This window comes from Oncorhynchus kisutch, linkage group LG21, assembly GCF_002021735.2.
Source record: "Oncorhynchus kisutch isolate 150728-3 linkage group LG21, Okis_V2, whole genome shotgun sequence".
NCBI lineage: Eukaryota > Metazoa > Chordata > Actinopteri > Salmoniformes > Salmonidae > Oncorhynchus > Oncorhynchus kisutch.
Genome location: NC_034194.2, coordinates 41,594,752 through 41,666,840, shown reverse-complemented (window position 1 = coordinate 41,666,840; position 72,089 = coordinate 41,594,752). Strand labels below are relative to the sequence as shown.

Sequence of the window (72,089 nt, the reverse complement as noted above, 5' to 3'; positions counted from 1 at the left end):
AATGTTTTGGTTCCCTTCCCCAGATCTGTGCCTGGACAGAATCCTATCTCTGAGCTCTATGGACAATTCCTTCAACCTAATTGCTTAGTCTTTTCTCTGACTTGCACTGTCAACTGGGGAACCTTTTATATAGACAGGTATGTGCCTTTCCGAATCATGTCCAATCCAATTGAATTTACCACAGATGGATTCCAAACCAGTTGTAGAAACATCACAAGGATGATCAATGGAAACAGGATGTATCTGAGCTCAATTTCGAGTCTCATAGCAAAGAGTCTGAATACTGATGTAAATAAGATATTTCTGCTTTTTGTTTTTAGTACATTTGCAAAAATGTATAAAAACCTGTTTTTGCTTTGTCATTATGGGGTATTGTGATGTCATTATGGGGTATTGTGATGTCATTATGGGTATTGTGATGTCACTATGGGGTATTGTGTGTAGATTGCTGAGGAAATTGTTTAATTTAATCCATTTTAGAATAAGGCTGTAGCATAACAAAATGTGGGAAAAGTCAATGGGTCTGAATACTTTCCCGAAGGCGCTGTACATGACGTTCACTAACAACTACAGCTTCCAGTAGATGCTCCCTTTTCTCCACAGTGTTATTCTTTTAACCAGTCGTTTTCAAACTTCTCCGGGACTCCCAGACTTTGACAATTTTGTTGTTGCCCTAAACTAGCTCACTTGATTTAATCAATCAAAGTTATTTATATAGCCCTTCTTACATCAGCTGATGTCACAAAGTGCTGTACAGAAACCCAGCCTAAAACCCCCAAACAGCAAACAATGCAGATGTAGAAGCACAGTGGCTAGGAAAAACTCCCTGGAAAGGGCCAAAACCTAGGAAGAAACCTAGAGAGGAACCAGGCTATGAGGGGTGGCCAGTCCTCTTCTAGCTGTGCCGGGTGGAGATTATAACAGAACATGGCCAAGATGTTCAAATGTTCATAGATGACCAGCAGGGTCAAATAATAAGAGATCATTTAAGAAGTCAATGTCTTGATAACTAGTTGGCAAGTTGAATCGGGTGTGCTAGATCTGGAATGGATCAAATACATGTAAAGGTTGGGGGTCCCCAAGGAGAGGCACTCGGCCCTCCATGGAATGAGTTTGACACCTGTGGTCTGAACTTTTTCCAGCCTCCTCCTTATTATAGACAAATGTGCATAAATGCTGAATACAAATGATCTGATCAGAACACACACAGATCAAGATAGTACATTTTCAAATAAATAACATCCCCACTTATATTTACAAAAAACAAAAATATGTTCTATAAAGGAACACATTAGTGCTTTTTAATACCACACACAGTTTGCTTCAAATTTAAAATGAGAGGAGACAACTCTTTGACTGAGAGAGGATCCTTGGTAATACATCTGGAAAACATGGAACGTTTCTTACACGCATTACAAATATTTATAGATGCAGGAAGATAATGGGCATTATAATGGTGATCATGAAGTCCGTTTTTCGTGAGGTGACGTGGCGAGCGCTCTTCTCCTTACAGACAAGCTGGACGGCTTGGTGATGGGGGGGAAAAGGAAGAGGGAGGGAGACGACGTGGCAGGCATGGATTACTTTCTTCAGCTGCCAGACGACTACGCCACGCGCCACTCTGAACCCGGCAAGAAGAGGGTAAAGTGGTATACACTATTATATCCCGTCGTACCCGTTTCCAGTTTAACAAAACCTCCACATCCTGTCTAATATTATTCATGCATTTTTGTTGTTGTCGTTAACCTTTATTTGTCCATGCAAGTCTATTCTTATTTACAATGACTGGCCATGTAATATGGTTTGCGGACGGTAACATTTTATCGTTTGTGACAAGTCGATCTCTGTATTTTAAGGCAGATCATTTCATCACAAAAACAGGATTATCTATTGGCGAGAATGTGGTTTGATGTGCTCCCCAAATACTGTTTCGCAAAATTACTGGAATAGTTCAATTGCAATCATGACCCAATTTCCTGCTCGTGACCCCGCTGGATGTTTTCCTTCCTGTCGTCCCAGGTTCGCTGGGCTGACCTCGAAGAGCAGAAGGATGCAGAGCGCAAGCGTGATATCGGCTTTGTGGTGGGTCAAACAGACTGGGAGAAAATCACAGACCAGAGCGGACAGATAGCTCAGAGAGCTCTCAACCGCACTAAGTATTTCTAAAAACAGAAGATCACTGCCCTCATCCCCTGCTTCCTGATTTATAGGTATGTACATTACATTCTGTTCATCATCTAATTTAATGGACTATTGCCATGTTTCTTTGTGTTTTTGGAGTGGCATTTGTGTGATGGTTTGTCTTTGTTTATTACAGTTAGGAGAGAAGGCTAGTAGTTATACCGGTAGTTATTTATTAATAAGGGTAGTTATTTGGAGGTTACGAAACATCTGTTTTATATCCTTTATATCCCTATAGACAAACATAGTCTATAGTCTATAGTTGGCCGTAGACTGGACCATACTGAAGAGCTCAGTGACTTTCAACGTTGCACCGTCATAGGATGCCAACTTTCCAACAAGTCAGTTCGTCAAATTTTCTGCTCTGTTATTGTGAAGTGGGAGGCCACAACAAGGTCACCGAACGGAACCGCCGAGTGCTGAAGCGCGTAAAAATCGTCTGTCCTCGGTTGCAACACTCACTACCAAGTTCCAAACTGCCTCTGGAAGCAACATCAGCACAAGAACTGTTCGTCGGGAGCTTCATGAAATGGGTTTCCGTGGCCGAGCAGCCTCACACAAGCCTAAGATCACCATGTGCAATGCCAAGCGTCGACTGGAGTGGTGTAAAGCTTGCCGTTATTGGACTCTGGAGTGATGAATCACACTTCACCATCTAGCAGTCCGACGGACGAATCTGGGTTTGACGTATGTCAGGAGAACACTACCTGCACCAAATGCATAGTGACAACTGTAAAGTTTGGTGGAGTAGGAATAATGGTCTGGGGCTGTTTTTCATTGGTTTGGGCTGGACCCCTTAATTCCAGTAAAGGGAAATCTTAACGCTACAGCATTTCAGGCTCTCGAGTTGCTCAGCTGTCTAAGACACTGCATCTCAGTGCTCGAGGCGTCACTACAGATCCTGGTTCAGTGGTCTAAGACACTGCATCTCAGTGTTAGAGGAGTCACTACAGACCCTGGTTCAGTGGTCTAAGACACTGCATCTCAGTGCTCGAGGCGTCACTACAGTCCCTGGTTCAGCGGTCTAAGACACTGCATCTGTGTTAGAGGAGTCACTACAGACCCTGGTTCAGTGGTCTAAGACACTGCATCTCGGTGCTCGAGGCGTCACTACAGACCCTGGTTCAGCGGTCTAAGACACTGCATCTCAGTGCTCGAGACGTCACTACAGACCCTGGTTCAGCGGTCTAAGACACTGCATCTCAGTGCTCGAGGCGTCACTACAGACCCTGGTTCAGAGGTCTAAGACACTGCATCTCAGTGTTAGAGGAGTCACTACAGACCCTGGTTCCTTTCCAGGCTATCCCAACTGGCCGTGATTGGGAGTCCTATAGGGCGGTGCACAATTGGCCCAGCGTCGTCCAGGTTAGGGTTTGGCCGGGGGGGTGGAGTCATTGTAAATAAGAATTTGTTCTTTATTAACTTGCCTAGTTAAATAAAGGTATAAAAAATTTAAAAAAATACACTGACAGCGAGGTCAGTACAGAAATGGTTTGTTGTGATCGGTGTGGAAGAACTTGACTGGCCTACACAGAGCCCTGACCTCAACCCCATCGAACAGCTTTGGGATGAATTGGAACACCGACTGCAAGCCAGGCCTAATGTCTGACTGGAAACAAGTCTCCGTAGCAATGTTCCAATATTTAGTGGAAAGCCTTACCCAGAAGAGTAGAGGCCGTTATACCAGCAAAGTGGGAACCAACTCAATATTAATATTATGTTCGACGAGTGGGTGTCCGCATACTTTTGGCCATGTAGTGCATGTGTGTTTTTTTTGGACATAAGACTGTAAAATCACCAGAAAATCAGCTCAAATCATTTTTAAATTGAGGAAATCTGTTTCCAAGCATAAGTAGAGGCAAACAGAGCCTTCAGAATGTATTCATACCTCTTGATTTATTCCACATTGTTGTTACAGCCTGAATTCTAAATGGATTACAAAAAAAAATCTCACCTATCAACACACAATACCCCATAATGACCAAGTGAAAACAAAACGTCCAAATATATTAAATAAAATGTGGAAAATATCTAATACAAGTAAGTAAGTAAGTACCCAATACATGTTAGAATCACCTTTGGCAGCATTTACAGCTGTGACTCTTTCTGGGTAAGTCTCTGAGAGCTTTCCACACCTGGATTGTACAATATTTTCACTTTTATTCTTTTAAAAATTCTTCAAGCTTTGTCAAGTTGATGGTTAATCATTGTCAGACAGCCATTTACAAGTATTGCCATAGATGTCCGAGCCTATTTTAAGTCCAAACTGTAACTAGGCCACTCAGGAACATTCAATGTCATCTTGGTAAGCAACTCCAGTGTATATTTGTCCTTGTGTTTTAGGTTGTTGTCCTGCTGAAAGGTGAATTTGTATCCCAGTGTCAAATCAAATTGTATTTTTCCACCTGTGCCGAATACAACAGGTGTAGACTTTACTGTGAAATGCTTGCTTAGAAACCCTTCCCAACAATGCAGAGTTTAAAAATACAATTTAAATAGTAACACGAGGAATAAAAATAAAGTACACAAGAATGAAGCTACAAGATCAATGTTTAGACATACGATATGAGGTAGATATGGGCATGAAGGTAAAGTGACTAGGCATCAGGATAGATAATAATAAGGTATTTGAGGTAGATATGTACATGAAGGCAGGGTAAAGTGACTAGGCATCAGGATAGATAATAATAAGGTATTTGAGGTAGATATGTACATGAAGGCAGGGTAAAGTGACTAGGCATCAGGATAGATAATAATAAGGTATTTGAGGTAGATATGTACATGAAGGCAGGGTAAAGTGACTAGACATCAGGATAGATAATAATAAGGTATTTGAGGTAGATATGTACATGAAGGCAGGGTAAAGTGACTTGACATCAGGATAGATAATAATAAGGTATTTGAGGTAGATATGTACATGAAGGCAGGGTAAAGTGACTAGGCATCAGGATCGATAATAATAAGGTATTTGAGGTAGATATGTACATGAAGGCAGGGTAAAGTGACTAGGCATCAGGATAGATAATAATAAGGTATTTGAGGTAGATATGTACATGAAGGCAGGGTAAAGTGACTAGGCATCAGGATAGATAATAATAAGGTAGTTGAGGTAGATATGTACATGAAGGCAGGGTAAAGTGACTAGGCATCAGGATAGATAATAATAAGGTATTTGAGGTAGATATGTACATGAAGGCAGGGTAAAGTGACTAGGCATCAGGATAGATAATAATAAGGTAGTTGAGGTAGATATGTACATGAAGGCAGGGTAAAGTGACTAGGCATCAGGATAGATAATAATCAGAGTAAAATAAAGAACAGAGTAGCAGCAGCAAAGGGTGTGTGTGCATGTAGTGAATTTGTGTGGGAGTGTCAATGTAGTGTGTGTATATACATGTCATCTAGTGAGTGTGTGTGTATATATATATATATATGATTATATATGTGCGTGTGTATATATATATGTCTAGTGAGTATGTGTGTATATAGATATATATATATATATATATATATATATATTATATATGTGTGTGTATATATATATATATATATATATACAGTGCCTTGCGAAAGTATTCGGCCCCCTTGAACTTTGCGACCTTTTGCCACATTTCAGGCTTCAAACATAAAGATATAAAACTGTATTTTTTTGTGAAGAATCAACAACCAGTGGGACACAATCATGAAGTGGAACGACATTTATTGGATATTTCAATCTTTTTTAACAAATCAAAAACTGAAAAATTGGGCGTGCAAAATTATTCAGCCCCCTTAAGTTAATACTTTGTAGCGCCACCTTTTGCTGCGATTACAGCTGTAAGTCACTTGGGGTATGTCTCTATCAGTTTTGCACATCAAGAGACTGACATTTTTTCCCATTCCTCCTTGCAAAACAGCTCGAGCTCAGTGAGGTTGGATGGAGAGCATTTGTGAACAGCAGTTTTCAGTTCTTTCCACAGATTCTCGATTGGATTCAGGTCTGGACTTTGACTTGGCCATTCTAACACCTGGATATGTTTATTTTTGAACCATTCCATTGTAGATTTTGCTTTATGTTTTGGATCATTGTCTTGTTGGAAGACAAATCTCCGTCCCAGTCTCAGGTCTTTTGCAGACTCCATCAGGTTTTCTTCCAGAATGGTCCTGTATTTGGCTCCATCCATCTTCCCATCAATTTTAACCATCTTCCCTGTCCCTGCTGAAGAAAAGCAGGCCCAAACCATGATGCTGCCACCACCATGTTTGACAGTGGGGATGGTTTAGTCAGGGTGATGAGCTGTGTTGCTTTTACGCCAAACATAATGTTTTGCATTGTTGCCAAAAAGTTCAATTTTGGTTTCATCTGACCAGAGCACCTTCTTCCACATGTTTGGTGTGTCTCCCAGGTGGCTTGTGGCAAACTTTAAATGACACTTTTTATGGATATCTTTAAGAAATGGCTTTCTTGTTGCCACTCTTCCATAAAGGCCAGATTTGTGCAATATACGACTGATTGTTGTCCTATGGACAGAGTCTCCCACCTCAGCTGTAGATCTCTGCAGTTCATCCAGAGTGATCATGGGCCTCTTGGCTGTATCTCTGATCAGTCTTCTCCTTGTATGAGCTGAAAGTTTAGAGGGACGGCCAGGTCTTGGTAGATTTGCAGTGGTCTGATACTCCTTCCATTTCAATATTATCGCTTGCACAGTGCTCCTTGGGATGTTTAAAGCTTGGGAAATCTTTTTGTATCCAAATCCGGCTTTAAACTTCTTCACAACAGTATCTCGGACCTGCCTGGTGTGTTCCTTGTTCTTCATGATGCTCTCTGCGCTTTTAACGGACCTCTGAGACTATCACAGTGCAGGTGCATTTATACGGAGACTTGATTACACACAGGTGGATTGTATTTATCATCATTAGTCATTTAGGTCAACATTGGATCATTCAGAGATCCTCACTGAACTTCTGGAGAGAGTTTGCTGCACTGAAAGTAAAGGGGCTGAATAATTTTGCACGCCCAATTTTTCAATTTTTGATTTGTTAAAAAAGTTTGAAATATCCAATAAATGTCGTTCCACTTCATGATTGTGTCCCACTTGTTGTTGATTCTTCACCAAAAAATACAGTTTTATATCTTTATGTTTGAAGCCTGAAATGTGGCAAAAGGTCGCAAAGTTCAAGGGGGCCGAATACTTTCGCAAGGCACTGTTTATGTCTAGTGAGTGTGCGTGGAGTCAGTGCAAGATAGTCAGTGCAGCCATTTAATTGACTGTTCAGCAGTCTATTTTGCAATCTTATGGCTTGGGGGTAGAAGCAGTCTCTGAGCCTGTTGGTCCGAGCGCAGATGCTCCGGTACCGTCTGCCGGACGGTAGCAGAGTGAACAGTCTATGGCTTGGGTGGCTGGAGTCTTTGTACATTTTTCAGGCCTTCCTCTGACACTGCCTGGTATAGAGGTCCTGGATGGCAGTGATGTACTGGCCTGTCCGCACCACCCTCTGTGGTGCTTAGCGGTCGAGGGCGATGCATTTGCTATGCCAAGTGGTGAAGCAGCCAGTCAAAATGTTCTCGATGGTGCAGCTGTAGAACCTTTTGAGGATCCGAGAGCCTCCTGAGCGGGAAGAGGGACTGCCATGCTGTGTGGACCATAGTGATGTGGACGCTAAGGAACGTGAAGCTCTCAACCGCCTCCACAACAGGCACGTGGAGGGAGGGGGGTGGGGCTCTCCCCTTTTTCTCCTATAGGCCTCCTTGGTCTTACTGAGGTTGAGGGAGAGGTTTTTGTCCTGGCACCACACGGCTAAGTGTCTGACCTCTTGTAGGCTTTCAACGCACTTCATAATTACAGATGTAAGTGCTACGGGGCGGTAGTCATTTAGGCAGGTTACCTTGGAGCTCTTGGGAACAGGGACAATGGTGGTCAGTTTGAAACATGTTGGGATTACAGACTGGGACAAGGAGAAATTGAAAATGTCCGTCAAGACACTTGCCAGCTGGTTTGAGCATGCTTTGAGAGCATGGCAGATGTGTTGTTGCCTAGCCTCACCACCTTGGGCCGGGCCGTCAGGGAAGGGGTTCAGTGGAGTGCCCTGGTTTTCCGTCTGTCCCGGCAGCCTTGTTATTGTTTACATCGGCTACGGAGAGCGAGGAGGTCAGAGTCATTCAGAAGGGGGCTTTCACTCAAGGCACAATGTTATATTCCTCAAAGCAAGCATAAAAGGCTTTTAGCTCGTTTTGGTAGTTCTACATCGCTGGGCATCTCACGGCTGGGTTTCCCTTTGTAATCTGTCATTGTCTACAAGCCCTGCCACATACAACGAGCATCTGAGCCAGTGTAATAGGATTCCTCCTTCTTTCTATATTGTGTAGGGGTTGTAGTGCGCTTGTTGCTTGCGTACATGTCTGTGTCCTGTTCTTTGTAAGCGATAGCATGGATATTGTCTGTTGGAAAGTGAAACTGAACCAGGTTTTCCTCTAGGATTTTTTTGCCTGTGTTTAGCTTTACTCCCTAGTCCTTGCTGATGACAAGCATACCCATAACATGATGCTGCCCCCATCATCCTTGAAAATATGAGGAGTGGTACTCAGTGACGTGTTGTGTTGGATTTGCCCCAAACATAACGCTTTGTCTTCGGGACATTAAGTAAAAAAGTTGCTGTTTTGCTTTATTGCAAACAGGATGGATGTTTTGGAGTATTTTTTATTCTGTACAGGTTTCTTCTTTTCACTTAGTTTAGTATTGTGGAATAACTATAAAATGTTGTTGATCTGTCCTCAGTTTTGTCCTGTCACAGCCATTAAATATTTTGAGGGATACTTTGGGATTTTGGCAAGGGAGGCCCTTTATCTACTTGTGGATACCATTCGTAGGTCTAACTAGCGTTAGTCCAGATTTCCAGTCATTCTGCTAACGCTAGTTAGCATTGGCTCACAAAACGACCTCTAATTTCCTTCATACTGGACACAGAGACCTACAAATGGTACCCATGAGTTCATCTGACTCTGGGGGAAGTAGAAAAGGGCCTCGTTGCAAAACCCCAGAAGTATCCTTTTTAAAGTTACCATTGGCCTCATGGTGAAATACCTGAGTGGTTTCCTTGCTCTCCGGCAACTGAGTTAGGAAGTACGCCTGTATCTTTGTAGTGACTGGGTGTATTGATACACCATCCAAAGTGGAATTAATAACGTCACCATGCTCAAAGGGATATTCAATGTCTGCTTTTTTTTTTGCCATCTACCAATAGGTGCCCTTCTCTGCAAGGCATTGGAAAACCTCCCTGGTCTTTGTGGTTGAATGTTTGAAATTCACTGCTCGACTGAGGGGACCTTACAATTATCTGTTTGTGTGAGGTACAGAGATGAGGTAGTCATTAAAAAAATCATGTTAAACACTATTATTGCACACAGAGTGAGTCCATGCAACTTATTATATGACTTGTTAAGCAGTTTACTCCTGAACTTATTTAGGCCATAACAAATGGGTTCAATACTTATTGACTCAAGACATTTCAGCTTTTCATATTTAATTCATTAGTTAAATAAAATTCTACAAACATAATTCCACTTTGACATTATGGGGTAATGTGTGAAGACCAGTGACACAACGACTGTTTTTATGTGGATAAGGTCAAGGGGTGTGAATACTTTCTGAAGGCATTGTATGTGATCGTATCCCAATGTAATCAAGGTTTAAAATAATTCTGCTTTTCCTCATACTATATCTGTTGACCATCTGCTCAAAGATAAACCAGCCCATGGCTGAATGTAATTCGGGGGGGTAAACCCGGTTCTGTGTGGGGGGGGGTGATTCTATGTGCAAGAACCAATGTAACTACTCTGTTGGGTGAACAGAAAAGCACTGTTTTAATCCGTTGACGAGATGTCTATTATCTTTGTCAAAGGAAGATATATCATGTTCTTGTAAGATCATTTAACTGAAAAGTTCATTGGATGGAAATTTACCCTTTTTTTATTATCTTTGTCGCATATTTTTCAATCAGTTTTCTTCCTTCCTCTAGGTCTGCAGACTGTGAATATGCTTAACCCGTTTCTCGAAAAACAAAGTCATGAAGACTACACATTCTACCTGTTGACTTTTATGAGATCCATAGTTGTTTATTCCATTATTAGAATACAGAATAGATTTATCTTGCGTTTAAAAGAAAAAACTTTAAAAAATTATAATAATTCTTGATCTTCAATTTGAGTATTTTTTTTAGTTGTTTTTCCCTTCCTCCTTTCGATGGTAAAATTCATGCACCAGGTTTATCTTGAGCTTCGCTTTCTCATTTTATACTGTAATGTCTTCCTGTATGTTAGCACTGTTGCTTATTTTATTAAATAAACTGAAGAAACAATAAAAGTTTCACACACAAAACAACCAGGAGAGTCTCATGTGTGTGTGGTCATGTGGGCTACGCCATGGAGAGTCTTCTGTGATGTCTGTTTTCATGGCGACCACATACAGTACAACCTCAAAAGATACAAAACCAATTTTTTTGTTGTTGTGTTTTTTTTTAAAGAAATATATTTCAAAGTTTCAATCATTTCAATATTTCAAACAACCTTCATTCCAAATGTGTTTGTGTCTGTGAGGTCCTACTGCGTTTACAAGAGGTATATAGCCAAAGTTTGAGTGGTAGAACAGTAGCCGGAAGGTTCTTGGTTCAAGCCCTGAGCCAGGCGATGAAGTGGGAGCTGAACTGACAACTGTAGGGCTGCTGGCCTCTTCGCCACTGGCTGCCATTGTGCCCTTGAGCAAGGCACTTGGCTCTCAAACCGCTACAGGGAGGCTGTGGCTGACCCTTTGCCTCAATGTATGTGTGTGTTGGGGGGGGGGTTGGGTAAGATGAAATTAAATGAGATTTCAGTGCTCAAATCAAACCACACACACAGTATCACTTTCTCATATTTAATTATATTTAAACTTTCACGTTGCATTCTCGTAAACTCCTAAACTTTTGAAGTTAAGAAAAAGTTTGCATTCACTGTTTCTTCCAACAAATCCAATACTGAATTGACAGTGTATATATATATATATGTGTTGTGCTGTTTTAATGATGACACAGTGACACAGCATCCTTTACGTGTAAAACAAACAAAATATCAAGATTATAGTAAAGGTCAATTCACTACGCTATCAACTTGCTAACTGAAGCAGATGCCATGTTCCTTAGCGTTTTGTTTTCTGCACAGAGATGCCCTATAGGTATGGCATGCAAGCCAAAACAACAGCCAACAATGGTCACCTGTCTTTTTCACAGTACGATATCATTAGCAATGGCAAACTTTACCAGCCCATATTTGCCTCAATTTGTATTATTCTATTTTTTTCGTAACATGACTTTCCTCTCCTTTTGCTAATTTGACTGAAATAAATGCTGAGTGCACCGCCATAATCCAGATTGACAAATTCAGAAACATACAATCTGGATTATGCTGCAGTCTAAGTGAATATGACCAATTATGACAATCTGAGAGAATATATATAGAATAAACCATATGGTTCTGGCAGGGGCGGACTGGGACCAGGCATTTCTAATCCACCAGACCATTATTTTCTCTGAGGCCCTTATTATTATTATGATTATGATTATTATTTGCCTAATAATGATCGTTCTGTGCAAAACATCCAATTTAGAAAGGCCCGCTGAGTCAGTACTGTGGGCAGCTCTAGAGTCAGTACTGTGGGCAGCTCTAGAGTCAGTACTGTGGGCAGCTCTAGAGTCAGTACTGTGGGCAGCTCTAGAGTCAGTACTGCGGGCAGCTCTAGAGTCAGTACTGCAGGCAGCTCTAGAGTCAGTACTGTAGACTAGTCAGTACTGCAGGCAGCTCTAGAGTCAGTACTGCAGGCAGCTCTAGAGTCAGTACTGCAGGCAGCTCTAGAGTCAGTACTGCAGGCAGCTCTAGAGTCAGTACTGCAGGCAGCTCTCTACTCAGTACTGCAGGCAGCTCTCTACTCAGTACTGCGGGCGGCTCTAGTCAGTACTGCAGGCGGCTCTAGTCAGTACTGCAGGCGGCTCTAGAGTAGGTACTGCAGGCAGCTCTAGTCAGTACTGCAGGCAGCTCTAGTCAGTACTGCAGGCAGCTCTAGAGAGAGGCACTAATACGGGCAGCTCTAGAGAGAGCCACTACTGCGGGCAGCTCTAGAGAGAGGCACTACTGCGGGCAGCTCTAGAGAGAGGCACTACTGCGGGCAGCTCTAGAGAGAGGCACTACTGCGGGCAGCCCTAGAGAGAGGCACTAGTGCGGGCAGCCCTAGAGAGAGGCACTAGTGCGGGCAGCCCTAGAGAGAGGCACTACTGCGGGCAGCTCTAGAGAGAGTCACTACTGCAGGCAGCTCTACTGCGGGCAGCTCTAGAAAGAGGCACTACTGCGGGCAGCTCTAGAGAGAGGCACTACTGCGGGCAGCTCTAGAGAGAGTCACTACTGCAGGCAGCTCTACTGCGGGCAGCTCTAGAAAGAGGCACTACTGCGGGCAGCTCTAGAGAGAGGCACTACTGCGGGCAGCTCTAGAGAGAGGCACTACTGCGGGCAGCTCTAGAGAGAGGCACTACTGCGGGCAGCTCTAGAGAGAGGCACTACTGCGGGCAGCTCTAGAGAGAGGCACTACTGCGGGCAGCTCTAGAGAGAGGCACTACTGCGGGCAGCTCTAGAGAGAGGCACTACTGCGGGCAGCTCTAGAGAGAGGCACTACTGCGGGCAGCTCTAGAGAGAGGCACTACTGCGGGCAGCTCTAGAGAGAGGCACTACTGCGGGCAGCTCTAGAGAGAGGCACTACTGCGGGCAGCCCTAGAGAGAGGCACTACTGCGGGCAGCCCTAGAGAGAGGCACTACTGCGGGCAGCCCTAGAGAGAGGCACTACTGCGGGCAGCCCTAGAGAGAGGCACTAGTGCGGGCAGCCCTAGAGAGAGGCACTAGTGCGGGCAGCCCTAGAGAGAGGCACTAGTGCGGGCAGCCCTAGAGAGAGGCACTACTGCGGGCAGCCCTAGAGAGAGGCACTACTGCGGGCAGCCCTAGAGAGAGGCACTACTGCGGGCAGCTCTAGAGAGAGTCACTACTGCAGGCAGCTCTACTGCGGGCAGCTCTAGAAAGAGGCACTACTGCGGGCAGCCCTAGAGAGAGGCACTACTGCGGGCAGCTCTAGAGAGAGTCACTACTGCAGGCAGCTCTACTGCGGGCAGCTCTAGAGAGAGGCACTACTGCGGGCAGCTCTAGAGAGAGGCACTACTGCGGGCAGCTCTAGAGAGAGGCACTACTGCGGGCAGCTCTAGAGAGAGGCACTACTGCGGGCAGCTCTAGAGAGAGGCACTACTGCGGGCAGCTCTAGAGAGAGGCACTACTGCGGGCAGCTCTAGAGAGAGGCACTACTGCGGGCAGCTCTAGAGAGAGGCACTACTGCGGGCAGCTCTAGAGAGAGGCACTACTGCGGGCAGCTCTAGAGAGAGGCACTACTGCGGGCAGCTCTAGAGAGAGGCACTACTGCGGGCAGCTCTAGAGAGAGGCACTACTGCGGGCAGCTCTAGAGAGAGGCACTACTGCGGGCAGCTCTAGAGAGAGGCACTACTGCGGGCAGCTCTAGAGAGAGGCACTACTGCGGGCAGCTCTAGAGAGAGGCACTACTGCGGGCAGCTCTAGAGAGAGGCACTACTGCGGGCAGCTCTAGAGAGAGGCACTACTGCGGGCAGCTCTAGAGAGAAGCACTACTGCGGGCAGCTCTAGAGAGAGGCACTACTGCGGGCAGCTCTAGAGAGAGGCACTACTGCGGGCAGCTCTAGAGAGAGGCACTACTGCGGGCAGCTCTAGAGAGAGGCACTACTGCGGGCAGCTCTAGAGAGTCACTACTGCAGGCAGCTCTACTGCAGGCAGCTCTACTGCGGGCAGCTCTAGAGAGAGGCACTACTGCGGGCAGCTCTAGAGAGGCACTACTGCGGGCAGCTCTAGAGAGGCACTACTGCGGGCAGCTCTAGAGAGAGGCACTACTGCGGGCAGCTCTAGAGAGAGGCACTACTGCGGGCAGCTCTAGAGAGAGGCACTACTGCGGGCAGCTCTAGAGAGAGGCACTACTGCGGGCAGCTCTAGAGAGAGGCACTACTGCGGGCAGCTCTAGAGAGAGGCACTACTGCGGGCAGCTCTAGAGAGAGGCACTACTGCGGGCAGCTCTAGAGAGAGTCACTACTGCAGGCAGCTCTACTGCAGGCAGCTCTACTGCGGGCAGCCCTAGAGAGAGCACTACTGCGGGCAGCTCTAGAGAGAGTCACTACTGCAGGCAGCTCTACTGCGGGCAGCTCTACTGCGGGCAGCTCTAGAAAGAGGCACTACTGCGGGCAGCTCTACTGCAGGCAGCTCTACTGCGGGCAGCTCTAGAAAGAGGCACTACTGCGGGCAGCTCTAGAGAGAGGCACTACTGCGGGCAGCTCTAGAGAGAGGCACTACTGCGGGCAGCTCTAGAGAGAGTCACTACTGCAGGCAGCTCTAGAGAGTCACTACTGCAGGCAGCTCTACTGCGGGCAGCTCTAGAAAGAGCACTACTGCGGGCAGCTCTAGAGAGAGGCACTACTGCGGGCAGCTCTAGAGAGGCACTACTGCGGGCAGCTCTAGAGAGAGGCACTACTGCGTGCAGCTCTAGAGAGAGGCACTACTGCGTGCAGCTCTAGAGAGAGGCACTACTGCGGGCAGCTCTAGAGAGAGGCACTACTGCGGGCAGCTCTAGAGAGAGGCACTACTGCGGGCAGCTCTAGAGAGAGGCACTACTGCGGGCAGCTCTAGAGAGAGGCACTACTGCGGGCAGCTCTAGAGAGAGGCACTACTGCGGGCAGCTCTAGAGAGAGTCACTACTGCAGGCAGCTCTACTGCAGGCAGCTCTACTGCGGGCAGCTCTAGAAAGAGGCACTACTGCGGGCAGCTCTAGAGAGAGGCACTACTGCGGGCAGCTCTAGAGAGAAGCACTTACTGCGGGCAGCTCTAGAGAGAGGCACTACTGCGGGCAGCTCTAGAGAGAGGCACTACTGCGGGCAGCTCTAGAGAGGCACTACTGCGGGCAGCTCTAGAGAGAGGCACTACTGCGGGCAGCTCTAGAGAGAGGCACTACTGCGGGCAGCTCTAGAGAGAAGCACTTACTGCGGGCAGCTCTAGAGAGAGGTACTACTGCGGGCAGCTCTAGAGAGAGGCGTTACACTACGACTGTGATTTCCTGGAGATGCACTCAACAGAACACTACAGCACCACTGGATGGCGAATCAACTAACACTGCCGGGATATATGAAGACAAACCCACAAGTCATGTTTTGAGGTCACGCCTTTTGAAAACCACATGTCTGATTGAAATATCCAATATGGAGCTTTTGATTTTGCCTTCTTTCCTCTTCCTGTGAGACGTGCTGGAACTTTTAGCAGAGACGTCAAGGTGAGTATATTGATATGATGTGATGTAAACTAGGTTTGATGTCCATCGGTTAAAAGAATGTTGTTCTGGACGTCTCCTCCTCTCGCCAGAGTCCAAGCAGTATGTACTGAATATGTAATTAATGGTATTGGGGTGACGTCAATGTTACGTGAGTTTAGGTTTGACATGTTATACAGGTTTCATTGTTCTGATCACACCAGGCTAGTAGAATGAAACGCATGCTGACTTGCACCTATTGTATATTAAAGGATTTTGTACTTGTGTGGATTGTGTTTTTTTTTTTTGTCTGTGGAGTTGTTTCTTTACAACAGTTTAGAAAGCATCAGTGGTTGCTTGAAACTTTAAAACTTTTTTAGATTATGTAATGCAATAATGCAGTCCTCCCATTCACTAGCATGGCTGAAACTGCCTTCGTAATTGACGTATACTGAAAAATTCTAAATTAAGGTCTCTTGTATTATTGGTAGATTGATCTGATGTAGCAAAAAATACAAATTTAATTCACATGCGCCAACATGGTTTTAATAATCGATTCTACAGCAACGCATGCCTCAATATCAAGCAAAATGGTATACATTGTTTTTTTTTAATTGAAACTACATTGCAATTTTCTCTACAATCCTCCTACTGTGTGAATATAAAACCCAACTGTGACATAGGCCTACTGTACAGCCACACATTTCACACGACGGACATCTGAATGGGAAATGGCGTTAACAATGCTTATTTACCGTACACTGTTTTTACAAAGCGACTTACAGAACCGTCCACATTGACCATATATCGAAACACCGGGTACCCTGTCCTGCTGTTGTACGTTTAGCATGGCTTCGATTCAATACATGGCCCGTGCAGGAAAATACACTTTGTTTTTAAATACGGCAACCTCCGTCTGTCTCTTTCTATGTTGTGAGGGGGGCTTTGAATTCAGCCGGTACATCACTGTCCAGTTTACTGATGACCTTATAAATGGCTTTCTTCCAGGATGGGTCTGAGTCTCTGGCCAGAGAGATGGAAATGTAAAACTCCTGTAGTGTGATCTCAGCCACTTCAAGGAACCTGTCAGGAACCTGTAGATTAAAGGCACAACCTGTAAGATATATGTAAATGGACAATCTGCAATTCAAAAACAAGCCGCCACCATTTTGGTTAAAAATAAATATGTATACTATATACATATAGTATATAGACAGAGCTATAGAGGCAAAGAACGGCCATCTGAGTTACAGCTCATATGGAAATCAGTTAACAGTAAGACATTCATTAGGCCCTAATCTATGGATTTTACATTGACTGGCAATACACATATGCATCTGTTGGTCACTGATACCTTAACAAAACTATTGTGGCGTGGATCAGAAAACCAGTCAGTATCTGGTGTGACCAGCATTTTTCTCATGCAGCGCGACACGTCTCCTTCACATGGAGTTGATCAGGCTGTTGACTGTGGCCTGTGGAATGTGGTCCCACTCCTCTTCAATGGCTGTGTGAAGTTGCTCGATCCAGAGCATCCCAAACATGCTCAATGGGTGACATGTCTGAGTATGCAGGCCATGGAAGAACTGGGACAGTTTCAGCCTCCAGGAATTGTGTCCAGATCCTTGTGACATGGGGCCGTACATTATCATGCTGAAACATGAGGTGATGGCGGCAGATGAATGGCACGATAATGAGCCTCAGGATCTCGTCACGGTATCTGTGTGCATTCATAGTGGCCATCGACAAAATGCAATTGTGTTAATTGTTCGTAGCTTATGCCTGCCCCATACCATAACCCCACTGCCACCATGGGGCACTCTGTTCACAACGTTGACGTCAGCAAACCGCTCACCCACACGACGCCACATCAGTTGAAACGGATTCATTCATGAAGAATTTCTCCAGCATACCAGTTGCCATCGTCGGTTACGACGCTAAACTGCAGTCAGGTCAAGACCCCGGTGAGGACGAAAAGCACCTAGATGAGCTTCCCGGAGACGTTTCTGACATTTTGTGCAGAAATTATTTTGGTTGCGCAAACCCACTCTTTCATCAGCTGTCCGAGTGGCTAGTCTCAGCCAATCCCGCAGGTGAAGAAGCTGGATGTGGAGGTGCTTGGCTGGACTGGTTACACGTGGTCTGCATTTGTGAGGCCGTTTGGACGTACTGCCAAATTCTCTAAAATGACATTGGAGGCGGCTTATGGTAGAGAAATGAACATGCAATTCTCTGGCAACAGCTCTGGGGGATAACTTGAGACATCTGTGGCATTGTGTTGTGTGATACAACTGCACATTTTAGTGGCCTTTTACGGTCCCCAGCACAAGGTGCATCTGTGTAATGATCATGCTGTTTAATCAGCTTCTTGATATGCCAAACCTGTCAGGTGGATGGATTATCTTGGCAAGGGAGAAATGCTCACTAACAGGGATGAAAACCCAATTGTGCAAGAAATTTGAGAGAAATAAACTTTGTGCATATGGAATATTTCTGGAATATTTTATTTCCGTTAAGTAAACATGGGACCAACACTTTACATGTTTATATTTGTGTTCAGTGCACAATCGTGGCCAAAAGTTTGGAGAATGACACAAATATACATTTTCACAAAGTCTGCTGCCTCAGTTTGTATGATGGCAATTTGCATATACTCCAGAATGTTGTGAAGAGTGATCAGATTAATTGCAAAGTCCCTCTTTGCCATGCAAATGAACTGAATCCCCAAAAAACATTTCCAATGCATTTCAGCCCTGCCACAAAAGGACCAAGTGACATCATGTCAGTGATTCTCTCGTTAACACAGGTGTGTGTTGACGAGGACAAGGCTGGTGATCACTCTGTCATGCTGATTGAGTTTGAATAACAGACTGTAAGCTTCAAAAGGAGGATGGTGCTTGGAATCATTGTTCTTCCTCTGTCAACCATGGTTACCTGCAAGGAAATACGTGCCGTCATCATTGCCTTGCACAAAAAGGGCTTCACAGGCAAGGATATTGCTGCCAGTAAGATTGCACCTAAATCAACCATTTATCGGATCATCAAGAACTTCAAGGAGAGCGGTTCAATTGTTGTGAAGGAGGCTTCAGGGCACCCAAGAAAGTCCAGCAAGCTCCAGGACCATCTCTTAAAGCTGATTCAGCTGTGGAATCGGGGCACTACCAGTACATGGCTTGCTCAGGAATGGCAGCAGGCAGGTGTGAGTGCATCTGCACACACAGTAAGGTGAAGACTTTTGGAGGATGGAAAAACATCAGGGACAGACTGATATTCTGCAAAAGGTCCAGGGATTGGACTGCTAAGGACTGGGGTAAAGTCATTTTCTCTGATGAATCCCCTTTCTGATTGTTTGGGGCATCCGGGAAAAAAGCTTGTCCGGAGAAGACAAGGTGAGTGCTACCATCAGTCCTGGGTCATGCCAACAGTAAAGCATCCTGAGACCATTCATGTGTGGAGTTGCTTCTCAGCCAAGGGAGTGGGCTCACTCACAATTTTGCCTAAGAACACAGCCATGAGGGAAGAATGGTACCAACACATCCTCCAAGAGCAACTTCTCCCAACCATCCAGGAACAGTTTGGTGACGAACAATGCCTTTTCCAGCATGATGGAGCATCTTGCCATAAGGCAAAGGTGATAACTAAGTGGCTCGGGGAACAAAACATCGATATTTTGGGTCCATGGCCAGGAAACTTCCCAGACCTTAATCCCATTGAGAACTTGTGATCAATCCTCAAGAGGCAGGTGGACAAACAAAAACCCACAAATTCTGACAAACTCCAAGCATTGATTATGCAAGAATGAATGGGCTGCCATCAGGCCCAGAAGTTAATTGACAGCATGCCAGGGCGGATTGCAGAGGTCTTGAAAAAGAAGGGTCAACACTGCAAATATTGACTCTTTGCATCAGCTTCATGTAATTGTCAATAAAAGCCTTTGACACTTATGAAATGCTTGTAATTATATTTAAGTATTCCATAATAACATCTGACAAAAATATCTAAAGACACTGAAGCAGCAGACATTGTGGAAATTAATACTTGTGTCATTCTCAAAACTTTTGGCCACGACTGTAGTTTGAGTTTTATGAAAAACATATATATTTCGATTTTATATGATTTAGTTTTAAGTGTTAGGTAGAGAAAGTAGTGGATTTGTTACCTGTTAGCTAGTGATACATAGTGATGCACAAGTTAAGTCTGTTTGAAACATCACATTCTCCTGGAAGTGTTTACCCTCTGGATTCTCAAGCTTAAAAAACACATTTTTAAGCTTGAAAAGCCCCTTTGATTTTTAACCCCCCTCCAAAACAAAAAAAGCGACTAAAACTGAACATATTCATGTCGGTTTTTATTTAGGTTGTTTTTAAAGATAATAGTTTTAGTTTTTCAAACACGTTTCTTTCATTATTTTACTTTAGTTTATAAAATTGTTTTTTTTTTAAGGATTATTTTTTGTTTCAGTTTTAGTGTACTACACTAACCTTGGTAACGGCACGTTTTCTGATATACAAAGTTATTTTGTTACCTGGCTGGCAGACGTGTTGATGGTAAGTTATACTTTGCTTTTGAACTGTCAGTCTTTTCTTTGTCTTGTCATTTGTAGTCGTTTGTAAAGTTGTTTGTGATGTCGTTTGGCAAGATCACAATGCTTGGGTAAGTAAGCAGGCTGGTTTGAATCCAGGTCCAGGGAAATAAGTCAAAAGGAATTGGCAACAGGTTTAAAATCTCCTGCCGTTGTTCCCTTGAACAAGGCATTTAAACCTCAAAAATAGTTCTAGGAGTATTGCAATGCAGCTGACCCTGGGATCCAGCCAAAATGTTAGTTGTGTGTGTGTGTGGTGTCCAGGAAGGGTGGGGGGGGGGGGGGGGGGTCAGAGTAGAATAAACAGTTGATTCTGTTGATGAATGAATACAACTCATATTCTATTCTCCATTATGACATCAGACAGAATAACCAACATCAAATGTAATCAATTCCACCCCTCTGAACTATCTGGTTTTATATCTGTCTGGCCTATTGACCTTTGACCCATTTTTTAAGCGTTTTGTTTGTTTTCAACTCACCATACTTGAATTGATCTTTGTAGACGTGTACAGATTTAAAGCTTCTTTTTTTTATTTTATAAAAATAAAAAATCTGTGCTTAGACTTCCATGAACTTACCTGTTGTACATGCTGACCACATATAAACAATGTATTGTGCATACCATCTTATCTTTGGATCAGATTGACTGTCTGTACAGGAATCCAGCTGAACACAATGGAGACGTAAGGGATGAAGTCATGAGCAGCACAATGAATTCAATCCGTGTGAATCCGCAATTAGTGAAACAGAATGTAGGCTCGTGAGATCAGGATGGTCAATTTTTTTTTAACGAATAGAGAGATTTACAGTACCTGAAAGTCATTGGCCTTGTTGTAATGCATGTTGAGGGCTCTGAAGAGCTCCGAGTCTCTCCTCACTGCTACATCCCTCACACTGTTAACTCCCTCCACTCGGGCCTGCCGGGCAAACTTCTCCATCTGAATATAGTAGAACTCTCTGAAGTTACTGAACCATTTAATCAGCTGGGACATGATACACCGAGTGAGCTGTATGGGAACACAAAGAAACAAAACGATTTGGGTAAGTACATTATAAGTTATTTTAAAATGAGTGATCGTTATGTCTGGGTTATTTCACTTTGATGTAGGTTTAATTTAGTTGTTTTTAGTATGTGTGAGAATTTTGTTCATCCAACTGTTTCTGCATTCTTTGTAAATATGTCAATAAATCATGTATGAACTATTTTGAATAAAGCAAATTGCCCACAGTTATGTGTGCAGTGATTGTTTTCTATTAGGGGATTCTATCTCAACATTTCAGGTATTCGCTCTACCAGGACTTGTAATACTGGTAAAGGTCATTCATTAAAATCTGTATAATTCTCTGGATATATAACACGTCATATATAACAGATTTAAATCTGTATACACTATATATACAAAAACATGTGGACACCCCTTCAAATTAGTGGATTCGGTTATTTCAGCCACACCCGAAGCTGACAGGTGTATAAAAATCGAGCACATAGCCATGCAATCTCCATAGACAAACATTGGCAGTAGAATGGCCTTACTGAAGAGCTCAGGGACTTTCAACGTGGCACCGTCATAGGATGCCACCTTTCCAACAAGTCAGTTCATCAAATGTCCGCCCTGCTAGAGCCGCCCCCGGTCAACAGTAAGTGCTGTTATTGTGAAGTGGAAAAGTCTAGGAGCAACAACGGATCAGCCGCGAAGTGGTAGACCTCACAAGCTCACAGAACAGGATCACAGAGTGCTGAAGCATGTTGCTCATGTCTTCGGTTGCAGCACTCACTACCGAGTTCCAAACTGCCTCTGGAAGCAACATCGGGAGCTTCATGAATCGGGTTTCCATGGCCGAGCAGTCGCACACAAGCCTAAGATCACCAGACACTTCACCATCTGGCAGTCCGACGGACAAATCTGGGTTTGGCGAATGCCAGGAGAACGCTACCTGCCCGAATGCATAGTGCCAACTGTAAAGTTTGGTGGAGGAGGAATAATGGTCTGGGGCTGTTTTTCATGGTTTGGTCTGGGCAAACCTACAGCATACAATGACATTCTAGACAGTTCTGTGCTTCCAACTTTGTGGCAACAGTTTGGGGAAGGCCCATTCCCGTTTCAGCATGGCTATGCCATGAGATCGATGTGGAAGAACTTGACTGGCCTGCACAGAGCCGTGACCTCAACATTGAACAGCTTTGGGATGAATTGGAACGCCGACTGCAAGCCAGATCAATGTTCCAACATCCTAGTGGAAAGCCTTTTCAGAAGAGTGGAGGCTGTTATAGCAGCAAAGGGGGGGGGGGCAACTCCATATTAATGCCCATGATTTTGGAATGAGATGTTGGACGAGCAGGGGTCCACATACTTTTGGCCATGTAGTGTATTCCATTACCTGGATATCGGAGAAAAAGGCTGTGAGCACGTTAGAGCTAGGGTAGCGAGTATAGAAGAACATCAACTTGGCTTTCTTCAGGTGGTGTGTGGTCAGACCCTCCTACAGGTCAGGTTATGGAGCTAAACAGATACAGGTGGTGTGTGGTCAGACCCTCCTACAGGTCAGGTTATAGAGCTAAACAGATACAGGTGGTGTGTGGTCAGACCCTCCTACAGGTCATGTTATGGAGCTAAACAGATACAGATGGTGTGTGGTCAGACCCTCCTACAGGTCAGGTTATAGAGCTAAACAGATACAGGTGGTGTGTGGTCAGACCCTCCTACAGGTCAGGTTATGGAGCTAAACAGATACAGATGGTGTGTGGTCAGACCCTCCTACAGGTCAGGTTATGGAGCTAAACAGATACAGATGGTGTGTGGTCAGACCCTCCTACAGGTCAGGTTATGGAGCTAAACAGATACAGATGGTGTGTGGTCAGACCCTCCTACAGGTCAGGTTATAGAGCTAAACAGATACAGATGGTGTAGGGTCAGACCCTCCTACAGGTCAGGTTATAGAGCTAAACAGATACACTACTCAAGTCATTCCATACATCAGAATAACATGAACAGGAGAAAATAAATAGTATTCCTAAAGAAAATCATGTCTACTCTTTTTTTTATTTTCACATCAATAGGTTTCACTATGTTTCTACACTCCCTACTTCAATATTTATACCGTTTGAAAACAAGCTTCTGTTCCTGAATCCCGACAATTACTTTCAAAGACAGATATTATTTTTTACATCAATGTTTTTCTCTGTCCTGCTATCATTAGACGACACTCAGATAGTAGAAGCAATTTCCTTTCGGAGTAGAGATCACAAGATCAAAGGGTAAATTCTCCTTGAAGTGCATCCTTCCACAGCTACTAATGCTCTCCCAAGCCTCATAGATATCGTTCTCCCGGATAGAGAAGAAAACTAAATAGATTTTTTTTTCCGTTTATAGACTATCCATGTGGTGCAGAGAAAGGTTATTATGAGACACTTAGCGAAAACCTCAAAGAAAGGCAATCTTTCTTAGGCACAGTATTGTGGATATGACTCATCCTACCTGAAGCCAATTGCCTCACTAAAGAAAGCCAACCAAAGAATCTATAATTAGGTGGAAATGAAAAATACAGATCGTCATGGTTGACCACATCATATTACAGATTTACTAAATCAATGAAAAGTATATAGAAGTATTCTATAGTAAAATATCGGTGCAGAGCCATGGTGTCGTGGTAACACTTCCTGGCACGTCACAAATACTTTTTACACCACCGGATACCAGTGGTGTAGAAAATACTTTAAAGTACTACTTAAGTATCTGTATTTGACTTTACTATTTATATTTTGGGGCGACTTTTACTTCACTACATTCTTAAAGAAAATGATATCCTTTTTTAATGTCTACATTTTCCCTGACAGCCAAAAGTATTTGTTACATTTTGAATGCTTAAACAGGACAGGAAAATGGTCAAATTCACCCACTTATCAAGAGAACATCCCTGGTCATCCCTACTGCCTCTGATCTGGAGGACTCACTAAACAGAGAACATCCCTGGTCATCCCTACTGTCTCTGATCTGGTGGACTCACTAAACAGAGAACATCCCTGGTCATCATCCCTACTGCCTCTGATCTGGAGGACTCACTAAACAGAGAACATCCCTGGTCATCCCTACTGCCTCTGATCTGGAGGACTCACTAAACAGAGAACATCCCTGGTCATCCCTACTGCCTCTGATCTGGTGGACTCACTAAACAGAGAACATCCCTGGTCATCCCTACTGCCTCTGATCTGGAGGACTCACTAAACAGAGAACATCCCTGGTCATCCCTACTGCCTCTGATCTGGCGGACTCACTAAACAGAGAACATCCCTGGTCATCCCTACTGCCTCTGATCTGGAGGACTCACTAAACAGAGAACATCCCTGGTCATCCCTACTGCCTCTGATCTGGAGGACTCACTAAACAGAGAACATCCCTGGTCATCCCTACTGCCTCTGATCTGGCGGACTTGCTAAACACAAATGCATCTTTTGTAAATGATGTTGTAGTGCCCATTGCTATCCGTACATTTTAAAAACAAGAAAATGGTGCTGTCTACTTTGCTTAATACATGTCATTTGAAATTATTTATACTTTTGATATTTAGAACCAAATACTTTTAAACTTTTACTCAAGTAGGATTTTACTGGGTGACTTCCACTTTTACATGAGTAACTTTCTATTAAAGGTATCTATACTTTTTACTCAAATGACAATTGGGTCCTTTTTTCCACCACTGACGGAGACCAGGGTTCTGTTTCTCCTACTTGCCTGTGTCTCCCCATCTCATTTCCTTACTGTCTGAATAATGTGGTAAACCACCGAAATGTAAATCAAATAAAATACTATTTTCAAAGGATACATTCAGCACATATGAGGTCCTCTTCACCATACTCTGAAAGCTACCATACTCCATCTTAACGTGAGGGAGACCGAGACTGTCCAGAAGCATATTATGCCCTGTGGCTGTGGGGTGGTGAACCTGTGGACTCCTGGGTGGCCTGGAGGTCACCTTGGACTTCACTTTGACCGGATCCCACAATAAGTCAACCATCTCTGGGGTAGGTAGACCCATGGTAGTAGGTCTACACGGGAGCCCTCCGAAGGTATCGTGATGGAAACCGTTGTGTTTCAGGTTATCCAGTACTTGGTGGTCTTCCTGTAGATCAGTGGGGTGGTTGTATAGGAGTGAGGGCTGATGGAAATGGAGAGGCCTTTTCACTGTCAGGTTTAGAGAACATGGGCGAGTCATTGAAGCAGGCTTTTGAACAACCAGAGATAGAGCCTCGGTTTGAATCTCTGGTAGTTGTTGGGCCATACCACTCTTGGAACATGGGGGGAGTCGTGACATGCTGTCTACGTGGGTGGATGATGACGCTGGCTCATGAGAGCTGAGGAACACGGGCTCATCGTCTGTTTCCACCATTCCCCCATCCTTGATGTGTAGCTGTGGTGGCTTGAATAATGTATGTGATATGTTTTTGAAAATCGAGTCAACGCTTGAGTTTACGGCTCTGGAGAGCTCATACTTGAGAATATCTGCTAGGAGTTTGTCTTCTTTGTCTGGGTTTGAGTGGATGTAGTCAGTTAGCTTGTGATTCTTCCACCCCAGATGACTTCTATCTAAAGGCCCTCCATTGTTAAACTCACTGTAAGGGTCCATAAACACCTCTGTCTCCGGGTATCCTTTGTTCCAAGTACTTTGGTGGTCGTCCTCCATCACACCTGTTGAAAACGTCCCATCCCTGACGTCCTCCTGAGACTCAGTCTGATACTCGTAGATCTGGATGAACCTGGCCTGGAGTAGACCCAGTATCCTCTGCATGGTCTGAAGCTGCTTCCTCAGGTTATGGCCTTCGTCCGTACTCTTCCCGCTAGCGCCCCCCGTCCTCAGGAGGTCCTGGTGCGGCGGCGGCACCCTCTGTTTCCTTTTGCTCTTCTGTTTGTTTTCCATTGTCTCACTCTGAAGGTCATTGGAAGGAGTGGTTTCTCCATGTGTACAATGAACACTGGGACTGGGAGGAGAGACTGCTATGCCTCTGATGATGTTCTCTACTCTGGCACGCTTTGCCTGACGTCTATCCCCCAGCTCCAGGGTCCAGTCCTGGTTCGACCCGGCTCCATTGGGGCTGGCCCCAGTGGATGCCTGGCTGGCTGGAGACAGAGGCTCCATGGTGGTGCTGCTGCTCTTGGAAGAAGTGCTGCTGTGATGATTCACCAGTCTACGGCTCGTCAAGGCAGAGAAGGAAATATGCGCCTCGGGGTTGTAATATGCAGCAGAGCTCTCCTGGAGGGTCTGTTCACTCTCAACGGTTTTCTGTAGGAGCATAGAGATAAGGGATCCTCCGCTTGAGCGAGAGGAGGATGGAGGGGTGGACGAGTTGTCGTGTAGAAAGGAGGGAGGATGCTCTGCTCTGTCCTCTGGGTAGGTGCTGCTGGGGAAATGATGCATGCTGTGGTCCAGAAGGCTTGGGTTCATGCTTCATGCAAAATAAAGACAAATGTACTTTATCTTAACAAACGGTTTTAGAAATTAGACACAGTTCTACAGAAATCTTCAAGGAAAACAATATTGTTCATGGAAACCCAACAATATGGCCAAATGTAAAGTTATTTCCCCTAGAAAACAACATAATTTTAATGATAAAACTATATTTAGAAGATCTGCTATAGTATTTATTAATAAATCAATAATTTTGCAATTGGTAATACCTATTAAATACTGTATTTTGTCCGTTAACAGCAGTTTGAAGGTTTATACGTTTTGTGAAGTCAAATCTACCAGACAACAATAGCTGTATTCATAGTGTGCAACTCGTAGAATCTTACTCACATTTTAACTCAAAACTATGTGGATATAATGTCAATTCTAGAAAGGGAATATATATCCTGTAAAGAAGCACAATTTAAATGTCTTTATTTTATTGTTTTAGATCAAATCTGTTGACTGTTAAGACTGGAACGTGCACTACTTTTATAAGTGACGAAATGCTCTAATGTACCGTTGTTAGCAACAGACAAGTTTTAAGAACCAAATGACGACAACCTGCTATTCATTTGATGAAATCCAATCACACTATTTCTTTTAATAAAAAAAACATATATTTGAGCTATTACTTTCAAAAATATCATTATCGTTGTTGAGAATATTGTTACAGCTTATCGTCTAAATTTCACCTGTCTTATATCCTAAGATCCCACAGACACAAACAAGAAAAAGGATGTCTGCCTACCTATGGCTCAGAGTGAAGATAGCTGTCCAGAAAAGAGAGAAGAATTGATGCTTGCCACAGGAGAGGAGGGTTATTATAACAGGGCAATACTATATTTCATAGAACCCCATAAATCCACACAAGGAGGGGGCGTGGCACCGTAATAATAAAAGCAACCTCATTATCAATTAGCTCATGCCATCAGCCTCTGTGGGAACGAAATGACAGAAAAAACATTTCCTAATTTTGTTTTGCACAATATCACACCGCATGTTTTTGAATGACGCATGTTTTTATTATTTAGCCTTTTTATTTCTATACATTGATCACAAAATACGATTTCTTCAATAATTTATATTTTAGACAACAAAACGTAGCCTGAAGTTCAGACTGTAAGGGAGTGTATGTAGTCAGGCCTGGTAGGAATGAGCTACCTCCCCTATCATTAAAACGATATTAGTTTTTGTCCCTCGTCGCTTTCCGTTGGCGCAGAGCCTTGACGACAGCTTCTACTGTCAGACCTTCGTTACCACTCTCCCCTTTTTGGTCGGTTTACCACCACGGTTGAAGCTATGTTATCGCATTCCCGATGTCTTTCCCGGACACTCGGGCGGTCTCTGTCTGCGTTAAGTCAGGTAGGAGAGAAATACCGATTACATTTCCCGTGTACCGTAACCTTTGGAGTTAGGCAAAACTTTTTTTTTTGAACGCCATAGCTTAGCAGGGAATAGGCCTCACCCTGAACCCAAGGACATAATGACACCCGTCCTACTAACTATGTCTAACTAAGGAAATGGCTTGTTTCCCCCCTCTCAATTGATTATGAAATATAAATATGTTAGATATGCGTAGTTAGTCGGAATATCACCAAAACCAACTAACTTAGCTAGCTAAATTATTTAAAGACCAATCGGATTGTCACAGGTAGCTAAATCGGTTAAATTAATTTAGTTAGCTACCTGAGCTTATTAGCTAGCTACCATTATGCTATTCTTGTTTTTTACTGGGATTTACTTGTTGGCGGTACCTGAATAGGAAGCTACTTCGCTAGCTAGCTATCTAACCTGCTAGCTAGCGAGGTATCTACCCTAGCTACCATAAGATTACTAGCTAACTAGTTAGTTAATGTCCTCTACTGCTCTAAAATCCATGTTGGGTTCCACATTAATAACAGGCGAGAGCTGTAATGGATGCAACATTTAATACCGCAGATGACTCGGACAGTAAACTAGCTGTTTCACATTTAGGATTGTCAAGACACACTTGAGCCACACCTCTCATGCATATGCTGCAGTGTTATTCCCCAGCTATTAGTTTGTTTTTGTGGTATATTTTACAGCTGACCTCTGTTTGAAACTTGTGCCAGAAATAGCCCGTGTCATGTTAGGCATGAAGGTCTCGTGTGTGTTTAGCTCATCTGTTATTAGCTGAAGAACGCTAAGCTCGGTTCTATTATATCGAGGAAGACGTCGGTGGTTGTATTCGATAAAAGTTTATTACGTTTTCATTTTTATTAAGTATGAATTTCAGCACCCCGCGGAAGGGCAGCAGTTGTAAAGGACAAACATAGGTACTGGTAAACGTTTTCAGAATTTATATTTGTACAAGTATCGACTGATGGTGTCGTCTCAATGTTGTAGCTAGCAAATCACACGATCAGTTATCAATACACAAGTCCACCTCGATATAAGATAATGGAGTTGAGCTGTCTTTGTTGTCTCTGCATCCCCACTTTCACTACAGCAAGATAATAAGATAAATGGAGTTGAGCGGTCCTCTGCATCCCCACTTTCACTACACCAAGTTAGACGACCAAGTCTGCTGTAGCAAAACGTCAGACTGTTACCATGGTTGCGCCATGACATCGGTCTGAAAGAAGTCCCTGTAAAAAAACGTTAAAAAACAGCAATAAGACGCAATACATAGTCTCTATAAGGCTGAATGTTGAATAAAATGATATTTACAATTAATAATGTGTGTCGAGGGGGGGGGGGGGGGGGGGGTAAATGTGTCGAATTTTATTTGTCACATACACATGGTTAGCAGATGTTAATGCGAGTGTAGCGAAATGCTTGTGCTTCTAGTTCCGACAATGCAGTAATAACCAACGAGTAATCTAGCTAACAATTCCAAAACTACTACCTTATACACACAAGTGTAAAGGGATAAAGAATATGTACATAAAGATATATGAATAAGTGATGGTACAGAGCGGCATAGGCAAGATGCAGTAGATGGTATCGAGTACAGTATATACATATGAGATGAGTATGTAAACAAAGTGGCATAGTTTAAAGTGGCTAGTGATACATGTATTACATAAGGATGCAGTAGATGATATAGAGTACAGTATATACGTATACATATGAGATAAATAATGTAGGGTATGTAAACATATTAAGTAGCATTGTTTAAAGTGGCTAGTGATATATTTTACATCAATTCCCATTATTAAAGTGGCTGGAGTTGAGTCAGTGTGTTGGCAGCAGCCACTCAATGTTAGTGGTGGCTGTTTAACAGTCTGATGGCCTTGAGATAGAAGCTGTTTTTCAGTCTCTCGGTCCCAGCTTTGATGCACCTGTACTGACCTCGCCTTCTGGATGATAGCGGGGTGAACAGGCAGTGGCTCGGTGGTTGTTGTCCTTGATGATCTTTATGGCCTTCCTGTGACATCGGGTGGTGTAGGTGTCCTGGAGGGCAGGTAGTTTGCCCCCGGTGATGCGTTGTGCAGACCTCACTACCCTCTGGAGAGCCTTACGGTTGTGGGCGGAGCAGTTGCCGTACCAGGCGGTGATTCAGCCCGACAGGATGCTCTTGATTGTGCATCTGTAGAAGTTTGTGAGTGCTTTTGGTGACAAGCCGAATTTCTTCAGCCTCCTGAGGTTGAAGAGGCGCTGCTGCGCCTTCTTCACGATGCTGTCTGTGTGGGTGGACCAATTCAGTTTGTCTGTGATGTGTACGCCGAGGAACTTAAAACTTACTACCCTCTCCACTACTGTTCCATCGATGTGGATAGGGGGGTGTTCCCTCTGCTGTTTCCTGAAGTCCACAATCATCTCCTTAGTTTTGTTGACGTTGAGTGTGAGGTTATTTTCCTGACACCACACTCCGAGGGCCCTCACCTCCTCCCTGTAGGCCGTCTCGTCATTGTTGGTAATCAAGCCTACCACTGTTGTGTCGTCCGCAAACTTGATGATTGAGTTGGAGGCGTGCGTGGCCACGCAGTCGTGGGTGAACAGGGAGTACAGGAGAGGGCTCAGAACGCACCCTTGTGGGGCCCCAGTGTTGAGGATCAGCGTGGTGGAGATGATGTTACCTACCCTCACCACCTGGGTGCGGCCCGTCAGGAAGTCCAGTACCCAGTTGCACAGGGTGGGGTCGAGACCCAGGGTCTCGAGCTTGATGACGAGTTTGAAGGGTACTATGGTGTTAAATGCTGAGCTGTAGGCGGGGTCGAGACGTGGAGGGCGGGGTCGAGACGTGGAGGGCGGGGTCGAGACGTGGAGGGCGGGGTCGAGACGTGGAGGGCGGGGTCGAGACGTGGAGGGCGGGGTCGAGACGTGGAGGGCGGGGTCGAGACGTGGAGGGCGGGGTCGAGACGTGGAGGGCGGGGTAACGTGTTTCAAAGAAGGAGCTCCCAAATGGCTCAGCTCTGACCCTGGTTCAGTGGTCTAAGACACTGTATCTCAGTGCTCGAGGCGTCACTACAGACCCTGGTTCAGTGGTCTAAGACACTGCATCTCAGTGCTCGAGGCGTCACTACAGACCCTGGTTCAGTGGTCTAAGACACTGCATCTCAGTGCTCGAGGCGTCACTACAGACCCTGGTTCAGTGGTCTAAGACACTGCATCTCAGTGCTCGAGGCGTCACTACAGACCCTGGTTCAGTGGTCTAAGACACTGCATCTCAGTGCTCGAGGCGTCACTACAGACCCTGGTTCAGTGGTCTAAGACACTGCATCTCAGTGCTCGAGGCGTCACTACAGACCCTGGTTCAGTGGTCTAAGACACTGCATCTCAGTGCTCGAGGCGTCACTACAGACCCTGGTTTGTTTCCAGGCTGTATCACAAACGACTGTGATTGGGAGTCCCATAGGGGCAGTGCACAATTGTCTCAGCGTCGTTAGGCTTTGGCCTGTGTGTGTGGAGGGGGGGGGGTGGCCCATCAAGGCGACTCATTCACTGTGTCAGTTCTGTGACATTCAACTCCAGCTGTGCTGTTAGAGCGTGTCTGGATTCAGGAACACGTCATGGCCAGATGTTTTGTCTCGTTATGCTGAGATGCAGAGTGACCATGAAAGCAGGGGTGTTTTCAGTTATGACAGAACTGTGCGCACCGTTAATGTCAATGGAAACGGTACTGTACTGAACATTCTGTAGATAAAAAGCTGTGATTATGGTGTCCCAGATGTCTATTGTGTAAGGTTATCTGATTTCAGTCACACCCATATAGATCAGCCCACACCTCACCCACCAAATGGAAGCAAAATGTCCCTAAAAGAAGATGTTAGAAGAATGGCGCGCACCGTTTTGGGGGGAAACATCTTACTTCGGGTACAAACCGTTAAGCAACGTAGCACTGAACTGAACGCACCCCAGTTCTCTGTTTAAAAAAAAACTTTGCCCCTTTGACTTCAAAGCTGCTTGTTTGAATCAGAGAGATATTTCATCTAAGCACACCTTTGCCTCCAATGCTACATATTCAAAGCTCCCTTCATTTTTTAATTTATCTTACCTTTATTTAACCAGGCAAGTCAGTTAAGAACACATTCTTATTTTCAATGACTGCCTGGGAACAGTGGGTTAACTGCCTGTTCAGGAGGCAGAACGACAGATTTGTACCTTGTCAGCTCAGGGGTTTGAACTTGCAACCTTCCGGTTACTAGTCCAACACTCTAACCACTAGGCTACCCTGCCGCTCCTACACTCTAACCACTAGGCTACCCTGCCGCCCCTCCACTCTAACCACTAGGCTACCCTGCCGCTCCTACACTCTAACCACTAGGCTACCCTGCCGCTCCTACACTCTAACCACTAGGCTACCCTGCCGCTCCTACACTCTAACCACTAGGCTACCCTGCCGCCCCTCCACTCTAACCACTAGACTACCCTGCCGCCCCTCCACTCTAACCACTAGGCTACCCTGCCACCCCTCCACTCTAACCACTAGGCTACCCTGCCGCCCCTCCACTCTAACCACTAGGCTACCCTGCCGCCTCTACACTCTAACCACTAGGCTACCTGCCGCCCCTCCACTCTAACCACTAGGCTGCCCTGCCGCCCCTCCACTCTAACCACTAGGCCACCCTGCCGCAAGCATATTGAATGATGATGTAGGACGGATTTTGATTCTGAAGCAGCCCGGCGGAAGAATTCAATTGAAAGGATATTGATCTTCCTCCCGTTCCCATTTATTTTCAGGGGAATAATGTGCTGGCTGGAAGGACTGCTTCAGGTGAGTGGGCCTCTCTCTTTCTCCTCTGTCTGTAGGGTTGAGCAGTACAGGGTCCTGTTCATTAAGGCACACCGTAACAAAACGATTTGCAATGGAAAACAAACAAAAAACACGCTTTCCTCATTGGACAAATCCATGTAAGCCCTTTCCCCGTTTCAGTCTGTTTTGTTTCCGTTTTGTGCCTGATGAACACAGCCCACCCAGGACTAATGTAAGATCAGAGGCCTTTGTTCCTCGTAATACATCTGAATAAACATGACCTGTATGGATGGTGATTCATGGCTCAGAAGACTGTAATGCCCATGAAGTATCAAAGAGCACTGGAGGGCCTGTGAGTGGTTAAATATGCCCCATCATCAAGGAGCTGTTTATGGGTTCTCAAGAAGACTGACTCAACAGTAGCAGCATGGTTATCACTGTTAATAATAATCATATCCCTTCCTCTTTCTCTCTCTCTCTCTCTCTCCTCTCTCTTTCTTCCCTTCTCTGTCTCTCGGTCTGTCTTCGTTTTATCTCCTTGAAGGCCTATCCGTTGGCAACAGGGTTGTCTACAGGAACAGTCAGTCGTAAGTGTCCTCTGTCCTGGGTTTTTGTCCGTATGTTTTGCCTCAGGCTGAACAAACGAAAATCTGAAGATGTCTGCTACAGAATACTGTTCAGTCATTTAGTGTGTTGCACTAGTTTTAAGCCACTTGTTTTTACAACGGGCTACTTTATAGCCTGCTACATAATGACATGTTTTCTTCTTCTGTGTGTAGTAGATTTGAGTCTCCGTCATCAGTTGGTGTCTTCCACATCAGATACTTCAAGACGTCTGCAGCACACAGTACATATTCAAACCCCTGTCTCGTCTGTGTCCTGTGTATTTAAACAAGTCGTTGTATTAAATACAATCTCACTCTGACACCTTTTGTTTTTTGTTTTTTTTCAACCAGGGGATGAAGTTGTCACCGTCAACACCCCTCCGTTCTCTGAGTCGATCACAGAAGGGGACGTCAGGTGGGAGAAAGGTCGGTGTCCTGGATTATTTATTTATTATGTGGAGCCGTTTAGTATGTTGTTCCCAGGAAGGTTTTGTGCAGGACAGTAATAACTTCCTTTGGCCTTTTCCAGCTGTTGGAGATTCAGTGAAAGAGGATGAGGTGGTGTGTGAGATCGAGACTGACAAGGTACTGTAAACACTAAGAAGTTGCACACTGGAATGGAATACGAATATATATATATATATAGCCTTGACCTTTGTGTCAAACAAAACATTTTACGGAATAAAGAAATGGCGTTGATGATGGGATATTTAGACGAGACGAGCTGTCGAATCCTGAGTTGGTCATTTCAGGAACTGTTTAGATGTGAAGACTACGTTTTTCTCTCAGACCTCGTTGCAGGTGCCGTCTCCAGCGTCCGGTGTGATCACGGAGCTGCTCGTACCAGATGGAGGGAGAGTGGAGGCCGGGAATCCCCTCTTCAAACTCAAAAAAGGAGGTAACGCTCTTCCTCTTCTCTCTCGTCCAACTGATCCTTTGATCTTCATACACGTAGTACCGTTCCTATCAGGAGTTGATCTGAAAATCACGATGTCTTCATCTACTCTGGTCAGCTGCAGCAGCCGCTTCTGCCCCTGTAGCTGAGGCCCCTGCAGCAGCCGCTGCTCCAACCCCGGCTGCCATCCCTGTCGCCATGCCCGCGGTGCCTCCCGTGCCAACACAAGCAGCCCAAGCCAAACCTGGTACGTCAGCTGCTCAACTGTTATAAAAGTGCATTTAGATTCATGTTTAACTTAAGTAGAATTATATAAAATATATATATTTAAGCGGGGTTCTCACAATTTTCTTTTATCATTATAAGCCTCTTTTTTGGGGGGCATAAATTCTGTCTTATGCTCTTTCTAGTTTCTGCAGTCAAGCCCAGCGCACCAGCAGCACCAGCAGAACCAGCAGCCCATGGGGCCAGGACAGAGAGCAGGGTAAGACCACACCAGGCCAGCTTCAGGCCAACACTCCCATACTAACAGAACAAGATGAAATGACAGGGAAAAAGCCTTAGGCTAGTTTCAAACCAAGAGAAGTGGTCTTGCTGTGATTTGATTGAGATGCCAGACAGATGCTCTCAACCAATTGTCTTATTATCCGTCCAGGTCAAGATGAATCGTATGAGGCTGAGGATCGCTCAGAGGCTAAAAGAGGCTCAGCAGACTTGTGCCATGCTCACCACCTTCAACGAGATAGACATGAGGTGACCGTCCAACGTTATTTGTCCTCTATGGTCAAGTGGCTCCAGTGCAACCGCGGGTGCAAACATGCACATATAGACACTTCATAAATGGCCTGTTGTTTACCCTTGGAAATGTTGTTGTCCACCAAAATGACCACCCAGTAGGAAGCTCCATGAAGATGTTTTCCTGAAGCGACACACACCCCCTGCTTTAATGCTTGTTCTCTCCAATCCCTCACCCCCTGCTTTAATGCTTGTTCTCTCCCATCCCTCACCCCCTGCTTTAATGCTTGTTCTCTCCCATCCCTCACCCCCTGTTTTAAAGCTTGTTCTCTCACATCCCTCACTCCCTGTTTTAATGCTTGTTCTCTCCAATCCCTCCTCAGCAACATCCAGGAGATGAGGAAGCTCCATAAAGATGCTTTCCTGAAACGACACAACATCAAGCTGGGTTTCATGTCGGCCTTCGTTAAGGCTTCAGCACACGCTCTCATGGACCAGCCTTCTGTCAATGGAGGTAAGACCCTCTACCCCCGCAGACTACCCCTCTACCCCCGCAGACTAGCCCTCTACCCCCGCAGACTAGCCCTCTACCCCCGCAGACTAGCCCTCTACCCCCGCAGACTAGCCCTCTACCCCCGCAGACTAGCCCTCTACCCCCGCAGACTAGCCCTCTACCCCCGCAGACTAGCCCTCTACCCCCGCAGACTAGCCCTCTACCCCCGCAGACTAGCCCTATCTCTGTTTGTAGAGAGTCTTATCTCTGACTCCCACTTCTCTCTCTCTCTCAAATTCCATGAACTTTCCCCAAACTTCCTGGTTTTCCAGAAATCTCAGTTGGAAGATTCCTGGAATCAGGATCGAATAAGCAGGAAATCCAGGATTTCTTGAAAACCAGGGAGTTTTGATAGTTAGTTACGAGAACTCCACAGGGACATTATTTCCACAGTTACATGTTAAAGTCAACAGGTTTTTGATTAAGTTATATATGGTATTATATATGGTATTATATATGGTATTCTGTTGCTCGGAGGAATCTTAAGATCTAGTAGTCTCAAACTGAATGTCTTTACCAGAACCTCCAGAATGGATGAAATGAAACCGAAATGTCATTGAGGTAAAAAAAAAAAAAATGTGAGGATGATTTTAGTCTCTTCCTGTTTCCTGTCCCCAGTGATTGACGATACAACCAAAGAGATCGTGTACAGGGATTATGTTGACATCAGTGTGGCTGTGGCCACTCCCAAGGTAAGGCACAGAGGACATGTGACCTATACATTCTGTTCTCTTATTGACTGCCCCTTGTTGTCCTGGTCCTGAGCTGTTGGTGGGAGGTTGGACCAAATCTATATATTAAATAGTGGTCATTTTATTAGTGGATTGATCGTGGGCTAAAGATCCTTGTACGGTAGGATTTTGTGTTCTTAGCTGTGTGTCGGTGGTTTCTTCTGTGTGTTGGGTGAAAATTCTATGAAAATTTAACCAGAAAGGTATGGGTTTCTTGCTTTGTGTGTGTGTGTGTGTGTGTGTGTGGTCTCATCTGCTCCTCTTCACCAGGGACTGGTTGTACCAGTTATTCGCAACGTAGAGACCATGAACTTTGCTGACATTGAGAAAACCATCAACGGTCTGGGAGAGAAGGTACAAGGCTTTGTTTGAGTGGGATGAATGTGTCACTGTCTGGGAGAGAAGGTACAAGGCTTTGTTTGAGTGGGATGAATGTGTCACTGTCTGGGAGAGAAGGTACTGAACAAGGCTTTGTTTGAGTGGGATGAATGTGTCACTGTCTGGGAGAGAAGGTACAAGGCTTTGTTTGAGTGGGATGAATGTGTCACTGTCTGGGAGAGAAGGTACAAGGCTTTGTTTGAGTGGGATGAATGTGTCACTGTTGTTGACATACGATCCAACAGTTAGTCTGAGATCGGGCCTTATGCCACCACATCAATATGATGACGCCTTGTGATAAACGGCATCAAAAAGCTCTTCAAATGGGAGATGAATGTAAAAAATAAATAAAAAATAGAATAACAACAGGACTGACTCCTGTGTGTGTTTTTGTCCAGGCTCGTAATAATCTGCTGGCTGTGGAGGACATGGACGGAGGAACCTTCACCATCAGTAACGGAGGAGTGTTCGGTTCCATGTTCGGCACGCCCATCATCAACCCGCCCCAGTCAGCCATCTTGGGCATGCACGGTATCTTCGACAGGCCTGTGGCCATCGGCGGCAAGGTGGGTGACACCCGCAGTACATTCGCTTCTGTATGGCAACGCGTTAAATGTGTCTCCATCCAGAAGTTGAATTGGACATTATTTGACGCAAATGTATGAATGCGCGTTGTCATGTCAACAAAGTTATCTTTTCTATATAAAGAAAAATCTAGCTGCTATAAAATGTAAGTTTCAACCTCAGTCAGTTATTTTATCACGATTTATTAGGACTAAATGACTGCGGCGCGGTCGGTTCTATGGCGACTGCGGCGCGGTCGGTTCTATGGCGACTGCGGCGCGGTCGGTTCTATGGCGACTGCGGCGCGGTCGGTTCTATGGCGACTGCGGCGCGGTCGGTTCTATGGCGACTGCGGCGCGGTCGGTTCTATGGCGACTGCGGCGCGGTCGGTTCTATGGCGACTGCGGCGCGGTCGGTTCTATGGCGACTGCGGCGCGGTCGGTTCTACGGCGACTGCGGCGCGGTCGGTTCTACGGCGACTGCGGCGCGGTCGGTTCTACGGCGACTGCGGCGCGGTCGGTTCTACGGCGACTGCGGCGCGGTCGGTTCTATGGCGACTGCGGCGCGGTCGGTTCTATGGCGACTGCGGCGCGGTCGGTTCTATGGCGACTGCGGCGCGGTCGGTTCTATGGCGACTGAGGCGCGGTCGGTTCTATAGTCTAGCTACTAGTTGTTCTTGTCTTGTTTCTCTCCATCAGGTGGAGATCCGACCCATGATGTACGTGGCTCTGACCTACGACCATCGGCTGGTCGACGGCAGAGAGGCCGTCACCTTCCTGCGTAAGATCAAGTCTGTGGTGGAGGATCCCCGTGTTCTACTGCTCGACATGTGATCCCAACCTCCCATCACTACAGCAGGGTCACGTTCAGTACACAGGACTGTTGCCTGACATTATAGAGGGTTATGCTATAAACGCAGAATCAGAGTTAGCCAGCTAACTTTGATCAACAACCACAAATAACTAGTTATTGATCTGGTTTATTAAGAAAGCTCAACTTAGATTTGCATTTATTTTTTGGGTTGTTCGGTCAATTTTGACCATGCTCATTTCAAGGTTATCCCCCCCCCCCAGAATATTTAGGTAAGTTAGCTGGCTCTCTTTGACCCTGCTTTGTAGTATAACCCTCAGATAGCAGTGTTGTGAATAGAGCAGACTTGATTCCTTCTTATACCCTCGAGAGGGGTGTTGTTTCAACATAATGCTCCAAAACGTTGTGCCCTGCTGAACGCACCCCAAAGCTATTTAAACATCACTCAGCCTCTGTATAAAACCAACCCCCCCCCCCCCCAAAACAAACACAAGCGACAGCCAAATCTTGTCATGTACTGCTTTTGGTTAAAGAGAGAGAACCTGAGTCCCTGATCTGGTTGTGGTGTTTTGTCAGGAATGGACTAAACAGATATATGGGAATCACGCAAACAGAGAATTTAATGTTGAGATTATTCACTTTATTATTGGGTGGTGTCAATCTGCAGCTTTGGTTCAGATTGACATATCAGATTGATTCAATGGTTGGTCAACATCATACAGTGTTACCACTGACTGACTGAACCTACCAGGTCTGATCTGTCTCAATGTTAGACTGACTGAACCTACCAGGTCTGATCTGTCTCAATGTTAGACTGACTGAACCTACCAGGTCTGATCTGTCTCAATGTTATACTGACTGACTGAACCTACCAGGTCTGATCTGTCTCAATGTTATACTGACTGACTGAACCTACCAGGTCTGATCTGTCTCAATGTTAGACTGACTGACTGAACCTACCAGGTCTGATCTGTCTCAATGTTAGACTGACTGACTGAACCTACCAGGTCTGATCTGTCTCAATGTTAGACTGACTGACTGAACCTACCAGGTCTGATCTGTCTCAATGTTAGACTGACTGACTGAACCTACCAGGTCTGATCTGTCTCAATGTTAGACTGACTGAACCTACCAGGTCTGTTCTGTCTCTATTAGACTGACTGAACCTACCAGGTCTGATCTGTCTCAATGTTAGACTGACTGACTGAACCTACCAGGTCTGTTCTGTCTCAATGTTAGACTGACTGAACCTACCAGGTCTGATCTGTCTCAATGTTAGACTGACTGACTGAACCTACCAGGTCTGATCTGTCTCAATGTTAGACTGACTGAACCTACCAGGGCTGATCTGTCTCTATTAGACTGACTGAACCTACCAGGTCTGATCTGTCTCTATTAGACTGACTGAACCTACCAGGTCTGATCTGTCTCAACGTTAGACCTGTACGTTCAAGGCACTTACATGGCTGTCTAGAAGGAACGTGGAAGTCAGCATTTCATTGGACAGTGAACTGTACCATGTGTATCCAGTATATACGACTAATAGACGTGAACTTTGAAATAGAAACGGACACATTTTATTTTTCTTCAAATCATCATGAATTTTGTGTACTTTTTTTGTTTTTGTTTTTGTTGTTTTTAAAACACCGTGATTTTCATTGAGCTGTACATGTAATCTATCCGTGCTCATGATTTAAAGCCAATACATGTTTTTATAACGCTACCCTTAAGAAGTGCTCGGTCGGACAAGATGAAGTCCATTCTGAAGCTCGTGTGCTGTTTGACTATCCCGGGTTCTGTGTTTTTGACAGCGCTATTCATGGGGGATGCAGAAGCCTGTCTCCCCTGTACGTCTAGTCTCTTGGCTTCCTACTGTTGCAGTAACTTCTGCTTATTTTGGGGTGACTGTCCCACTGAGCAGCATTGGAAGTGATTGGAATCTCATGGAAACTACCACACGCATTGGTTGGGTCCATAATGGCATCCTATGTCGTTTATATAGTGCACTACAAAAGTAGGGCACTATATACGGATTAGGGTGCCATTTCAGATACAGATATTGTCTTTGAGCTTTTGGTAGAGAAGGGAATAACCACTTTCCGTCGTGTCTCTCTCTAGATGGACTTCTATCTGTCCGCGAGAAGGTACCATGCTGTAGAACACCCGGACGCTAGTTTGGTTCAGGACTTACACAACACGGTTTTGGGAGTAGTTTTAGCAGCATGCACAATGTATTTCTCATGATAACCTCTTCTTTATGGATCCCACCCAGGTAAAGATTCTGTCTGTGCTGTATACAATGCTTTGTGACTATTTAAAAACAACTATTGTAGGTAGCAACGCGTAATAACGCCACGTCATATAGCATTTATGATGGGTTTAGTAACTAGTTTATTTAATCATTACTCCATTCATAAAATGTTTTAATATAGGTCATTTATAAACCATTTAGTTAAGTCATTACTTTAAAGTATTTTTTTGGCTTGAACCTCATCTAAAAATATATAAATATGTATTATTTTGTGAGGGTTTAAACTTTACAAACCCGGAACTCCCAGAACTAAATCTACTGACAAGATGATGTAAGGTTTCACTTCCGGGTTAATTGAGATAAGACTGCTCTTAAGGCATGACTGCAAACCACACTTTGCTTTTGTTAGAAAGGTCACTGCCAAGAAACGCTAATGTTCAAATCATCCTCTGTGTTGTGGGCTTATTGTTTTAACCGTTGATAAAGTTTGAGGGAACATTTAGAGACCTTAAGGAGCATCAGATACTCCTGGAATGTCTACCATTGACCATGTCCATCTTTTGGTGAGGAAATTACACTGGTCACTCAAAACATTTATAAAATTAATTATAAAGTATAAAATAGACAACTTTTGATTAGGTCATGCAAAAATACTTTACTAATGATTAGTAGATGGTTTAGAAGGACTTATATTAAACATCTTAGGAAACGTTATTCAATACTTTAAAAGTTGTTTTATAAATGTGTGAATAACTAGGTTACTAAACTTTTTTTTTTTTTTTTTACAAATGTGAGTAATGATGAATAAATGATTCACTAATCCATTATAAAATGCTTTTATGTAGAGTTATTATAGAGTGCTACCCAACATTAAAACATCTTTGTTTAAATTGACATTGTCTTGTTTTTTGTGTGTGTTTTTCCTTCCCCTCTCTGAGCATATCTGCTGACTGTGTTTAGCATTTACATGTATTTATGATGCGTAGGACTGGTACAATTATTGTATAATTGTGTAACCGACAATTAGGAGCAATATCCAGGAACAAAATAATCCTAATCGTCATTTTAGGCGAAGGGAGATTGAAGTACACACGGAGTGTACAAAACATCAGGAACACCCTTCCTTTTGCTCTAAGAACAGCCTCAATTCGTCAGGCATGGGACTGTGGAAAGCTTTCCGCGGGGATGCTGGCCTATGTTGACACCGATGCTTCCCACAGTCTTGCCCATTCACCCTCTGAATGGGACACATACACAATCCATGTCTCATTTACTGTTATCATGTTGAAGAATAATCTGGCCTTAATTGGCCATGTACTGTTATTTTTTTTGTGTTTATTAAGGATCCCCATTTTTAGTTCCTGCCAAAGCAGCAGCTACTCTTCCTGGGGTTTATTATGGATCCCCATTAGTTCCTGCCAAAGCAGCAGCTACTCTTCCTGGGGTTTATTATGGATCCCCATTAGTTCCTGCCAAAGCAGCAGCTACTCTTCCTGGGGTTTATTAAGGATCCCCATTTTTAGTTCCTGCCAAAGCAGCAGCTACTCTTCCTGGGGTTTATTATGGATCCCCATTAGTTCCTGCCAAAGCAGCAGCTACTCTTCCTGGGGTTTATTATGGATCCCCATTAGTTCCTGCCAAGGCAGCAGCTACTCTTCCTGGAGTTTATTATGGATCCCCATTAGTTCCTGCCAAGGCAGCAGCTACTCTTCCTGGAGTTTATTATGGATCCCCATTAGTTCCTGCCAAGGCAGCAGCTACTCTTCCTGGGGTCTGGCAAAAATTAAGGCCGCTTATACAATTTAAAAAAAACATTTTACACAATACATTGACAGATTTTACAACACACTGTGTGCCCTCAGGCCCCTACTCCACCACCACCACATATCTATCTAATCTCTACCCGGCACAGCCAGAAGAGGACTGGTCACCCCTCAGAGCCTTGTTCCTCTCTACCCAGCACAGCCAGAAGAGGACTGGCCACCCCTCATAGCCTGGTTCCTCTCTACCCAGTACAGCCAGTAGAGGACTGGTCACCCCTCAGAGCCTGGTTCCTCTCTACCCGGTACAGCCAGAAGAGGACTGGCCACCCCTCAGTGCCTGGTTCCTCTCTACCCAGTACAGCCAGTAGAGGACTGGTCACCCCTCAGAGCCTGGTTCCTCTCTACCCAGTACAGCCAGTAGAGGACTGGTCACCCATCAGAGCCTGGTTCCTCTGGTCTACCCAGTATAGCCAGAAGAGGACTGGTCCCCCCTCAGAGCCTGGTTCCTCTCTACCCAGTACAGCCAGTAGAGGACTGGCCACCCCTCAGAACCTGGTTCCTCTCTACCCAGTACAGCCAGAAGAGGACTGGTCACCCATCAGAGCCTGGTTCCTCTCTACCCAGCACAGCCAGAAGAGGACTGGTCACCCCTCAGAACCTGGTTCCTCTCTACCCAGTACAGCCAGAAGAGGACTGGCCACCCCTCAGAGCCTGGTTCCTCTCTACCCGGTACAGCCAGAAGAGGACTGGCCACCCCTCAGAGCCTGGTTCCTCTCTACCCAGTACAACCAGAAGAGGACTGGCCACACCACAGAGCCTGGTTCCTCTCTACCTGGTACAGCCAGAAGAGGACTGGCCACCCCTCAGAACCTGGTTCCTCTCTACCCAGTACAGCCAGAAGAGGACTGGCCACACCACAGAGCCTGGTTCCTCTCTACCTGGTACAGCCAGAAGAGGACTGGCCACCCCTCAGAACCTGGTTCCTCTCTACCCAGTACAGCCAGTAGAGGACTGGCCACCCCTCAGAGCCTGGTTCCTCTCTACCCGGTACAGCCAGTAGAGGACTGGCCACCCCTCAGAACCTGCTTCCTCTCTACCCAGTACAGCCAGTAGAGGACTGGCCACACCACAGAGCCTGGTTCCTCTCTACCCAGTACAGCCAGTAGAGGACTGGCCACCCCTCAGAACCTGCTTCCTCTCTACCCAGTACAGCCAGTAGAGGACTGGCCACCCCTCAGAACCTGCTTCCTCTCTACCCAGTACAGCCAGTAGAGGACTGGTTACCCCTCAGAGCCTGGTTCCTCTCTACCCAGTACAGCCAGAAGAGGACTGGCCACACCACAGAGCCTGGTTCCTCTCTAGGTTTCTTCCTACGTAGGTTCTTGCCTTTTCTAGGAAGTTTTTCCAATCTACCGTTCTTCTACATCTGCATTGCTTGCTGTTTGGGGTTGTAGACCGGGTTTCTGTACAGCACTTTGAGATATCAGCTGATGTAAAAAAAGTGCTTTATAAATATGTTTGATTGATCTAATGTGGTTATATAGTCCTTCCTACAGCAACATGGATCTAATGTGGTTATATAGTCCTTCCTACAGCAACATGGATCTAATGTGGTTATATAGTCCTTCCTACAGCAACATGGATCTAATGTGGTTATATAGTCCTTCCTACAGCAACATGGATCTAATGTGGTTATATAGTCCTTCCTACAGCAACATGGATCTAATGTGGTTATATAGTCCTTCCTACAGCAACATGGATCTAATGTGGTTATATAGTCCTTCCTACAGCAACATGGATCTAATGTGGTTATATAGTCCTTCCTACAGCAACATGGATCTAATGTGGTTATATAGTCCTTCCTACAGCAACATGGATCTAATGTGGTTATATAGTCCTTCCTACAGCAACATGGATCTAATGTGGTTATATAGTCCTTCCTACAGCAACATGGATCTAATGTGGTTATATAGTCCTTCCTACAGCAACATGGATCTAATGTGGTTATATAGTCCTTCCTACAGCAACATGGATCTAATGTGGTTATATAGTCCTTCCTACAGCAACATGGATCTAATGTGGTTATATAGTCCTTCCTGTAGCAACATGGATCTAATGTGGTTATATAGTCCTTCCTGTAGCAACATGGATCTAATGTGGTTATATAGTCCTTCCTACAGCAACATGGATCTAATGTGGTTATATAGTCCTTCCTACAGCAACATGGATCTAATGTGGTTATATAGTCCTTCCTACAGCAACATGGATCTAATGTGGTTATATAGTCCTTCCTACAGCAACATGGATCTAATGTGGTTATATAGTCCTTCCTGTAGCAACATGGATCTAATGTGGTTATATAGTCCTTCCTGTAGCAACATGGATCTAATGTGGTTATATAGTCCTTCCTACAGCAACATGGATCTAATGTGGTTATATAGTCCTTCCTACAGCAACATGGATCTAATGTGGTTATATAGTCCTTCCTGTAGCAACATGGATCTAATGTGGTTATATAGTCCTTCCTACAGCAACATGGATCTAATGTGGTTATATAGTCCTTCCTACAGCAACATGGATCTAATGTGGTTATATAGTCCTTCCTACAGCAACATGGATCTAATGTGGTTATATAGTCCTTCCTACAGCAACATGGATCTAATGTGGTTATATAGTCCTTCCTGTAGCAACATGGATCTAATGTGGTTATATAGTCCTTCCTGTAGCAACATGGATCTAATGTGGTTATATAGTCCTTCCTGTAGCAACATGGATCTAATGTGGTTATATAGTCCTTCCTACAGCAACATGGATCTAATGTGGTTATATAGTCCTTCCTACAGCAACATGGATCTAATGTGGTTATATAGTCCTTCCTACAGCAACATGGATCTAATGTGGTTATATAGTCCTTCCTGTAGCAACATGGATCTAATGTGGTTATATAGTCCTTCCTGTAGCAACATGGATCTAATGTGGTTATATAGTCCTTCCTACAGCAACATGGATCTAATGTGGTTATATAGTCCTTCCTGTAGCAACATGGATCTAATGTGGTTATATAGTCCTTCCTGTAGCAACATGGATCTAATGTGGTTATATAGTCCTTCCTGCAGCAACATGGATCTAATGTGGTTATATAGTCCTTCCTACAGCAACATGGATCTAATGTGGTTATATAGTCCTACCTACAGCAACATGGATCTAATGTGGTTATATAGTCCTTCCTGCAGCAACATGGATCTAATGTGGTTATATAGTCCTTCCTACAGCAACATGGATCTAATGTGGTTATATAGTCCTTCCTGTAGCAACATGGATCTAATGTGGTTATATAGTCCTTCCTGTAGCAACATGGATCTAATGTGGTTATATAGTCCTTCCTACAGCAACATGGATCTAATGTGGTTATATAGTCCTTCCTACAGCAACATGGATCTAATGTGGTTATATAGTCCTTCCTGTAGCAACATGGATCTAATGTGGTTATATAGTCCTTCCTACAGCAACATGGATCTAATGTGGTTATATAGTCCTTCCTACAGCAACATGGATCTAATGTGGTTATATAGTCCTTCCTACAGCAACATGGATCTAATGTGGTTATATAGTCCTTCCTACAGCAACATGGATCTAATGTGGTTATATAGTCCTTCCTACAGCAACATGGATCTAATGTGGTTATATAGTCCTTCCTACAGCAACATGGATCTAATGTGGTTATATAGTCCTTCCTACAGCAACATGGATCTAATGTGGTTATATAGTCCTTCCTACAGCAACATGGATCTAATGTGGTTATATAGTCCTTCCTACAGCAACATGGATCTAATGTGGTTATATAGTCCTTCCTACAGCAACATGGATCTAATGTGGTTATATAGTCCTTCCTACAGCAACATGGATCTAATGTGGTTATATAGTCCTTCCTACAGCAACATGGATCTAATGTGTTTATATAGTCCTTCCTACAGCAACATGGATCTAATGTGGTTATATAGTCCTTCCTGTAGCAACATGGATCTAATGTGGTTATATAGTCCTTCCTACAGCAACATGGATCTAATGTGGTTATATAGTCCTTCCTACAGCAACATGGATCTAATGTGGTTATATAGTCCTTCCTACAGCAACATGGATCTAATGTGGTTATATAGTCCTTCCTACAGCAACATGGATCTAATGTGGTTATATAGTCCTTCCTACAGCAACATGGATCTAATGTGGTTATATAGTCCTTCCTGTAGCAACATGGATCTAATGTGGTTATATAGTCCTTCCTGTAGCAACATGGATCTAATGTGGTTATATAGTCCTTCCTACAGCAACATGGATCTAATGTGGTTATATAGTCCTTCCTACAGCAACATGGATCTAATGTGGTTATATAGTCCTTCCTACAGCAACATGGATCTAATGTGGTTATATAGTCCTTCCTACAGCAACATGGATCTAATGTGGTTATATAGTCCTTCCTACAGCAACATGGATCTAATGTGGTTATATAGTCCTTCCTACAGCAACATGGATCTAATGTGGTTATATAGTCCTTCCTACAGCAACATGGATCTAATGTGGTTATATAGTCCTTCCTACAGCAACATGGATCTAATGTGGTTATATAGTCCTTCCTACAGCAACATGGATCTAATGTGGTTATATAGTCCTTCCTACAGCAACATGGATCTAATGTGGTTATATAGTCCTTCCTACAGCAACATGGATCTAATGTGGTTATATAGTCCTTCCTGTAGCAACATGGATCTAATGTGGTTATATAGTCCTTCCTACAGCAACATGGATCTAATGTGGTTATATAGTCCTTCCTGTAGCAACATGGATCTAATGTGGTTATATAGTCCTTCCTACAGCAACATGGATCTAATGTGGTTATATAGTCCTTCCTGTAGCAACATGGATCTAATGTGGTTATATAGTCCTTCCTGTAGCAACATGGATCTAATGTGGTTATATAGTCCTTCCTACAGCAACATGGATCTAATGTGGTTATATAGTCCTTCCTACAGCAACATGGATCTAATGTGGTTTATAGTCCTTCCTACAGCAACATGGATCTAATGTGGTTATATAGTCCTTCCTACAGCAACATGGATCTAATGTGGTTATATAGTCCTTCCTACAGCAACATGGATCTAATGTGGTTATATAGTCCTTCCTACAGCAACATGGATCTAATGTGGTTATATAGTCCTACCTACAGCAACATGGATCTAATGTGGTTATATAGTCCTTCCTACAGCAACATGGATCTAATGTGGTTTTATAGTCCTTCCTACAGCAACATGGATCTAATGTGGTTATATAGTCCTTCCTACAGCAACATGGATCTAATGTGGTTATATAGTCCTTCCTACAGCAACATGGATCTAATGTGGTTATATAGTCCTTCCTACAGCAACATGGATCTAATGTGGTTATATAGTCCTACCTACAGCAACATGGATCTAATGTGGTTATATAGTCCTTCCTACAGCAACATGGATCTAATGTGGTTATATAGTCCTTCCTACAGCAACATGGATCTAATGTGGTTATATAGTCCTACCTACAGCAACATGGATCTAATGTGGTTATATAGTCCTTCCTACAGCAACATGGATCTAATGTGGTTATATAGTCCTTCCTGTAGCAACATGGATCTAATGTGGTTATATAGTCCTTCCTGTAGCAACATGGATCTAATGTGGTCATATAGTCCTTCCTGTAGCAACATGGATCTAATGTGGTTATATAGTCCTTCCTACAGCAACATGGATCTAATGTGGTTATATAGTCCTTCCTACAGCAACATGGATCTAATGTGGTTATATAGTCCTTCCTACAGCAACATGGATCTAATGTGGTTATATAGTCCTTCCTGTAGCAACATGGATCTAATGTGGTTATATAGTCCTTCCTGTAGCAACATGGATCTAATGTGGTCATATAGTCCTTCCTGTAGCAACATGGATCTAATGTGGTTATATAGTCCTTCCTACAGCAACATGGATCTAATGTGGTTATATAGTCCTTCCTACAGCAACATGGATCTAATGTGGTTATATAGTCCTTCCTGTAGCAACATGGATCTAATGTGTTTATATAGTCCTTCCTACAGCAACATGGATCTAATGTGGTTATATAGTCCTTCCTACAGCAACATGGATCTAATGTGGTTATATATATAGTCCTTCCTACAGCAACATGGATCTAATGTGGTTATATAGTCCTTCCTACAGCAACATGGATCACAGTAGAGCAAGTAGAAGCACCGTGGCAAGGACTAGGAAGATTCGTTTTAAATTTAGCGTTCATCACATCCAGTAACATGCAGGTGCTTTTTACACAGAACAACCATATGGAATTAAGGATACATGCATTATGGGAAATGTTACACAAAGCTGGGAACATTTATCAGTGTTCTGGTATCTATTCTTCATAGAAAAGAAATAATAACCAGCCAAGCAGACCGTGTGCCCCGTCCTACTCTTGTTGTACTGGTAACCGGGTATAATTGAACAGACAATCTGCAGTTCAAACGATAACGAAGCAGTCACCCCGCCGCTAACAGCTGAGGGAATAACAAATCTCAAATTCATAGACAGAGCAATAGATGTATGGTGTGGCCATCCATGATATCAAAATGATAGTTTTAACCATGTATTAAGGCCATACAATATTTGTTTACAATTGTGTTGTTTGTAATGGTGTAAAACATGCTTATATTTAACTAAAGCTCATGAGGCATAAGTTATATTGTTCCAGAATCCAAAATTGAAGGTCGCAATCGCAGATTGTCCCTTTTAATAAAGAAGAAGCGAGACGAGAACATTTTGTTCCTTAGCTGCTGTCTGTCATTACACTGCAGGACTGCACCCAGATGAGTCCTAACCCAGAGCTGGATCTGGGCCCTGTTCATTAAGGCACACTGTAGCAAAACCTGTTTCAATGGAAAGGGTAAACAAGCGGTTCTTATTGAGTCCTGATAGTCCCTCCCTGTTTGTCTGTTTTCTTCCCTTTGGTGCTTAATGAAGACGACCGTGATCTTCAAAGCTAATTATCGTAGTGCTCTGCTGTTTTCTAGAAGCCTCTGAATAATGGGCTCACCTCTCTAACAGAGAGTCTTGAGGGTTGCTTGGCTCGGGCCTTTCCTCCCCTCTCTTCCTCCCCTCAAGTGCCTGCAGCTGCCTCCAAAGACGAGCACCCTCCACTCTGTTTACTTTAATAATCATGTAGGACAATGGTTGTGTCTTTGTTTCTGTGCCAGGACCTACACAAACGTCTGAAAAACACCATTTGAAAGGAGAGAGAAAAAAAAAAACACGGATTCATTCATTATGTTGAACACAAAATAAATAAAAACAAATATCCTGATGTTAGATTAGCATGAGAATACAGGAGGCCTTGATGATTCATGAATACAGAGAACAATAACACCATGGGGTCTTTAATTTAAATATTTACTTTTAATGGCCACTCAAGATTCCATTAGCTCTATTGAGATGATTTCAAATGTGCTGAATACACTCTATTAGGCCAAGCCCATGCTGCAGCGTGCATAGATATCCAACATCTTGAAAATTTGGCCCAACACGTGAATATCCAATGGAAAGGCCTCGTTGAATAGGACGAGGCCTTCAAGGCTTTGTGTTAATTCAGATGAAAGATGGACCGTTAGGAACAGGAGAGATAGATATTTATTTTCATTAAGCTTACATCAAGAGATGTAATTTACCTCAATTATTCTGTTATTTTTTGTCTCCCATCTTTTCGAAACAGAGCCTTCAGAAAGTATTCACACACCTGAACTTTTTCCCTCATTTTTATTGTGTTTAAAATGGATTAAATGTATATTTTGTGTCACTGGCCCCCATAATGTCAAAGTGGAAATGTTTAGAAATTAATAACTGAAAAGCTGAAATGTCTTGAGTCAATAAGTATTCAATCCCTTTTGTTATGGCCTAAATAAGTTCAGGATTTAAAAAAAATGGGAATACCAAGTCACCTAAGTTGCATGGACTGTGTGCAATAATAGTGTTTAACATGATTTCTGAATGACTACCTCATCTCTGTACCCCCACACATACAATTATCTGTAAGGTCCCCTCAGTCAAGCAGTGAATTTCAAACACAGATTCAATCACAAAGACCAGGCAGGTTTTCCAATGCCTTGCAAAGAAGGGCACCTATTGGTAGATGGGTAATAAAACAAGCAGACATTGAATATCCCTTTGAGCCTGGTGAAGTTATTAATTACACTTTGGATGGTGTATCAATACACCCAGTCACTTCAAAGATACAGGCGTCCTTCCTAACTCAGTTGCCGGAGAGGAAGGAAACCACTCAGGGATTTCACCATGAGGCCAATGGTGACTTTAAAACAGTTACAGAGTTTAATGGCTGTGACAGGAGAAAACTGAGGATGTATCAACAATATTGTAGTTACTCCACAATACTAACCGAAATGACAGAGTGAGAAGAAGGAAGCTTGTACAGAATACATTTTCCCAAAACATGCATCCTGTTTACAATAAGAAAATAAATTAACTTAATGTCCTGAATATAAAGCGTTATGTTTGAGGCAAATCCAACACAACACTGAGTACCACTCTTCATATTTTCATGCATGGTGGTGGCTGCATCATGCTATGGGTATGCTTGTCATCAAGGACTAGGGAGTTTATTTTGGGGTGATTAAAAGAAACAAAGTAGAGCTAAGCACAGGCAAAATCCTAGAGGAAAACCTGGTTCAGTCTGCTTTCCACCAGGCACTGGGAGATGAATTCACCTTTCAGCAGGACAATAACCTAAAACACAAGGCCAAATATACACTGGAGTTGCTTACCAAGATGACATTGAATGTTCCTGAGTGGCCTAGTTACAGTTTTGACTTGAATCGCCTTGAAAATCTATAGCAAGACTTGAAAATGGCTGTCTAGCAATGATCAACAACCAGCTTGAAGAATTTTTGTACAATCCAGGTGAGCAAAGTTTTTAGAGACTCCCAGCTGCCAAAGATGATTCTAACATGTATTGATGTACTTATGTAATTAAGATGTAATCAGCTTTTATTTTTACTTTGCTTGACACCCAGCGTTATAACACGTTATGACGCGATCATAACCATGTCATAACAGCTGACAACTTGTCACAAACTGTAAAAAAAATTGTCATAACACTGTCGTAACCCATATATTTTAACCTGTTGTGACATATATATTGTGTTATTTTATGTCTGGTTAGGATGCCTACATAAGAGTGTCTGAACCCAGAAAACCTACCAAACAAGGCTGAACACTCCATTAGACCATAGCATACCTGTCAAATCAAATGTGGAGACTATATACAGGGTATTACGGTACAGAGTCAATGTGGAGACTATATACAGGGTGTTACGGTACAGAGTCAATGTGGAGACTATATACAGGGTGTTACGGTACAGAGTCAATGTGGAGACTATATACAGGGGGTACCAGTACAGAGTCAATGTGGAGACTATATACAGGGTGTTACGGTACAGAGTCAATGTGGAGACTATATACAGGGTGTTACGGTACAGAGTCAATGTGGAGACTATATACAGGGGGTACCAGTACAGAGTCAATGTGGAACCTATATACAGGGTGTTACGGTACAGAGTCAATGTGGAGGCTATATTATGTCAGCTGTTATGACCATATTAGGACAGCTGTTATGACCATATTATGCCAGCTATTATGACCATATTATGCCAGCTGTTATGACCATATTAGGACAGCTGTTATGACCATATTAGGACAGCTGTTATGACCATATTAGGACAGCTGTTATGACCATATTAGGACAGCTGTTATGACCATATTAGGACAGCTGTTATGACCATATTAGGACAGCTGTTATGACCATATTAGGACAGCTGTTATGACCATATTAGGACAGCAGTTATGACATTATGACGTGGTTATGACCATATTAGGACAGCTGTTATGACCATATTATGCCAGCTGTTATGACCATATTAGGACAGCTGTTATGACCATATCATAACAGCTGTTATGACATTATGACGTGGTTATGACCATATTAGGACAGCTGTTATGACATTATGACGTGGTTATGACCATATTAGGACAGCTGTTATGACATTATGACGTGGTTATGACCATATTAGGACAGCTGTTATGACATTATGACGTGGTTATGACCATATTAGGACAGCTGTTATGACATTATGACGTGGTTATGACCATATTAGGACAGCTGTTATGACATCATGACGTGGTTATGACCATATTAGGACAGCTGTTATGACATTATGACGTGGTTATGACCATATTAGGACAGCTGTTATGACATTATGACGTGGTTATGACCATATTAGGACAGCTGTTATGACCATATTAGGACAGCTGTTATGACATTATGACGTGGTTATGACCATATTAGGACAGCTGTTATGACATTATGACGTCGTTATGACCATATTAGGACAGCTGTTATGACATTATGACGTGGTTATGACCATATTAGGACAGCTGTTATGACATTATGACGTGGTTATGACCATATTAGGACAGCTGTTATGACATTATGACGTGGTTATGACCATATTAGGACAGCTGTTATGACATTATGACGTGGTTATGACCATATTAGGACAGCTGTTATGACCATATTAGGACAGCTGTTATGACATTATGACGTGGTTATGACCATATTAGGACAGCTGTTATGACCATATTAGGACAGCTGTTATGACCATATTAGGACAGCTGTTATGACATTATGACGTGGTTATGACAATATTAGGACAGCTGTTATGACATTATGACGTGGTTATGACCATATTAGGACAGCTGTTATGACATTATGACGTGGTTATGACCATATTAGGACAGCTGTTATGACATTATGACGTGGTTATGACCATATTAGGACAGATGTTATGACATTATTAGGACAGCTGTTATGACCATATTAGGACAGCTGTTATGACATTATGACGTGGTTATGACCATATTAGGACAGCTGTTATGACATTATGACGTGGTTATGACCATATTAGGACAGCTGTTATGACCATATTAGGACAGCTGTTATGACCATATTAGGACAGCTGTTATGACCATATTAGGACAGCTGTTATGACCAAGTGTTTTATTTTTCATGTTTATTTTTAGTTTGCAAATGTTACAATTTACAATATTATAATTCTTTGACTTTTGTCATTACAGAGGATTTTGTTTAGATCGTTGACAAAAAATATGACCATTCAATTCATTTTAATCTCACCTTTTGTAACACAACGACATTTTGAAAAAGTAACGGGGTGTGAATAGTTCCTGAAGGCCCTGTAGTCTTGCTACTCTCTGTAGCGAGTCATCTTGGGTTAGTGGCCCTATGTTGCATTTTTTATTAATTTTTTATTTAACCTTTAACTAGGCAAGTCAGTTAAGAACTAATTCTTATATACAATGACGGCCTAGGAACAGTGGGTTAACTGCCTTGTTTTGGCGGCAGAACGACAGATTTTTTACCTTGTTATCTTGGGGATTCGAACCACCAACCTTTAGGTTACTGGCCCAACGCTCTAACCACTAGGCTTCCTGCCGCCTAAAGAGGCATTAGTAGGCAAAGTGATATTTTATAACAGATACAACTTCCTCATTTAGGGATAGAGCTGTATTATACCCGTGTTCTATCTATTTTAATGCACCATTACTATTCTTTGTCTTCTAGGGGTTTTCAAATCTCTCCTCGGGGACCCCCAACCGTTCCAAACCTCTCCTCAGGGACCCCCAATCTCTCCTCAGGGAGCCCCAACCATTCCAAACCTCTCCCCAGGGACCCCCAGCCGTTCCAAACCTCTCCCCAGGGACCCCCAACCGTTCCAAACCGCTCCTCAGGAGCCCCCAACCGTTCCAAACCGCTCCTCAGGAGCCCCCAACCGTTCCAAACTGCTCCTCAGGAGCCCCCAACTGTTCCAAACCGCTCCTCAGGAGCCCCCAACCGTTCCAAACCGCTCCTCAGGAGCCCCCAACCGTTCCAAACCGCTCCTCAGGAGCCCCCAACTGTTCCAAACCGCTCCTCAGGAGCCCCCAACCATTCCAAACCTCTCCCCAGGGACCCCCAACTGTTCCAAACCTCTCCTCAGGAGCCCCCAACCGTTCCAAACCTCTCCTCAGGAGCCCCCCAGCCATTCCAAACCTCTCATCAGGGACCCCCAACCTCTCCTCAGGAGCCCCCCAGCCATTCCAAACCTCTCCTCAGGGACCCCCAACCTCTCCTCAGGAGCCCCCCAGCCATTCCAAACCTCTCCTCAGGAGCCCCACAACCATTCCAAACTCAGGGAGAGGCCATCCCAGCCATTTCATGTGTTTGATCTATTCCAGAGCTAGCACCTGATTCAACTTGTCAACTAATCATCAAGCCCTTGATTAATTAGATGAATCAGTGAGCTAGTTCAAGGCTTCACGTCTTGGGGTCCCTGAGTAGCACTTATAGATCTTATAGATGAAGCTGATTTATCCTACGTAATGCTTCGACAAAACAGTGTAAAAACAAAGTATTTAAGTTTAAGAAATCTCTATCTTGGTGCAATAGTGTTCTTTTACTCAAGAGCAATGAACAGCTATCAGGTTAGCAGAGGACACAGTCACCACAATGTCCCACACCTTGATGTCAATCGCATCAGATCCACAAAATGTCAATTTTCTGTGTTACCGATGGGTATCTATCCTCCCATTGAGAAATGTAGCACCAAATCAAATCCATTTTAAACAACTCAAAGCCTTTGAACCAGATATTTCCTGAAATGACTGTCCACAACAGCAAATTGAACCAATCAGTGGGTTATAAAAGGCACTTTAAGGAAACAAGTGGTTATAGTCATGTTCCATCCACACACTCTCTGAGCTGAACACACACAGCTGTCACATGAAAACATCAGGAGAAGGGTGAGAACATCATCATCCTCATCTGACCAGTTGTGCTTTTTATGCCTCTTTACCAGAGCGACAGGGCGACAGTCAGGGTGGGGTCGATTCCAATCGATTGGCCAACGTGTGTAAAGATGGCCGAATTCGGTATGACGTCATCGTTTTAGCACAATCCGATAGAGTTCAATGTGCCTATAAATCAGCAGTATCTTTTTCTTCTTCTCAAAATGCCGGCGTCTCGGAGCTAAAGACACAGGGATCATGTATATTGTGTCTAATGACGATACAAAAAAAAAAGAGAAACGGAAGAGCAACGAGAAGTTAGCAAATTATAGTACCCAATGCACCGCAGTAACTCAGATAGTACACAGAGATTCCATTTTCAGTTTGGAATTAGAATTTGGAATTAGAATTTGGAATTAGAACTTGGAATTAGAATTTGGAATTAGAACTTGGAATTAGAACTTGGAATACTCACCAGGTGGCTCACTAAACCACAGGCATGGTTACTCACCAGGTGGCTCACTAAACCACAGGCATGGTTACTCACCAGGTGGCTCACTAAACCACAGGCATGGTTACTCACCAGGTGGCTCACTAAACCACAGGCATGGTTACTCACCAGGTTACTCACTAAACCACAGGCATGGTTACTCACCAGGTTACTCACCAAACCACAGGCATGGTTACTCACCAGGTTACTCACCAAACCACAGGCATGGTTACTCACCAGGTTACTCACCAAACCACAGGCATGGTTACTCACCAGGTTACTCACCAAACCACAGGCATGGTTACTCACCAGGTTACTCACCAAACCACAGGCATGGTTACTCACCAGGTTACTCACCAAACCACAGGCATGGTTACTCACCAGGTTACTCACCAAACCACAGGCATGGTTACTCACCAGGTTACTCACCAAACCACAGACATGGTTACTCACCAGGTTACTCACCAAACCACAGGCATGGTTACTCACCAGGTTACTCACCAAACCACAGGCATGGTTACTCACCAGGTTACTCACCAAACCACAGGCACGGTTACTCACCAGGTTACTCACCAAACCACAGGCATGGTTACTCACCAGGTTACTCACCAAACCACAGGCATGGTTACTCACCAGGTTACTCACCAAACCACAGGCACGGTTACTCACCAAAACATCAGGCATGGTTACTCACCAAACCACAGGCACGTGTACTCATTAGGTGACTCACCAAACCACAGGCATGGTTACTCATGAGGTGACTCACCAAACCACAGACATGGTTACTCATTAGGTGACTCACCAAACCACAGGCACGGTTACTCACCAGGTGGCTCACCAAACCACAGGCATGGTTACTCACCAGGTTACTCACCAAACCACAGGCATGGTTACTCACCAGGTTACTCACCAAACCACAGGCACAGTTACTCACCAGGTTACTCACCAAACCACAGGCACGGTTACTCACCAGGTTACTCACCAAACCACGGGCACGGTTACTCACCAAACCACAGGCACAGTTACTCACCAGGTTACTCACCAAACCACAGGCATGGTTACTCACCAGGTTACTCTGGTTACTCACCAGGTTACTCACCAAACCACAGGCACGGTTACTCACCAAACCACAGGCACGGTTACTCACCAAACCACAGGCATGGTTACTCACCAAACCACAGGCATGGTTCTGGTTTCGACGAAGCCTTCTCAGCTACCTAAAGTGTCTCTCCATAATCTCTCCAAACAGAAATACACCTTGAGACACAATCAGCCTTATTTACACCCAATGCTGTGCCTGCATAAGTAATGATCTACATGCATATTCATCAGGAGTATCTGTCCAGCCATGCATATTCATCAGGAGTATCTGTCCAGCCATCTCCTTTACAGGCTATGCGTACATTCACAAAGCAGACACGAATGGCTGCATCTGGTCCTATTCTTCCTGCCTCCCTCTGCCTGTCTTGTATAAGTCCAAGGTCTCCTAGTCTACCTGCCTCCCTCTGCCTGTCTTTTATAAGTCCTGGACAAAAGTCTCCTATTCTTTCTCCTCCTGCCTCTCAGTCTGTGTATATGTCTCTGGATGTGTTGTTGTCATAGCAGAAGATTAATGCTGGCTGTGGAATGGGCCAGAGTGATGAGATTAATGCTGGCTGTTGAATGGGCCAGAGTGATGAGATTAATGCTGGCTGTTGAATGGGCCAGAGTGATGAGATTAATGCTGGCTGTTGAATGGGCCAGAGTGATGAGATTAATGCTGGCTGTTGAATGGGCCAGAGTGATGAGATTCATGCTGGCTGTTGAATGGGCCAGAGTGATGAGATTAATGCTGGCTGTTGAATGGGCCAGAGTGATGAGATTAATGCTGGCTGTTGAATGGGCCAGAGTGATGAGATTAATGCTGGCAGTTGAATGGGCCAGAGTGACGAGATTAATGCTGGCTGTTGAATGGGCCAGAGTGATGAGATTAATGCTGGCTGTTGAATGGGCCAGAGTGATGAGGAGAGAGAGAGAGAGAGAGAGAGAGAGAGAGAGAGAGAGAGAGATGGGCCTCGGGAACACCTGGCTGAACTGACGTGCCCTCCCTGTGTGCAGCTGGCTGGGGTTAAAGGTCAAATGTATTCACCAATCACCATGAAGGGTTTGAGTGGGAAAGATGAGTGTAGATCCCTACAATACAACCTTGAATATTCAGTTTTGTTTGTTTGTTCATTGGTGCATCTGTGTGTTTTCCGTGCATGCAAACACAACCCCATTCTACAAGGAGACAATCCCATTCACAGACTGATGTTTATTAGAGGATCTCTCTCTTATCATCCTCCATCTTGTCTGCTCATCCTCCATCTTGTCTGTCCTGCTTCTTTCACTATCCTCTCACCACCAATGGCTGCCTATGACTGCTCAGCAAACTGACTGTGGAAGCAACCGAGCACACAGGGAGCCCAATAACAAGACAGTAGATTAAATTATACCACAGACAAAACAAATTTGACTCTGTGTACAAACTAAAACCTTATAATCTCCTTAAAGGGGAAATATGTAGTTGAAACAATAATGAAGTGGGCTACCCGCCTCTATTTTGATAAACAGCCGAGGGGGATTGGGCTTTGAGACGGAGCAATGTATGCAAGGACTGACCATGCATGAGATAAAATGATAGATGAAACATGTTTTAAGTTTGTTTACCTTGACTTTGTTTACAAACATTGGAGTTAAGAAGCTTCTATTTTTGGGTTGTGATGGGGTGTGACAGTTGAACTAAGCTCATGAGGAATGTGTAGGTTATATTCTTCAAGAATCAATGGGTATATCATTAATTTATCAGTTAAAAAAAAATGTATGTAGCAACTGCGAATTGCCCTTTAACCTTTTCTCTGGCAGATTCTGGATGAGGGACACTAATCTTAGTAAGATTTGACTATGGTCTTAAGCCATACATGACATCCACTACAGTGGATAGATATTCCAGTACATGTATTTATTGAGAAGAGTGGAGACACACCTGTATTTTATCCTGCCTGACACACCTGTAGTTTATCCTGCCTGACCCTGCATGTAGTTTATCCTGCCTGACCCTGCCTGTAGTTTATCCTGCCTGACCCTGCCTGACCCACCTGTAGTTTATCCTGCCTGACCCTGCCTGACCCACCTGTAGTTTATCCTGCCTGACCCACCTGTAGTTTATCCTGCCTGACACACCTGTAGTTTATCCTGCCTGACACACCTGTACTTTATCCTGCCTGACACACCTGTACTTTATCCTGCCTGACACACCTGTAGTTTATCCTGCCTGACACACCTGTATTTTATCCTGCCTGACACACCTGTAGTTTATCCTGCCTGACACACCTGTATTTTATCCTGCCTGACACACCTGTATTTTATCCTGCCTGACACACCTGTATTTTATCCTTCCTGACACACCTGTAGTTTATCCTGCCTGACACACCTGTATTTTATCCTTCCTGACACACCTGTAGTTTATCCTGCCTGACCCACCTGTAGTTTATCCTGCCTGACCCTGCCTGACCCACCTGTAGTTTATCCTGCCTGACCCTGCCTGACCCACCTGTAGTTTATCCTGCCTGACCCTGCCTGACCCACCTGTAGTTTATCCTGCCTGACCCTGCCTGACCCACCTGTAGTTTATCCTGCCTGACCCACCTGTAGTTTATCCTGCCTGACACACCTGTAGTTTATCCTGCCTGACACACCTGTAGTTTATCCTGCCTGACACACCTGTAGTTTATCCTGCCTGACACACCTGTAGTTTATCCTGCCTGACACACCTGTATTTTATCCTGCCTGACACACCTGTATTTTATCCTTCCTGACACACCTGTAGTTTATCCTGCCTGACACACCTGTATTTTATCCTTCCTGACACACCTGTAGTTTATCCTGCCTGACCCACCTGTAGTTTATCCTGCCTGACACACCTGTAGTTTATCCTGCCTGACACACCTGTAGTTTATCCTGCCTGTGACACCTGTAGTTTATCCTGTCTGACCCACCTGTAGTTTATCCTGCCTGACACACCTGTAGTTTATCCTGCCTGACACACCTGTATTTTATCCTTCCTGACACACCTGTAGTTTATCCTGCCTGACCCACCTGTAGTTTATCCTGCCTGACCCTGCCTGACCCACCTGTAGTTTATCCTGCCTGACACACCTGTAGTTTATCCTGCCTGACCCACCTGTAGTTTATCCTGCCTGACCCACCTGTAGTTTATCCTGCCTGACCCACCTGTAGTTTATCTTGCCTGACCCACCTGTAGTTTATCCTGCCTGACCCTGCCTGACACACCTGTAGTTTATCCTGCCTGACCCTGCCTGACACACCTGTAGTTTATCCTGCCTGACACACCTGTAGTTTATCCTGCCTGACACACCTGTAGTTTATCCTGCCTGACCCACCTGTAGTTTATCCTGCCTGACCCTGCCTGACACACCTGTAGTTTATCCTGCCTGACCCACCTGTAGTTTATCCTGCCTGACCCACCTGTAGTTTATCATGCCTAACACACCTGTAGTTTATCCTGCCTGACCCTGCCTGACCCACCTGTAGTTTATCCTGCCTGTACAGTCCTTGTCAAAGTTCTGGATCAGCCACTCCAGCTGATGTTGATCCAGGGGTATGTTAGCTTGCTGCAATACACAAACAAAATAGTTATCTATACCATCATATTCAAAATTATATGAATTAATTGATTTGTTGATTCATTGACTGATTGGTTGGATGATTGATCTTGTTGATTGGTTGATTGATTGATCTAGTCATGTTCAATCACTTGTGAGACTGTGAAACAGTGACTAGTCATTCTGTCAGTGGGCTGCTCGTGGCGTCAGACCTGTACAGCCTTCCTGAACTCCTTGTTGTTCACAGACATGGTTCCCTCTTTATCCAAACTCTGGAACAACTCTATCAGGCCCTCCTTTCGCTCTGCAAGGAAGTCCTACAGGAAATACATTGAAGCCATTTGTTATTCACTAAGATAAATACAGCTATTTTGTTCTAGATACAGTATAATCATTTTTAAAAAATCAATAATCCAAATGTAGTTATGCTTTTGTAGTTGAATGTAATGTGTGGTTTCAATGGGCTTGCTTGAATGACACCACAAATTAAGTTAATTTGGGAGAAATAACGTTATTGGGCTAACTAACAGTGTTCTCAGTCTAACAGTGTTCTCAGTCTAACTAACAGTGTTCTCAGTCTAATTAACAGTGTTCTCAGTCTAACAGTGTTCTCAGTTTAACTAACAGTGTTCTCAGTCTAACAGTGTTCTCAGTCTAACTAACAGTGTTCTCAGTCTAATTAACAGTGTTCTCAGTCTAACTAACAGTGTTCTCAGTCTAATTAACAGTGTTCTCAGTCTCAGTCTAATTAACAGTGTTCTCAGTCTAACTAACAGTGTTCTCAGTCTCAGTGTAACTAACAGTGTTCTCAGTCTCAGTCTAACTAACAGTGTTCTCAGTCTCAGTCTAACTAACAGTGTTCTCAGTCTCAGTCTAACTAACAGTGTTCTCAGTCTAACTAACAGTGTTCTCAGTCTCAGTCTAACTAACAGTGTTCTCAGTCTAACTAACAGTGTTCTCAGTCTCAGTCTAACTAACAGTGTTCTCAGTCTCAGTCTAACTAACAGTGTTCTCAGTCTAACTAACAGTGTTCTCAGTCTCAGTCTAACTAAGTGTTCTCAGTCTAACTAACAGTGTCTCTTGTTTTACGATATTCCCAAGTCTCGCTCATCACTAAATTGACACTGACCTGTATGATGTTGAGTGCGATGCAGGGTTTTTTGGTCCTGGTGATAGAGCCCGTAACCCCCTGGTACTGAACCTTCAGACCTGAATGGTCCTGACACACTGCCTCCAGCAGCTCCACAAATGCCTCGTTGACCAGCACCGTCTACACACACAGGTACGGACAGATGGATACACACACAGGTACGGACAGATGGATACACACACAGGTACGGACAGACACACACACAGGTACGGACAGACACACACACACACAGGTACGGACAGACACACACACACACACAGGTATGGACAGACAGACACACACACAGGTACGGACAGACAGACACACACACACACACAGGTACGGACAGACACACACACACACAGGTACGGACAGACAGACAGACACACACACACACACACACACACACAGGCATGGACGGACACATACACACACACACACACACACACACACACACACACAGGCACGGACGGACACATACACACACACACACACACACACACACACACACACACACACACACACACAGGCACGGACGGACACATACACACACACACACACAGGCACGCACGGACGGACACACACACACACAGGCACGGACGGACACACACACACACACACACAGGGACGCACATGCGTGAAATCACGTACAAAACTCAAACAAAACAAAATCTGATAAACAGTTGATGGTTGTAGTTTGAAGTATCTCACGGAGATGTCAATCTCTTCCAGGGCTGACTTGGGGTTGTTTCTGACGCTGTTGAGTAGAGTCAGAGCTCCCAGCTGGGTTAAAGGGTTATGGGCCAGCTGTACAACGGAAGCACATCAAACTACATTGAATTTTAGTCTACACTTGTCTGAACATTGGATGTACGGGGGAGTATGTCATTTATGTACTGCTTATGTACTGCTTATGTACTGCTTATGAATGTGTTATGAATGCTGTATGAATGCTGTATGAATGTGTTATGAATGTGTTATGAATGTGTTATGAATGCTGTATGAATGCTGTATGAATGTGTTATGAATGTGTTATGAATGTGTTATGAATGCTGTATGAATGTGTTATGAATGCTGTATGAATGTGTTATGAATGCTGTATGAATGTGTTATGAATGATGTATGAATGTGTTATGAATGATGTATGAATGTGTTATGAATGTGTTATGAATGCTGTATGAATGGGTTATGAATGCTGTATGAATGATGTATGAATGTGTTATGAATGTGTTATGAATGGGTTATGGATGCTGTATGAATGGGTTATGGATGCTGTATGAATGCTGTATGAATGGGTTATGAAGCAGCCACCTACCCTGAGGACCCTGAGGCTGTCGTTGGCTGCCAGGCCATTACAGAGCAGTGTGGTGCCCTCGTCTGAGACTTCATAACACATTTATAACCCCATACATAACACATACGTAACGCATTCATAAGCACCCACACCAGGAAGAGTAGCTGCTGCATGTGAAACAACTAATGAGTATCCTAATAAACTAAACTAAACCCACCCGTAGGATCCTGAGGCTGTCGTTAGCGGCCAGGCCGTTACAGAGCAGAGCGGTGCCCTCGTCTGACACCCGGTTGTTGCTGAGGTCCAGGTGCACCAGTGTGTTGTTGTAACGTAGGGCCTCCCCCAGAGCCTGCGCCCCGGCACTGCCAAACCCGTTCCAGGACAGGTCCAACTGCTTCAGGGTTACATTCACCTGGAGGAGGGGAAGGGAGGGATGTCTAGTCATTTCTTGTTGGAATATAATGTTCTATCTGCCATTTTGGTTCCCCCAATAAATGTGTTATTCATTTAGAGTTGCTCTTTAGGTTGTCCTTTACAATGTGAGATATTTCAGATAAAAACACCTTTTAACTTGGTGTTATACTTTACTATCTGCTCAAACACCTTTTAACTTGGTGCTATACTGTACTATCTGCTCAAACACCTTTTAACTTGGTGCTATACTGTACTATCTGCTCAAACACCTTTTAACTTGGTGCTATACTTTACTATCTGCTCAAACACCTTTTAACTTGGTGCTATACTGTACTATCTGCTCAAACACCTTTTAACTTGGTGCTATACTGTACTATCTGCTCAAACACCTTTTAACTTGGTGTTATACTTTACTATCTGCTCAAACACCTTTTAACTTGGTGCTATACTGTACTATCTGCAATCCAATCACACAATGCTGGGTTGTCAATCAAAAGTCATTGTATGTAAGGTGACATACTTATTGGTTCATGAAAGAGGAAGACAACACCAAAACAGTTCTGAGATCTGGGACTTGAAAAATACGAATTATGTCAAAATTATACAGTACATTTTGCAGATATTACTTTATAGTCGCAAGTCCTTGATTATTTATATCATAGGTTCTGGTCCTCTTTTAAATTACTTATTTTTCACCCTTTTTTTCAGAAGAATGTCTATGACTGTGGTACAGACAGGTAGAGGTGCCTTAGAGCCTGGTTAAGGCCCTTAGGAGAAGCATTGCTGTTTGTCTTGTTCTATATCGATATGAAAACCTCCATGGAAGGGGTATTTCACAACAACAAAAAATACTAACTTTCCACATTTTATTGATAACTAAAAGTAGTTTATTGACTTTGGGTGTCAGAGACCAGATACATATACCAGTTTACTCATCCAGATCTAAGGTTTAGGGTTATGATATTACCTGTTACATCATATTACCTGCTAGCTGATATTACCTGTTACCTGATATCTATCACCTGTTACATCATATTACCTGCTAGCTGATATTACCTGTTACCTGATATCACCTGCTACATGATATAACTGGATGGGAGGATGGGAGAGGAGGGTGGATAGGGGAGGGGAGGAGATTTAGAGAGGAGGAGAGAGGAGGGTGGATAGGGGAGGAGATTTAGAGAGGAGGATGGGAGAGGAGGGTGGATAGGGGAGGGGAGGAGATTTAGAGAGGAGGAGAGAGGAGGGTGGATAGGGGAGGAGACTTAGAGAGGAGGATGGGAGAGGAGGGGAGGAGGATGGGAGAGGAGGGGAGGAGGATGGGAGAGGAGGGTGGATAGGGGAGGGGAGGAGATTTAGAGAGGAGGAGAGAGGAGGGTGGATAGGGGAGGAGATTTAGAGAGGAGGATGGGAGAGGAGGAGAGGAGGATGGGAGAGGAGGGTGGATAGGGGAAGGGAGGAGATTTAGAGAGGAGGATGGGAAAAGAGGGGAGGAGGATGGGAGAGGAGGGTGGATAGGGGAAGGGAGGAGATTTAGAGAGGAGGATGGGAAAAGAGGGGAGGAGGATGGGAGAGGAGGGTGGATAGGGGAAGGGAGGAGATTTAGAGAGGAGGATGGGAAAAGAGGGGAGGAGGATGGGAGAGGAGGGTGGATAGGGGAAGGGAGGAGATTTAGAGAGGAGGATGGGAGAGGAGGGGAGGAGGATGGGAGAGGAGGGTGGATAGGGGATGAGATTTAGAGAGGAGGATGGGAGAGGAGGGGAGGAGGATCGTAGGGTCGATAGGGGAGGGGATTTAGAGAGGAGGATGGGAAAGGAAGGGAGGAGGGTGGATAGGGGAGGGGAGGAGATTTAGAGAGGAGGATGGGAGAGGAGGGGAGGAGGATCGTAGGGTCGATAGGGAAGGGGATTTAGAGAGGAGGATGGGAGAGGAGGGTGGATAGGGGAGGAGATTGTGGCACAGAAGAGGAGTGGACAGCAGAGGTTTCTATGCCTTTTAGCCAGATAATAATAAGACTACCTTTAGTCCAGCACACAGTGTCACGGCTCCACTCATCCTCAAATGGTTCCAGCTCAGGTCCAGCATCTCCAGGCCCTCGTTATTGGCTGAGAGGAAAGGAAGACGGGCCAATCAACAAATCAGTTGGGGGAAAAAAAGGGAATTTACAATTGATTCAGGCAAAAGTGACAAGATGTCATATTCATCATTTATCAGACTGAGTGCTGTTGATCAGAAGTATGGAGAGGAAACATGCACTCACAGGTGTCCCTCGGCACCAGTAATGGGAGTAACACTCCCAATGCATCCCATATGGCACCCTTTTCCCTGTGGGCCCTGGTCAAATCGCACCCTATTCCTTATGGGCCCTGGTTAAATGGCACCCTATTCCTTATGGGCCCTGGTTAAATGGCACCCTATTCCCTATGGGCCCTGGTTAAATGGCACCCTATTCCTTATGGGCCCTGGTTAAATGGCACCCTATTCCCTATGGGCCCTGGTTAAATGGCACCCTATTCCCTGTGGGCCCTGGTCAAATCGCACCCTATTCCCTATGGGCCCTGGTTAAATGGCACCCTATTCCCTATGGGCCCTGGTCAAATGTAGTACACTAAATAGTGAATAGGGTGCCATTTGACAGAGACACATTGACGCAGCATAGTGGAAACAAAGACTGTTCTCAGGGCAGGTTGTATCTAGATATGTTGGCGGCGTGTCGTTGACAATTGTAGCATTTTAGCGAACCCTAGCCCTTTTCCAAACCTTAATCTAAATTCTCCTAACCTGCTACGTAAATTATCTTATTAACCTGCTGCTTAAGTTATCCTAACCTGCTACGTAAATTCTCTTATTAACCTGCTGCTTAAGTTATCCTAACCTGCTACGAAAAGTCACTTCTGCTCGTAAACCTGCCCTGAGAACAGTCTTGGTTTCCACTAATGCGATCCAGCCACATCCACCGTCTTACCTAGCATCTGTCCCAGGTGTTCTCCTCCCGTGTCACAGAACTGGTTGTGACTCAGGTCCAGGTCTTTCAGCCTGTAATTGTTCTGTTGGAGGGGGAAGAGTCATAGGGTTGCACAAATCTGCTAGCCCCCCCCCCCCAACCCCCACACAAAACAGGGAATTTGTGGAAAGTTTCTAGATTTCTACTCTGTATGTGTTGTTTGAAACACCCTCCTGGTGATTCATGACAGATATAAAAACATAACTTACTGCCAGAGCGTCAGCCAACCTTTTGGCATCAGCGTCGACGAACCCATTTCCTGTTTGAGGAAAGCTTTAATGTTTACATACATGTAGACAACGATTCAACGTGTGTGTATACAGTAGGCCATAGATACAACTATACAGCACCTGATAGGTTGATTGATTTTACGGAGACATTGTCTAACAGCATTTTACAGATGCGTTTAGATCCTGCTGACTGGAGGTGGTTGTTGGAGAGGTTCTGGAAAAAGACACATTTCCTGTCAGCCACTACACACAGATCGGTTGATTTGGGATTGGCCGTGGTTTGACGCATAAACCAGAGTCACATGTAATACTCTATAAGAAGGTTATTATATTTTTACGAAAACTGAAACTAAAATTGGAAAAAATATTTAGTCAAATAAAATAATTTGGAAAAACATTTGAAAAACTACAACTATAATTAAACTATTGTCTTTGACTGCAAAATGGGGGGGGGGGGGGGGGGGAGCACAAATCTAATGGGGTTTTCGACCTGATGAATCTGGCTGGTAAATGCTGCCAGTAGATGTCAATGTTTTAAAATAGGCCTAGTTTGTAACCACGTTTCCATCTACAGTAGTTATGCTAGTAAAGTCATACTATATATTTAAATCAGCTGTGATGGAAACAGGACGTTTCTGTAAAATTGTAAAAAATATAATTTATTCGTTCGACATGGTGGGATCTTTTTGTGTCTGTAAAATTAATTATGTGAGAAATGGTAGTGGAAAAGCCTTTCTGTGCAAATATTAATATAATAACCATCAAATCAAAGTACATTTGGAGTCACGTGGTGTGTGGTCCTCCCACTACGACTCCGGAAACCATGCAATTTATACGCTAATTACGCTACATATTACGCTACAAATGAAATATATTATGATTAGCTTCAAAAGGTTGGTGGAAGTGCACGGTGATCTTGATGCTCCTTTCCAATAAATATTGAGTGTCTGATCCTGAGGACATGATGATCGATGCTTGACAAATAAAAATATTCTCGCTCTTATCCTTAATAATCTCATCATGTAGACTAGCCTACCGCCACAGCCTACCCGTATTGTACACGTGAGCTGTAGGCAAGGGAGCACTTGCCAAGACCAGAGGAGGCACATTTGCCATTTAACAAATCTTTTTTTTTTGTGAAAAAAATATTGGTCAACTTTAAAATACGATGGAAACGCATTCACTTTAGATTTTTATTTTGTGTGCACTACGTCATCACACACTGATTTTTATTTTGTGTGCACTACGTCATCACACACTGATTTTTATCAGCAGCAAATCAGTTTGCTGGAAACACCATTGGTGGAAAAATGCGGATGTCGATTTTTGAATATTTGCACGAAAATCTGCCACCAATAGGTGGGGTAAAGGACTCAATGGAACGCAGACGTGCCATTGACCAGATTTGCACACCTTCAACAAATTCGATCTAACAAAGTGTATATTCATGAAATCCGTCAAGATTTATGTTTTGTAACAGGCCTGCAATGTGGTTACTGAAGTTCCATTTGAATGTATTTGACTGCATAACATGTAGAAGTTGTCCCTTTTCACATTTAGAAGTGACTGTTAAATTCTAACTCTCGTTCGTGTAAACTGGTTAGCATAGCTAGCATACAGAAATTGATGGGAGTCAGTCGTTTCTAACTGTACTGCAGTTGATTGGTGACAATGACACAAACGTGTTGGGGTTGACATCCATACAAGCATTATACTCAGATTTTTACATCAACCTCAAAGATGTCGCCGACAGAGCCTCGCTTCAGGTCCTTAGAAAACTATTCGTTTTTTTATGTACTATTTCTTACATTGTTAGACCAGAAAATCTCAAGTGTTATTACATACAGCCGGGAAGAACTATTGGATGTAAAAGCGATGTCAATTTACTGTCATTACGACCAGGAATACAACTTTCCCCACGCAGATCTTTCGTTCAGACCTTCCACCCTGGACATGCGATCTTATCCCAGAGGCTGACCGACCCAAAACAGTGTGGTCGCTGCAGGAGAGGCTGACGGAGCGGCCTAAGGGTCAGACTCAGAAGGCGAGCACACCATCCACCGCTTCCAAGCATATTACTCTCCAATGTCCAATCTCTAGATAACAAGGTGGACGAAATTAAGGCATGAGTTGTCTTCCAGAGAGACATCAGAGATTGTAACATTCTCTGTTTCACTGAAACATGGCTCACTCAGGAAATATTGTCAGAGTCGGTACAGCCACCCGCTTTCAACATGCATCGCGCCGACAGAAACAAATATCTCTCTGGTACGAAGAAGGGTGAGGTGTATGCCTTATGATTAACAACTCATGGTGTAATCAAAACATACAGGAACTCAAGTCCTTTTGTTCACCTGACCTAGAATTCCTTACAATCAAATACCAACCGCATTATCTACCAAGAGAATTATCTTAGATTATAATCACAGCCGTATATATTCCCCCCCAAGCAGACACATCGATGGCCCTGAAATAACTTCACTGGACTATGTAAACTGGAAACCACATATCCTGAGGATGCATTTATTGTAGCTGGGGATTTTAACAAAGCTAACCTGCGAACAAGACTTCCTAAATTCTATCAGCATATCGAATGCATGACACGAGCTGGTAGCATTCTGGATCATTGCTACTAGAACTTCTGCGATGCATACAAAGCCCTCCCCCGCACTGCCTTCGGAAAATCTGACCATGACTCCATTTTGTTGCTCCCAGCCTGTACACAGAAACCAAAACAGGAAACGCCCATGCTCAGGTCAATACAACGCTGTTCTGACCAATCGGATTCCATGCTTCAAGATTGCTTCGATCCCGTGAACTGGGATATGTTCCGGATAGTCTCAGACAACAACATTGATGTATTCGCTGACTCGGTGAGCGAGTTTATTAGCAATGCATCGGAGAGGGGGTACCCACTGTGACTATTAAATCCTTCCCTAACCAGAAACCGTGGATTGATGCCAGCATTCGTGTAAAACTGAAAGTGCGAACCATCGCTTTTAATCATGGCAAGGTGACCGGAAACATGACCGAATGCAAACAGTGCAGCTATTCCCTCTGCAAGGCAATCAAACAAGCAAAGCATCAGTATAGAGACAAAGTAGAGTCGCAATTCAATTGTGGCAGGGTCTACAGTCAGTCACGGATTACAAACAGAAAACCAGCCTCGTTGCGGACATTTACATCTTGCTCCCAGACAAATTAAACAACTTCTTTGCTCGAGGACAATACAGTGCCATTGACATGGCCCGCTACCAAAGCCTGTGGGCTCTCCTTCTCCGTGGCAAACGTAAGTAAAACATTTAAACGTGGTAACCCTCGCAAGGCTGCTGGCCCAGATGGCATCCCTAGCCGCGTCCTCAGAACATGCGCAGACCAGCTGGCTGGTGTGTTTACGGACATATTCAATCAATCCCTGTCCCAGTCTGTTGTCCCCACATGTTTCAAGATGGCCACCATTGTTCCTGTTCCCAAGAAAGATAAGTTAACTGAACTAAATGACTGCCTTCCCATTGCAATGACTTCTGTCATCATGAAGTGCTTTGAGAGACTAACACCATAGTAACTCCAAACTCGTCATTAAGCTCGAGACCCTGGGTCTCGACCCTGCCCTGTGCAACTGGGTCCTGGACTTTCTGACGGGCCGCCTCCAGGTGGTGAAGGTAGGGTAGGAATAGGAAGGTAGGAATCCCCGCTGATGCTCAACACTGGGGCCCTACAAGGGTGCGTTCTCAGCCCTCTTACTGCATAGTCGGAAGTAGAATCACAAACATTTTGCTACACTCGCATTAACATCTGCTAAACGTGTGTATGACACAACAGTGTTAGGCCTGATCACACCAAGATGAGACAGCCTATAGGGAGGAGGTCAGAGACCTGACCATGTGATGCAAGGACAACAACCTCCTATCCCTCAACGTGATCAAAACTAAGGAGATGATTGTGGACGACAGGAAAAAGACGACCGAGCACCTCCCATTCTCATCGATGGGGCTGCAGTGGAGCAGGTTGAGAGCTTCAAGTTCCTTGGCGTCCAGGTTCCTGCTATAGGTCTACAACACATTAATAAATAGTACTGCAGTACCCCTGCTATAGGTCTACAACACATTAATAAATAGTACTGGAATACCCCTGCTATAGGTCTACAACACATTAATAAATAGTACTGGAATACCCCTGCTATAGGTCTACAACACATTAATAAATAGTACTGCAGTACCCCTGCTATAGGTCTACAACACATTAATAAATAGTACTGCAGTACCCCTGCTATAGGTCTACAACACATTAATAAATAGTACTGCAGTACCCCTGCTATAGGTCTACAACACATTAATAAATAGTACTGGAATACCCCTGCTATAGGTCTACAACACATTAATAAATAGTACTGGAATACCCCTGCTATAGGTCTACAACACATTAATAAATAGTACTGCAGTACCCCTGCTATAGGTCTACAACACATTAATAAATAGTACTGGAATACCCCTGCTATAGGTCTACAACACATGCATTGCTCCTAGCCTCCTATCCATAATCTAGAACTGAAGCTAAATAATATAAAAACGAAATAGATATGTTTTTATAGAACTGAAACTGAATTAGTACGAGTAAATCAAGTCTGAAAACAAACTGAAACTAAACTGAATTCCTAATAAAAATCTAAAAACGAATAGAAATAAAAACGAATAGGAAATCACAATACTCAAGTAACCTTTGATGTTATGGCTCTGGCGTTGGTAACCTAGGCTATGTCACCCTCTGGTGGAGGAAATGATATAACACTGGTAGAAACCAGAGACATATACACTGCATGACCAAAGGTATGTGGACACCTGCTCGTCGAACATCTCATTCCAAAATCATGGGCATTAATATGGAGTTGGTCCCCCCTTTGCTGCTATAACAGCCTCCACTCTTCTGGGAAGGCTTACCCATAAAGATAACCATGCAATACTATTCTATAATACTATTCTTTAATTAATATAATACTATTCTATAATACCATTCTTTAATTAATATAATACTATTCTATAATACTATTCTATAATACCATAATACTATTCTATAATACTATAATACTATTCTTTAATAATATAATACTATTCTATAATACTATTCTGTAATACTATTCTGTAATACTATTCTTTAATAATATAATACTATTCTATAATACTATTCTATAATACCATAATACTATTCTATAATACTATTCTATAATACTATTCTATAATACTATTCTTTAATAATATAATACTATTCTGTAATACTATTCTGTAATACTATTCTATAATACTATTCTTTAATAATATAATACTATTCTATAATACTATTCTATAATACTATTCTTTAATAATATAATACTATTCTGTAATACTATTCTGTAATACTATTCTATAATACTATTCTTTAATAATATAATACTATTCTATAATACTATTCTGTAATACTATTCTGTAATACTATTCTTTAATAATATAATACTATTCTATAATACTATTCTATAATACCATAATACTATTCTATAATACTATTCTATAATACTATTCTTTAATAATATAATACTATTCTATAATACTATTCTTTAATAATATAATACTATTCTATAATACTATAATACTATTCTATAATACTATTCTATAATACCATAATACTATTCTATAATACTATAATACTATTCTATAATACTATTCTTTAATAATATAATACTATTCTATAATACTATTCTTTAATAATATAATACTATTCTATAATACTATAATACAATTCTATAATACTATTCTTTAATAATATAATACTATTCTATAATACTATTCTGTAATACTATTCTATAATACTATTCTTTAATAATATAATACTATTCTATAATACTATTATTCAATACTATAATACTATTCTATAATACTATAATACTATTCTATAATACTATTCTATAATAATATTCTATAA

General features: G+C 43.7%; 4 protein-coding genes across 5 annotated transcripts in view; 2 read left to right on the top strand and 2 right to left on the bottom strand.

Moving 5' to 3' along the window:
* LOC109882957 (YLP motif-containing protein 1) overlaps window positions 1–10,539 on the top strand; it is a 54,692-nt gene extending 44,153 nt beyond the window's left edge. Inside the window, exons 21-23 of the mRNA XM_031800522.1 lie at window positions 1,514–1,641; window positions 2,020–2,210; window positions 10,177–10,539. Coding sequence (XP_031656382.1) covers window positions 1,514–1,641; window positions 2,020–2,166 — 275 coding nt within the window. The 3' untranslated portion in view covers window positions 2,167–2,210; window positions 10,177–10,539. The remainder of the gene's footprint in view (window positions 1–1,513; window positions 1,642–2,019; window positions 2,211–10,176) is intronic.
* A 5,555-nt stretch (window positions 10,540–16,094) lies between these two features.
* Window positions 16,095–21,230, bottom strand: LOC116356139 (prospero homeobox protein 2-like). Its single transcript, XM_031800073.1, has 2 exons — window positions 20,937–21,230; window positions 16,095–16,633 (listed from the first exon to the last, which is right to left on the bottom strand). The coding sequence occupies exons 1-2, from the start codon at window positions 21,114–21,116 to the stop codon at window positions 16,466–16,468; spliced, it is 348 nt and encodes a 115-aa protein (XP_031655933.1). The 5' UTR covers window positions 21,117–21,230; the 3' UTR covers window positions 16,095–16,465.
* Window positions 21,231–27,773: 6,543 nt separating this feature from the next.
* On the top strand, window positions 27,774–41,144 carry LOC109882951 (dihydrolipoyllysine-residue succinyltransferase component of 2-oxoglutarate dehydrogenase complex, mitochondrial). 2 transcript variants are annotated; one of them, XM_031800383.1, is made up of 15 exons: window positions 27,774–27,930; window positions 32,716–32,749; window positions 33,273–33,315; window positions 33,511–33,575; window positions 33,685–33,759; window positions 33,863–33,918; window positions 34,123–34,231; window positions 34,347–34,475; window positions 34,639–34,712; window positions 34,884–34,981; window positions 35,347–35,477; window positions 36,135–36,208; window positions 36,518–36,601; window positions 37,024–37,191; window positions 37,888–41,144. In XM_031800383.1, exons 1-15 carry the CDS (start codon window positions 27,868–27,870, stop codon window positions 38,020–38,022), a joined length of 1,338 nt encoding a protein of 445 aa, XP_031656243.1. In that variant the 5' UTR covers window positions 27,774–27,867; the 3' UTR covers window positions 38,023–41,144. The 2 variants fall into 2 exon arrangements, with proteins under 2 accessions (XP_031656243.1, XP_031656242.1); XM_031800382.1 differs by having other exon boundaries at window positions 33,508–33,575.
* An 18,817-nt stretch (window positions 41,145–59,961) lies between these two features.
* LOC116356199 (leucine-rich repeat-containing protein 74A-like) overlaps window positions 59,962–72,089 on the bottom strand; it is a 16,157-nt gene continuing 4,029 nt past the window's right edge. The window contains exons 4-12 of the mRNA XM_031800521.1: window positions 66,258–66,351; window positions 66,117–66,166; window positions 65,869–65,950; window positions 64,923–65,008; window positions 62,707–62,901; window positions 61,907–62,002; window positions 61,196–61,336; window positions 60,279–60,383; window positions 59,962–60,075 (exon numbers count right to left, since the gene is read on the bottom strand). Coding sequence (XP_031656381.1) covers window positions 59,962–60,075; window positions 60,279–60,383; window positions 61,196–61,336; window positions 61,907–62,002; window positions 62,707–62,901; window positions 64,923–65,008; window positions 65,869–65,950; window positions 66,117–66,166; window positions 66,258–66,351 — 963 coding nt within the window. The remainder of the gene's footprint in view (window positions 60,076–60,278; window positions 60,384–61,195; window positions 61,337–61,906; window positions 62,003–62,706; window positions 62,902–64,922; window positions 65,009–65,868; window positions 65,951–66,116; window positions 66,167–66,257; window positions 66,352–72,089) is intronic.

What these genes read in the sequence shown, in the direction of transcription:
- LOC116356139 (XM_031800073.1), bottom strand. Translation starts at nt 21,116, where the DNA reads ATGTCCCAGCTGATTAAATGGTTCAGTAACTTCAGAGAGTTCTACTAT. An exon ending in ACAAGGCCAATGACTTTCAG is followed by an intron (nt 16,634 to 20,936) that starts GTACTGTAAATC and finishes TTTAATCTACAG; the next exon opens with GTTCCTGACAGGTTCCTTGA.
- LOC109882951 (XM_031800382.1), top strand. Translation starts at nt 27,868, where the DNA reads ATGTTATCGCATTCCCGATGTCTTTCCCGGACACTCGGGCGGTCTCTG. An exon ending in GTCTACAGGAACAGTCAGTC is followed by an intron (nt 33,316 to 33,507) that starts GTAAGTGTCCTC and finishes TTCTGTGTGTAG; the next exon opens with TAGATTTGAGTCTCCGTCAT. An exon ending in CTGTGGCCATCGGCGGCAAG is followed by an intron (nt 37,192 to 37,887) that starts GTGGGTGACACC and finishes TCTCTCCATCAG; the next exon opens with GTGGAGATCCGACCCATGAT.